Consider the following 72,089-nt stretch of genomic DNA (forward strand, 5'->3'; position numbering starts at 1 on the left):
ATATCTATATATATATATATATATATATATATATATATATATATATATATATATATATATATATATATATATATATATATATATATATATATATATATATATAGTCTTCTATCCATACGAAAGGGTGCCTTTCTTAGGTAGGTTGACTTGATAGTTGGGGCTTGACCAAAAATACACATAAACAAATTAATTTTCTTTTCTTGCAAAGGTCATGGAGAACGTGCCTTTCATAACTTTATTTTGACTAGAAATAAAGAGCATGAAACCCATGCTATCAATGACCAACAATAAATTTATAAATGACATAAATACATATGAATATTGATACTAGTTGCAATTTCAACATTATCTCCCCTTAAAAATATAATCCCTGGGAGTCGATGCATTCTTCATTCATAGTCTAATTTTTTTCTCATAGCTTTAGCCATAATAATGTAGAGAATTGGGGAGAGAGAACACCCCTACCACATGCCTATTTAGGTTTTGAAGAAGCCTGAAGGCCTGCTATTAATAAGGAGGGATATCCATGTATCCTTAATGCAAGTGGCAACCCAAGAGATGAATTTGGAGTAGAATCATATTTTTCCATGATTGCAAGGAGGAAATAGTGTCAAACCCTATCAAAAGTGTTTCCCATGTCTATCTTGATGATCATTGCCCTGTCACCATGGGTATTTCTTGAATGGATGGAATCCTAGATCAAAATAAGATTATCCACTATATGGTGTTGCCAACAAACCCACCTTGATTATTGAAGATAATTCCTAACAGCAAAAGCTTGATTCGAGAGGCTATGAATTTGCAGTAATTTTATAGGACCTTTTACATAAAGATATTGGTCTAAAGAAGGAGAAGGAAGAAGGGCTTATCTCTTTAGGAATGAATTCCAAGAAGGAGGTGTTTATGCTCCCACCCATTTTTTCGAAATTTTTTACGTAATCAACCATTCTACAAAGGTCATATTTGATGATATGCCAAAATATCTAATAAAATTGTCACATGAAGCCATCTAGTTGAATAGCATTATCTAGTTCAGATGGCACACTACTTTGTTGACCTATTCCTTGGAGATCGGCCCCATTAAGGTTGAATTTGTCTCTTCCCTGATTTTATTACGAATATGCCTCAAGATTTCCTCAAATCCCTCTTGTGTTTTCCTTTCAATTCCTCGTAAATATCCTTGAAATTATTAAAAGAAATTTCTTTTATTTCCTTTGGGGATGTGATATGTAATTCTTTAACATTGATTGAGGTCATTTTGTTCTTCCACTCTCTCATTTTAGCTTGTCAATGAAAAAAAATTGTGTTCATGTTCCCTACCTTTAACCAAAGACTTATGGATTTGAGCCTCCATGTTTCCTCCTCCTCCTTGAGATATTTGTGAATACTTCCAAAGGCATGTCTCTCCTTTTTTATAATATATATTGAAACCTCTACCCTTTCCATCCTCTCACAAATCTGTTCCAGATTGCTCCTGTATGTATCCACCTGCATCCTCTTTTCCTCCTAGCATTTTTTAACCCATTCTTTTAAATGTCTTGAGTGCTTTAAGCTTTATTTCCCGCATGAAATTTGGGGAGCCCTCAATCCATGTGGACCAAACCTTAAACACCCACTCTATAAACTCTAGACCTAACCTCCATAAGGATGAAATCTGAAGGGGAGGGTTTTTTATGTCCTCCAAGGGCTTGATTTAAAGTTTGATGGGTCTATGATTGATCCACCCCACGCTAAATGCAAGGAATAGATGGTGATTTGATGCTACAAGAGATTGCTACATACCAAGAATTTGTCCAATATAACCATTATTTGTCCCAACCCCATTCTTTTATTTTTCCAAGTATACTTTGAGTTAGATGGCCTGATATCAACAAGATCCCAATGAAAAAGTAAATCCTTCATGTGTTCCTAAAATTGATCCATAACAATATATCCCCCCTTATTTTCCCATGGGTGCGTTGTTGTGTTGAATTCACCATTAATGATGCATCTTGTGCTTGGAAATATTTATTTGACATTCATGAATGAAGCCCAACATCAAACCTTATCTAGATACGTTATTGGAATGTAGACATTGACCACATTGATTTTTTCTCCTTTATTAGATTGAAGAGTTGATGCAAGGACATCTACAAGTAAATATCACCTTTGATCTTCTTAGTTTAAAACCTCATTTACTAAGGGATTTGGTTCCCTAATTTATTTTCCAACAGAAGTTGGGTTCCCTAACTTATTTGCTTTTGTAATATTTGATATGGTCTAGAAGGACTGGATTTTTTAGGAAGTTAGATAAGTCTTATTTAGTTTCTATGTAAAAGGGGAATCTAATTATAATTAGGCTTTTGTTAGAAAATATAGGAATCAGATTTGGTTTGTTAGATTGATTGAATGAGAAATCTATTAGCAAAGAGTCTCATATGTAATTAAATAGAAGAATAGAGAAAGGATGCAAAGTTAGAGAGTTTGAAGAACGTAAAGCAAGAGGTTTGTCTATGTGTGAAGGGAATTGTGTTGCTATGCTAAAAATTGTTTTTTTCCCTTTTCTCACTTCTAACTCTATATATGGATTATTCCTTTATTCAATCCCTCTATAAATGTTGTTTTCTAAGCATATAATCAAGTTATATATGGTCCCAGAATCTAATCATGTTTCTAGGAAGTATAAATAAGTAGCTAAAAATTTATTGTACAGAGTGTCCAGCTTCACACATATCTAGTGTCATATATATCTGGATCAAACACCCTTGCATTCTCAATTGGTGGATCAAACACTAAATAAATTTATCCATCATAATAACCATAATCGACCAAGTCGCATTTGCTAAAAGGGAAATAGGTTCAAGCTATATCCGATGAAGGGTTATCTAGAACATATAAATTTGGGCTTAAAGAAATTTTTCTCTTCACAAAAGTGTTACATTTTAAAATGTTATGGATGCCAGATCATTTGAATATGTATGCTTTGTTGTGGAACCTAGTGGAAAGTGCATAAACCAATGTATCAATATTATATTTTATTGAGTGCTTAAAGTGATCTCGGAACATCTAGGCCTTGAAACCCCAGATACAAAAGGTTTAGAGACATACCTGACTCTTGACTCAGACACAACATTTCTAAAAATATATTTGGGCCCTGACACCTAGATATAAAACCCAACAATCAAAGACATTCGGTGCCAATGATATCTAACTTAAAAGGAAATGATTATTTTGACCTCAAATTCCAAATATGAAAGGAGGGTGAAGTGGCTTCCTATACAAGATAAGAAAAATTAAGGTAAAAATATGTTTAAGGTGACTGATCAGCATAAAGACTACTTATGGACTTGAAATGCATAATCCTTCGGATGTTCCCTTTGATCCAATGGTGGAGGTGTTATTGCCTCTTATTGGGTCCTTCATTTTTTGGCCAATTTTGGTTAAGTTTTGATCAAGAAAAGGTCATGGAAATTATCAACAGGAGCATAAAATCAAAATGATCAAACAAGCCAGAAAGTGAGATCAGAAAAGAGAAAGTGACGGTCATAATAAGGAAGCAGTTATCTTGGAATTCGATAGAGCTATAGTAGAAGGACCGAGTGTTAATTTTGAAAGAATCTAGGAGGTATGGACCACATCACCAAATTTTGTCAAAGTGTACTGAATCAAGTGAGTGAGATCAAAGTGATCAAAGTGGATTGAATCAAGTGAGTGATAATGGAGAAAAAAATATATAAAAGGTTGTAGGAAAGGAGTTGAAGAGGGAAAAATCAGCCCATGTTGAAATGTTGCTGAAATGAAGTTTGGAGTTCTTTGCTTATCTTTTGATTGTAAAAGTTCTCATTTTAATTTTCTCCTTTATAGTTCGAAAGAACTTGCAATTTCTCATAGATCTGTGTTGTAATGGCATGCTCCTATTAATAGAGAAATGCGTTGTAGTGAATCAATCTTGTGTATAAGTGTATGGAATGGCTTTGATTTAGTTAGCCCCTTTAAAATTTCTTTTGAGATCCAGCTATTATCGAACTCCCCATTGCCAAATATTGGGTGTTACAGGAAGTTTTTTATGGAAGAAAGAGAGGTGAAGAAACAGTTGCAATAGTTGTTGGAACAGGGTTTCATTCAATCGAGTACACCTCCATGTGGGTCACCCATCATCATTGTGCCAAAGAAGGATGGGACTTGGCATATGTGTATAGATTACAAAGCGTTTAATAAAATTATGCTCAAGAATAGATACCCCCTACTTAGGATGGATGATATGATAAATCAGTTGCAATAAGAAAAGTACTTTACCAACATGAACTTAAAGTCTAGATATCACCATGTTCAATTCAAAGAAGAAGATACATGGAAGACCACCTTCAAAACCAGGGAAGGTTTGTATGAGTGGTTAGTTATGCCATTTTACTTATGTAATGTACCAAGTACATTTATGATATTAATGAATTATGTAACGCATCCTTTTATAGATTCATTTGTTATTGTCGATTTGGATGATATACTGGTATATAGTGCTACCTGGGAGGAGTATATTCCACATTTAACGCAGGTGTTGGAAACATTGAAGAAGCATCATCTACTCGCAAATCTCAAGAAGTGTGAGTTTTTGCAGTAGTCCTTGGTGTATTTGGGGTATGTGATCAGTGGAGGAGAACTCAAGATAGATCCTTCCAAGATGAAGGCCATCATGAAATGTCAATGCCTACTAATGTTTCTAAGGTCGGGAATTTCATTGGGGCAGTTGTAATAGATCTGACCTGCTAATATATAAAAATGAAAATACACCCAAAAATAACAAGATCAATCCAATAATATAATATGAAATGCTTATTTATTGATCAAAACCCTTGAGGTAGGGTAACACCATACAATCACTCCTTAAGGAAGGAGAACACTCCACAAGCCATATGCTTTCCAATATAATAATCCTTGACATCTCTCCATGGGGAGTCTCTAGCCTATATATAGGCTTCATACATACAATATCATGGGTCATTACCATGGGTCTCTCAATACCATATATCTAATACCATGGGTTTATCATATTATTGCTAACTACTTGTGGTCCCTTACGTGATGCAAGTTAACCACTTTATTTATTAACTATGGCCTATCCCATTTTTACAATATTCCCTTGGGTACCTCCCTTTGTACTCCATAATATCCCCCTAGGTATACTACATTCCACACCCCTTAAATGTGTTTCATCCTCGAAACATAAGAAGAACACAAATAATAAGATTTACTCAAAAGAGTAGTCCACTCGTACCATGCACATGCATCTAGCCATGCCAGAGACAGGTGATTACTCGATCTAACCGGTGCCTCACTCACTTGAGATGGGAGTTTATCCTGGCGTTTCCTCTGTGTTGATATGTTGTGGCTGGATTTTCGCACTTCTTTTATCTGTCATGCAGAGTTTGTTGTTCTTGTTGATGATTCATTGCCATCTTGTTGGTTTTTCTCTTGCTGTGTGATGTGGGTGGTGATATGCTAAAGTTTTAAACAATGGTGTATCTTGCTTTAATTCACCAGGTAATTGAGCCTGATTAGTATCTGGTACATGTTGTGGCATCTGTTGTTGTTTCTTATCTTCCAGTATTACTTCAACCATAGATTCCTCATCTGATATGTCAGTCCCTAGAACATCTTTTGCTTCAGCTTCCTTGGACTCTACATGTTTATTGATGGAAATATCCTGTAATGTAATTTTATTCCTTTTATACCAAAGCTTCAAGAATTTCTTCTGCAAATTAATATTGATAGTACCAACAGATTCCATCCAAGGGTATCCCAAAACAACATCCACATTAGCCATATCTAAAGCATAAAAAATTAAATGCAATACATACTTATCCATATAAATCTTCAAATCTTTATAAACTTGCACCTCCTTATTATTAACTTGTGTGTGCTCCATTTGTTTGGCTAAGGCTTGCAATATTTTAGCCAAATGAACATTAATAAAATTATACTTGCAACTAGGATTGATAGACCACTTGTAATAGATTTGACCTGCAAATATATGAAAATGGAAATAAACCCAGAAATAACAAGATCGATCCAATAATATAATATAAAATGATTCTTTATTGATAAAAACCCTTGAGGTAGGGTAACACCACACAATCAGTCCTTAAGGAAGGAGAACATTCCACAAGCCATATGCTTGCCAATACAATAATCCTTGACATCTCTCCTTGGGGAGTCTCTAGCCTCTATATAGGCTTCATACATACAATACCATGGGTCTCTCAATACCATATATCTAATACTATGGGCTTATCACATTATTGCTAACTACTTGCGGTCCGTTACATGATGTGGGTTAACCACTTTATTTATTAACTATGGCCCATCCCATTATTACATTATTCCCTTGGGTACCCCCCTCTATACCCCGTAATATCCCCCCAGGTATACTACAGTAGAAAAGTACTTAAGGAAATTCATTGCCTCATTTTTAGTGGTAGCACCACTGCTCCAAGCCATAATAGCAAGTGGAAAGAGTTTCTAGTGCGGAAAAGGTCAAAATAAGGCTTTCAAGGGGCTAAAGAAGATCAGTCAAGCACTAGTTCTGGCATTACCAAAATTGTAGTGCCCCTTTGAAGTGGACACAGGTGGAATTGGGTATGTTATGGGAGTTGTCTTGATGCAAGGAGGAAGGCCTATTTTCTACCATTCTAAATTATTTCATGGGTAAGTTCTTAACTACCCTACCTATGATAAGCATCTCTATGGCATGTTGAAAACTTTAAAGAAGTGAAATCACTATCTAATGGGAAATAAAATAGTAATCCACATAGATCACCAGTCATTTCAGTACTTGCAGACCCAAATTAAGCTACAACATACTAGGCATTACAAGTGGATGGGGCTTTTACAACAGTTTCATTTGGTGATCAAGTATAACAAGGGAAGCACAAAAAAGTTGCCTGACATGCTTTCAAGGCCACCCACATCAAATATCACAACTTTGGGACTCTTATGCACATGGATCCATTCACCCATGATGCACACAAAGAGGCATATTCAGAGGATGAGGACTTAAAGGAGGTGTATCAGCAGTTGTAGTCTTAAATTCATGTGCACGATGGCAAAAACATCATTGAATATCATCAGGTTGTATAAGCTATGTGTTCCTAAAGGTGAGTGACTATAGCTGATTAGAGAGGTTGACACCTCTAAGTTTGCAGGTAACTTTGGTGTAGGGAAGATCGTGGATAAATTGCATAGGTATGTGTATTGGCTAAAGATGCAAGAGAAGGTAGATAGGTTCATAAGAGGATGCATGCTTTGTTGTACCAACAAGCCTAGCAATAGGAAATAAGGTCTATATCAACCCTTACCTGTACCTACTCATCCTTGGGAAAGCATTTCCATGGAATTTGGGAGGTTTACCGACAAATAGGTAGGGACATGACTACATGTCATGGTAGTTGATAGGTTTAGCAATATGTGTGTTATGATTTCCTATAAAAAATACCACTAGTGGATAAGAAGCAACAAACTTGTTCTTTGGACAGGTCTAGGTGCACTTTGGGATACCAAAGAGCATAATTTTAGATAGGGATACAATATTTCTCAGTGCAATCTGGACTACATTCTGGGAGAATATGGAAAAAAAGTTGAAGAGATCTACAGCATTCCATCCATAGATAGATGGGAAGACAGAAGTACTTAACATGACTTTGGTGCAACTGTTGAGGAGATACAACGAGAAACATCCAAAGACCTGGGATGAAAATCTGGTATATATACAACAAAGCAGTCCACACTTCTACAAGAAATTCCCCATTTGATACTTGTTTTTGGTATTTTCGACCTTCATATTTGGATATTGTGTATGGGAAACAAGGAGGAGAGAGAAAAGATCTTATAGAAGTTTATTTGAGCACTGAAAAATTTATAGAGAAGATCAGGCAAATCCATCTATAGGTACAAGACACACTGTAGAAGTCACGGGAGAAGTATAAGGCCATGCATGATCAGAATATAACAAAGAAATCCTTCAAGGTGGGAGACAAAGTATAGATAAAATTGAACAAGGAGGGGTTGTAGGGGCGTGGTAAGAAAATCAAGGCACTGAGGTATGGTCCCTTTGAGATACTAGAAAAGGTGGTTGATAATGTATATCGACTCAGTTTACCACCATATATGTGCATTTACTCAGTTATCGATGTAGATAATTTGAAACTTTATGAGAATTCCATGCTAGATCAGGAAGAGGAATAGGTCCTACCTTGTTTGGAGGATTTGGCACCAAACACTCAGGAAGAGTTTACAGAAGAAATAGTTTTGTAGAAGAGGTCCAGAACTACAAGACAAGGGCAACATGACCTTTTGAAGATTGGGTTGAAGGGAAAACTTCTGGGAAAAACTAAATGATACACCAAAGAGAAGATGCCACATCATCCCATATTATTCATGGAAAATAGGCTAGCCACATGTTTCTGATGTAAAATACTCTATAAGAGTCTTTATTGTAACTCCAATTAATAGTTTATGTAGTCAAACTTAACCACTAGTATGCTATTGGGTTGTGTTATAATTGGGCCACTAGGAGGAAGAGGATTCCATTATTTCGAGAGAATTTTGTTCCATAGTTGAGAAAACATATATAGGATAGATATGAGGTAGAGCACACCAAGAGGATCTGTGCAATGTAGTAGCCCACGTGACACAAGAATTACTTCTTTGTACCTACAGCCTTGTTTTCTAGACAAAAAAGAGAGTGAAGCAACCACACCTTCCAGTTAGGTTTTCTCCTGAAAGGGTTTCCGCGAGCATATATTGTGTCTTATGTGTGTGTGTGAGCTTGTTTTTTCATTCTTTACTTTTTTTCATAATTTCCATTTGCCTTCATGCACTAATTATGGTTAAATTTATAGATTTACAAGTTTAATAAAATTGTAATAGTGTAAAAATTCAGAATTTTAATATATTATTATCAGATCTATTGTGACGAACTATCCAGTGGAATATCCATGGTTTTTTATGGATCATCACTTAAGACAAAAGAATCTAGAGTGGATTATGGAGGATATCTTATTTGCAGTACATGTGTGTGACCAATATGAAATTTTCTAGTGTAAGTTTCCTAAGAAGTTATATAACTAGTTGAGTAGATTGAGGCACAAAGTCGGGATTGGTCATCATGGTCGCATAATCATAAATTGGACAACAATTGATATGGCTGCATTTCTTCAATTGCACACTAAGATAAACAGGGTTGACTTTTGGGTTCAAGAGACCTTAGAAGGTTATATTATTGATTTTTTATGGAGAACCATCAATCTTTATCCAACGCTAAAGCGATGTTTAAGTACGGGTTGCGAGGAAAGTTGTTAAAAGAAATACCCTTGTGAATCAAAGTCTTTATGGTTAAAAAATACTATTACATGTCCAAGAGATTAGTATGGAAGCTTAAAACCGTAGGCACTAGGGTTAGGATTGAGGAGAGAGAGGTTGCTTAGTTGTAGAAGACGAGGAGATGTTGTGATGGATGCAGAGGGGTTGTGAAGAGATTGAGATTTTATGGCAATAAGGAGGGAATGAATAGTTTACAAGTGGAGGCAAAATAACTTGTGGGAGATTAGATAGAGAAGAAGGGTGTTGCAGCAGAAGCATTGAGCAGTATGAGGTTGCGGGTAGGAAGAATGGCTAGTTCAGTGTTGTAGAATAGTGAATTTGGAGAAGGATCATTTTTTGACAAAATAGGAGCTGCTAGAGGAAGTGTGCTAGGATATCAAAGTAAAGGAAGTGGATCCCCTAGGAGTTAGGAGGAATCCACATGCCCGAGGAGCTAAAATAATCAGTTGTGATGAGTAATGAGAGTACTTCGGTAAACGATGACATGCATTTTGTGATGCGATTATTATTCTTTGAAGATGAATTGGTCCCTACAAATAGAAGTCCACAAAAAAGTATTGTATCTAACTCTCTCCCATACCTCCCCTAGTACTATATCACAACCTCATTCATTTTCTTTCTAAATTAACCAAAACTCGGAAGTTTCATAATGTTTATAGTAGATATATAGTTGTTAGTTCTAGTGGAGTTTGTAGTTCTAGTAGGAGTGGTCAAACAAATTCAAAAACATTTTCACAATTGGGTCTATAAGGTTTTGTGTTAGTTTCACCTGGTCAACCTATCATGGTCACGAATGCAGCAGGTTTGTTGAGAAGTGTAGCAAGAAAGGCTCAATTTGACTTAGCCTTGGTCAAATTGAGTAAATTCAAAATTTCCACACCAGTGTACAACTTGGAGGTTGTCACGAGGTAGTTAACAGAGGTGACATGGCTTTTGTCACTCAATTAGCTCAGTAAATTCGAGTTAGAGGACTTGGAGTTCATTTATGCATGTGTGATTGCTATTTTATAGAAATCTAGTTCAGTTATTTCTAAATGTGCTCTATTAAACTAGTTTTAACAGCTAATAGAACTAGTTTGAGGTCAGTTGTGCAGTGGGACAACAATCTGACTCAAAGATCATCTAGTTAACTAATCAATCAACCAAAAATAGCTCATGCATGCAAGGAATTCTAATTTCTCAGTTGTGGTGGAGATTCCAAGGCAATGTAACATCAGTTCTAGACTAGTATTGAGTGTACATTTGTTGCATGCAATTAGTGATCAATCCTTGGTAATTTCACAATCAATTTGGAGGAAATTCCTAAAGAATAGGGGCAAATTTCCTCAAGATTTGTGCAAGCAAATAGGAGCTCAGGTGGAGCTAGAAATTGATTAAGTCTAGGTCAACACTTTTCATTGAGCAGAGAGAGCGGTTATTCACCTACAGGTTAAGCTCAAAGTGAGAAAACAATTGTAATACGTTCTCTATTCATCTTATTAATGCAATCAGGCTTAAGGCATTTTTACCATTTGGTTTCCCCTAGATAAAATTGTGTACTTGTGTTTGTGATTGATGCATGTTTGTGAATGTTGTTCTAAAATGTGAATTTCATTCCACAGATTAGTAGAGTATAATTATGTCTCTTGATTTTAAATTAAATTTCTTGATTAGTTGCAATTATATAACCATATTTCTACATGGTATCATGGTAGGATTCACAATAGAACAAGAATTTCAAAGTTGTTCCTTAGAAGGTTCAAATTTGCACCTTCATTGCAGCAAGATTTCCTCATACTTGGGAAAATGGCTTTCAATGGATTAAGATTAGAGTATGCCTTGGGAGATAGCTCGAATATTACTTCCTGGAAGGATCACATGGAGATAGTGTTGTTACACAGTAATTTGTCACCGACTCTGCATTCCCTATTCTCGGATACTATTGATCCATGTTACTGACATCTGTGTTGTGTCATGTTGCTAGTTATGTGTCATTACCTTCCTTGCAATATCAGGAAGAATGTCTCAATTCAATATCCCAGAAGAAGACCCCTTTTACCTAAGTTTCTGCATCATCATGAGTTAGAAGTTATCCCTCTCGTGAAGATGGTCAATTTAACACTAGCCCTAGCGAAGTCTTCACTCTATCCTTATGTTGCACCTGCAATGAGCCAGATTTGGCAATTCAACAACTCTTCGAAACTTTGAGAAGAAATTTCTTCATCAGCAGTCCTAGGGCTAGTTGTTGGGTCAATTGAGCTTACCTCTCTCCTCTGGGATAGTTATTCCACCTTTTGTGCAACCTTTCTAAGAGATAAGCTCTTCCTTCCTTCTCTTATGGGACCTCTCCCTCCTATAAATATCTCCTCCATGAATGATATCAGCTAGCTTGGATGTAACTAGATGATAACTATATGTAATTTGATAGTTTCAACTTTCTAAGAGAGGAGTAGAGGTAGAGAGTGTTATTGGAGTGTGGAAGTAGCCTCATATGTATTTTGATTTGAGAGATGTTTGAGTAGAGTTGGCTTGAGAGTTGTCTAGCATCAACCTTTTTGTACAATAGAGAGAGTCATATGCTCCCTTGGAAGATGGTTCACAAGTAAATGCTTACGGAGACATTCCAACAGGACCCTTCAAGGAGGCTTACCACGTCAAGGCTCGGTTGTAAGTTTTACTTTGATTTATATTAATACAAATCAATATCTTGTTTCCTATATCGTGTATTAAATTGTATGTTGATAGCTTGAGGTTCCTTGACTCTTCAAGTAGATTACTTGGTCATTTTCTATTGCGTTTGTGGTGTTTCTCTACATGTTGATTTCAGGCATAAGTGATTAGAAGAACAAGAGCTGGAGCAACAGGGCGAGGAGTGCATCGAATGTCGAACTGAAGGTAGGCCTTCATGACACAAACTTTCTAAGGAAATTTTCTTTGGTATTGTCTTTGCAGTGACTAGACCCACTCTAGGGCTAGAGGGGTTGCCTCTGCCCATAGAGGGAACTTACCTGTTTCACAAGTTGGCGACTCTGCTGGGGACTTGTCTTTTGTCTTTTGTGTTGATTTTTTTGTTTTTTTATTGTCTTCCTTATTGTTTGGGTAGCGTACTCTATTCTGGAAGTGGTTAGACTACTCTTGTAACCTTCCCACCCTTCTGAGTGATAGATCTGGCCCTGCTCCAGTCCAACTTTTCAGTTTTTGCTTTTGATTATGGGTCGTCATTGTTTACTTCCTAATAGTCACGAAGTAGTCGTGTCTACGTTGTCTTCTAGGTTACACCTTTTACTGTACGGCGTGAATAAATTGTCCAACAGTAGCGACAAGGCCTGAAATCAGCTCAGCGCAGCTAACTAATCTAATTTCACGACGAAATCACAAAGTGCTTGGTTAGGGAGGTGCGACGATTTGTTGTTGGCGCATGTTGCTAGTATTTTACTTGTGACGATTCCTATAAGTTTCAAATTTTGAGGTTTGTTTGGTTGATCAGCCAGTGTGTTCTGTCCTCAGAGCTAGTTTTTCTCCTCTTTGTTGTGTAAAAAGTGCTGGTTGTTAAGATTCTTGATTCCGGTTTCAATTCTTTTCAATCCTACCTCTTGAACCATGTGACCTAAATACCCTAGGGTTTCTCCACTACTTGGTTTGCTTGGGTCACTCATTCATTGAGATCTTTAGACTCTGCTTGGTATAATCTCTCTCGTTGTTTGAGGCTTCTTCCTTTTCATTGTTTGTCATCCTCTTGATTGGTGTGTGGCATTTGGTCACCGAACTTCCTTGTCTTGTTCGTTCGGTCTCCTTCTTTCGCTTGGTATAAATCACTTTTCTTTCCAGTAAATGAGATAGTTTTCCAGTTTTGTAAAAAGGATTATTTCTTTAGTTTTGAGTCTTTGATTCATTTTTGCATGTATTTTCTTATCATTTATTTGAAAAAATCAAAAAAGTGCATTCATCTTGTATTAAGGTTTGAAAGACGATTTTTGCATTAGTAGATTCTTGAGATTAAGACATTGAAAAGAAAAAAGTGTGTTTCTCATTCTTTCTTGTTCAGATTGCTTGCAAGTTTGAGTAAATGGTAGAAGTGTTCCTTTTTCTTTGATTGGTTTGCTTGTTTTCCATTCAGCTGTTATGCATTGAACCTCTCACTCTTCCTTAGCTAGTTGTTCATCCAATGAGAATGGTCTTTTTTCTCATTTAGTTGCATTCTAGGAGTGTTAAACATACATTCTATAGGGCCTTAAAATTGAGACTTAATTCAAGATTAACTGTTAAAATTTATTGAATGAACTTAAAAATAATTGGAACCTAACGCTCACACATCTAGACGTCTAGGCTAGAGACATGTTTCGGTGTCATTAAACCTAGTCCCTATTGTTTTCACTAAGGTTGGGTGATTCCTCCTTTTGTGATACAATAGATGCTAGTACAGATTTGTGCTCCCTATAACATCGTGTATATATTGGGAGACCCCACTAGGTTATCATCCTATTATTCATAGGAAGCTGAGTCTACCACCTTACGAGTCGTAACGCACTGAACACAACATTTGGGAAGATTGACTGTCATACGAGAAGTCCTTGGTCATTTCTCTTTCATTTTATTACCAAGGTGTATATGCAGTTTTACGATTTGTCTGGTAAACCTCTTGCCTAGAATTCCATAGCAATCATTTTCATTCCTTTTCGACTCTTTAAAAGTAAAAGGATCATATGAGAACTTGTCCTTTCAAGCTCATTAAACTTCGAAGGCGACTAAAGTCATCTTTTGTCCTTTTTCTCAACTCTTCAAACATGAAAAGGCAATTTTTCGTTCCAGTGTCATAAAATTTATTTTGTCTATGATAACATTTTACCTATTAATCTTGGCCACATCATGATAATATCTTGGAAGATTTTTTGCAACCCTATTTGATTATATCTTTTCTCCAAGACATTTGAGTTAGGCCATCCTGGCAGACTCACTGAATCTGTCATCCTTACCAGGTGACGAAGAGCCCCTTTCTCCTGTCTCTTCTGAGGTATCATCAGTTATTTGTACTCTTCCTATTGTCCTGAGTATTCAGCCTCTTGATGCTCGAGCTCCAGGTGAGGAACATTTTGATATCAATTGGACTCCTCCCAACGTTTGGGAATTTTTAAACGAGGACCTCCCGTCTACTCTTCCTGGTGCTTTGATTCCGCTGACCACTTCCGACATGGATGAGTCAAGTCCCATTAGCATTCAAGAGAGCCTTGTGTCAACCGGGGAATGTCAGTTTCCCCTCAAAAGTTTTCATTTCCACACTGCTCCAAATGTGTCATTGCCACTTTGCTATCGCGCTCTCGCTGACATACTTGGTTCTATATCTCTACATTAGAGCTCTCTGTGGTCTCGTACTAACATTCCAAATTCAGGACCTTTCATGTCTACTCAGTCGGCCCTGGCTTCCATACCTCAGATCCAGGTTACATCAGTTACATCTATTCCATTAATGCCCACTGTGTGTGTGGCATCTATGGCCCCTTCTGCTAGTGCAATTATCGCATCTTCTGTAATTACTATTGTTACAGGGATATCTTCTGGACCCGCTGGTAGTGGTTCTTTGCCTTTAGTTTCTGGAGTTGGTCAACCTACAGGTAATGTACCAGTCACTTCAAATTCCATTCCGGCGGGATTTTCATATGAGCAATACATGTTTGCTCTTCAAAATCCAACTCATAACCCTTTAGGTTTTGAACTGTTGTCCGTTCCGCATAACCCTCCGCACTAATATGATCACCATGGAGCTCACATTTATTACAATGGTTCTCTTCCTCTGAGTGTCCCAGTTGAGAATTACGTTCCACTTTTGGTATCCTGGAATCACACTACTTACCACAGCCCACAAGGACAACCCTTTCAGGGACAAACTTTGGCCTCCACAGGTTCCCCCTTTGTTTATTTAGGGCAACCTTCTAGTCAGCTAGGTCAGCCTCAGTTTTAGCAAGGCCAACCTATTGCCTAGCAAGGACAAACCTCTGGTCAAGTAAGACAGCCTCAGTTTCAGCAAGGTCAACCTATCACCCAACAAGGTCAACCTTCTAGGTATATAGGTAAACCTTAGTTGCAACAAGGCCAACCTTTTGGTTAGTTGGGTCAGCCCCAATTCCAACAAGGACATCAGTCTAGTCAAATCAATCCAACTCTTAGTCAACCGGGCACTCAAACGCAAGCTGGTTCCCAAGCTCAACCTGGTCTCCGAACTCAGGCTAGACTCCAAGCTCAACCTGGTCCCTAAACTCAGGTTGGATTCCAAGCCCAACCTATTTATCAGATGCAACCTAGGCCCTAGGCACAGTTTGGACCTTAACCGCAATACAGTCCCCAAGTACCTCAGCAACCCCAAGGGTAACCTTAGGGTGTTCCGTATCAAAACTATCAGCAACCTCAGATTAATCCTTATTAGAATTTCCAGCAGTCATATGCTACCCTATTGGTCAAGCTAGTAACCAATGGTTTATTGGCAGTCAAAATCCTGGTCAACAACCAAGTTATGGAATTAATCTGCCCAACTATAACCCTTATGGACGCAATCCATGGGGGCATCTAGGCTTTGGTTGGAACCCTAACACTGGCCCTTATCAAAGGCCCATGATGTCCTTTAACCCTCAATTACCTTTTCTTGTGACTTTGGAACTGCCCGATGTGTCCAAGCTAACAAATGACCCTATACTTCATAATCCATATTGGCCACCAGTTCTGACCAAGATTCCCAGTGACTGTCCCAAATTTGACGGAAAATATAGAGAGGATCCCCAAGTGCATGTTATGACTTATCACCTTTGGTGTTCATCTATTTCATGGCTTGACGATTCTATCCGTCTTCGTCTTTTTCAGTGGACTCTTACTGGTTCCGAAGTGAAATCTTATATTGAACTCACTCATGGAACTTTCTAAGACTTCAATTCTCTTGCAATGGCCTTTCTTACCCATTTTCAATTATTGATTCATTATGAAATGAGAACACAACTCCTTACTTCTTTGAAACAAGACACGACTACCCACATATCCGATCATATTCATGAATGGAGAAGGCGATGGTGTTTGATTAAGTTCCGAACCCCTGATCAGCTTCTGACTGACTGGTTTGGTTTACTACCTCTTTTGTCGGTCTGATAGCCCTAGATATTGCTATGGGGGCATGTGTTACTAAAGAGCAAGCTATCGCACATGCTCAGTATCTTGATTTGGTTTATTCCCAATCTGGCATGCTTTATGATGTCTTACCTGATGCTCCGCGACCTGGAACTTCTAAAGCTCCGTCGACGCCTTCCGTCAATGGTGTTATTGGTTCCATTGATTAATCTTCCCGAAAGTCTTCCACTACCCCTTCGAAGAAAAAACCTACTGCTCCTGTTGAAAATGCTTCGCAATTCGCATCTAATACTGGGAAAACCTCAGAAGTCAATGTCGTTCATTCTATCATGGTAGAGAAAACTTCAAAAGGTAATAAGAAGGGGAATGGTAAAAATAAGGGCAATGCACCGAAGCAAGATCCTCCTAATACTCCTGCTGATGATGGTTCTAAACGCAAACCTAAGTATCCTTGTCTTATCTGTGATGAGGATCACTATACTAAAGATTTTCCTAGACAATCTGAGGTTAGTTGTTTTCTTAAAGGGACTTCGAGGACTCTTGTTGTACTTAAAGAGCCTTCTCCCTCCCAAAAAACTCAAATGGTGGTAGATCAACCTCAATCCTCTTCCACTTTTGGCTCCCAGGTTTTTATGGTTGGGACTATCCCTATTCATGTGAGTACTCGATTGAAAGAATATGCTCCATCCACCGGCAAGGAACCTAAAGTACCTTCTAACATTCCTTCATCCAATTCTTGCCCTCTTCATATTGAATGGCCCAACAACGAGTCTTTCATTAGACCTCCTACTAAGGGAGTTCTTCGAAAATATTCCTATAACCCCAATGCTTGTGTCGCGCAGCACTATAGTATTGTTGAATATTTAGCCCAAGCTCCTTCGGCTATGTCCACCTTACAAGTTCTCCAGAGTTGACCCCCCAATGGAAGTCTCTGCTATCCGCCATTGGTGGCATTGATCCGGTCGATTCTGAGTTAATTACATTCGATCTTGAAAACCATGTGCCATATTTCCCTCATCAAATCGCTTTTCTCATTCAATTCATCATTAACTCGAAGAATATTCATCATACTGTTATTGATGAAGGCACCTAAACTTTCATCATGTCTGTTGCTTGTTGGAATGCCATCGGTTCCCCGTCTTTGAGTCAGTCTCCTAATACCTTGGAAGCCTTTGATGGAAGAGATTCACGTCCATTTGGTATTCTCCTGCGCTTCCCTATCACCTTGGAAGGGAAGACAGTCAACTTCAAACTCGAAGTTGTTGATGCTAATCTGACTTACAACCTTTTGTTGGGTCGAAGTTGGATGTACGCTATGTGTTTCGTGGCTTCGTCATTATTCCGTGTACTCCATTTTCCTCATCAAGGGAAAATTGTTACGGTCGATCAGCTATCCTTCTTCACTTCCTCTTCCTCAGATGGCAATGTTCCATTTGTGGAGCATACCAGTATTCCCTATGAGAGCGTGGGTGTTGGACTCTTTAAAGATCCTGCCCTTATGGGTGTTTTTTCACTCCCACCTCCTAATGTCACCTCTGTTAATATGATCTCTATCAATTCTGATCCCTGGGTGATTTCCCCATCGATCAGGTGGATTCATGGGGTGAGATTATGCTATTGAGCCCTACAGAGCTCAACTATGTTGAAATCGTTTCGGCTTCGGTTTCATCTTTTGACTCTACTCCTTCAAGTAGATCTCTCAACAACTATGTGAAATCCCCTTGGCTTGGAGATATTGCTTCTCTGGATCCGTTACAAGAGACATTTCCTTCTAATGATGCGATTCTTGAGACTATTTCTTTTTAAGATCCTCCTCGGCTCGATAATCATCAGCGTTCCTTGTTTCTCCTAGGCCATGGGGCCATGACTACCTGTCTAGATCATTTTGCTTCCTATGTTCCTTCTCAGCCGCTTCAGATGCCCATCTCGACTCATGAGGTTTTTTCTGAGGGGAATATGGGAAATATCATGCAAACCATGCCCATCAACATCTCTGTTAAACCAGGGATTGTTGAAAATATTCACATTGGAGTTACTTGTTCTCCTAAGGAGATCCAACTTTACACCAACCTTTTTAGAGAGTTTCGTGACGTGTTTTCCTGTTCATATGAGGAAATGCTCTGTATTTATTTGAGTATTGTGGTACATGAGATACCTACGTATCTCGGTGCAAAACCCATTCATCAACGTTTATGTCCTGTGCACCCGAGATAGGCCACTGCCATTAAGGGAGAGGTTGAAAAACTTCTCAATGCAGGGTTTATATACCATATCCCGCTGACAGACTGGGTATCTAACATTGTCCCTGTGACCAAAAAGAAAGGCACTATTAGGGTTTGTGTTGATTAGCGTGACATCAATTGCACATGTCTATTATAGACATTTTTGTGCCCTACAACTCCAAGCATGAAATGTTCATAAACCAAGGGCTGCTAAGTCCCTAAAAGTGTTGTTCTAACCCATAAAAGAACAAGGTCAACAGATTACAACTTCTCCCAGAAGTTCTCCACCAGAAACTGCTCAGAATTTTTCAAAAAAGGATCATTGCAGTTGCTCCACTAGCTAGGTGCGTTGCATCTCACCCAAATGCACTGTGAGGGTGCGTTGCATTTCAAAACTCCCTTCTGTAGGGTGCGATGGGCGAGAAATGACAAATGGCAATGTCATTCCGCGAGGTGGAAAGGCAATGGAAGCTTCCAAAATCTTCTCCTGTGACACTTGCCTCACTGAATTCGACCAAGGATGAGTAAGAGGCCCTCAGTCTCCAAGTGGAAGCAAGAACTGACAGAGAGAAGACACTAATCAAATCACAAGCCGACTCATCCTCCTTACAGATATCTATATATGGATCCCTCATCCCAGAGATCCAGAGGCTGGAATTTTGCATATTGTAAGGAATTGTTGTTGGTTTCTAGAGATAAACATCAGATTGTTGGGTGATTTATGCTTTGTTTGAGGTGAAGAGGGGCTTCTTTGCTGGGAGGTTGATGCTGGGTCAGAACCACTGGTTGTAACTCCTCCTGGATCTTTTCTTGTTTATCAATAAAAACTATTTGAGTTCTCGTCCATGCTTTTGTATCATTGATGCTTGTTACATTTGTATGGTTAACTTAAATCTGATCCTAAGTTGTTTATGAATATAGATCCATGTCTTTGTATAGTGCTCTTCTTCTGTGATCTTACAGGTACTTTGTGAAGCTGGGCCTGTAAGGGAACAGGTAGCTGGAGACTATCAAAGAAGAGAGGGATTGGATCAAAGGATTAACACAAGGCACATGTCACACGGAAAGAGTCGTTAGTGCGGACACAACCGACCTCCCTAGAAGCCTAAGACTTTCTAGTGACAAACAAGACAAATAAGAGCAATCCTTCACTAAATATGCTTTTACAATATGAGAAATCAAGTGCTTAGATCCTACCTGTAACCCAGCGCTGTTGTAGTAGTCCAGCTTCGTTGATTCGGATGAGCTCCTCCTTCCCTTCGAAACCTGCATTCACTAACAATCAAACGATTAAATAGCACCTAAATATCACATAAAATAAAACATATTTAACATATAGACCAAGGAGTATATGAAACAACTCATAAATAACAAATTGTTGAGAAGAATGGACTAATTTGTATTAAAAGGTAACAAAAGGAACCATTACAACCTGAGCCTTGGTGTTGTGCAAGTCCCTCCCAGGGTCCACAAGAGTTCTCCTTTACTCTGATCAGCTCACCCACTTCCAAATAGAACAAGCAAAGATGGTAATCTCTCCTCACAAGCTTCTACAAGGAAGTCCTAATTCCAGCAACATCTACCCTTAGGAATGTTCAGCTTTCAACCTCCCCTCCCTTTGGCCCAATGCCTGTATTTATAGTGCTCTAGAGGAAGTTATTCAGGTCCACCATCAATGGGATAAGCCCCTCTTTGGATGGGATAGCTCCCCTCTTGATGGGATAAGTTCCTCTTTGGTAGGGATACATGAACCATCTGGAGGCGCTTCATACACGTCAAACAAGCTTCTAGAATGCTCTAGAAATAAACACAAGTAACTTTTTTGGAGTGAAACTTGCGCCTTTTGACCTTTACAGGAGTACGCACCCACCCCTTTACATACAGAGCGTACAAGTACGCAGGTATTGTGAACTTGGGTTGCGTACACGCAGGTAAGGCTAAGAGAAACTGCGTACCAGAGATAATTGACTTTAAATGACTTTTCTCTCTCTCTTGAAGTTTGACATGAAGAGCAGAGGCATGAGACTTGCCAAGGAGGATAGTATGACAGTGGATGGAGCCATACTAACTGCAAATAGTCATGGTGACATTTTTTAGTGTAACAGATTGCCCCCTAAAGTGCGAAGCCTGTAGTAGATTAGGGTTTTTATATGATCTAGGAAGGGTGAAGTACTTTATCATTTCAGGGAGTATCTTGCGGAGAGCCCGGTCAGAACCTGAAAATATTCAACACAAAATACATATATAAGATGATATCATCGCTGAGGTAGGCATTCCCATACTCAGATTGAAAACTTTAACTAACAATCTAACTACTGCTCTGATACAAGAATGATTTTGCAGTACATCACAATCGTAGACTTTTGTAGACACAGTATGGATGCAGCCATCTGTTTATGGTTAGTCTACTATATAATGAATACAAAACTCCTCGCAGCCTGGATGGTGGAAACTAGATCCAGGGTCTTCATCTCTACTTCCTGAATTGGTACGATTCTATCCATGCGAATAAATGAGTTGATGTTGAACATGGTAGAAACCACTTGATTACCAGTCAATGATGTAAACTGTTAACAAGCGTGAGAGAGACCACCAGTGATGTCAATGGTTCTCAAAGTACCCAGTACAATCCATGAGATGTGAATGAATGGGTTGATGTCGAACACGTCACGGAATCCTTTGATCGAAAGTCAATGATGTAAACTGTCGTCAAAGGCGAGAAACCTGCCATTGATGCATGCAGACTTCAAGGTACTGACAATTTCTAAGTCATCTTTCTAGATAATGTGCTGATGTCGATAGAAAGCGACCCGTCGCAGGCAAGCCCACAACACGAAATCATTGTTCAAGTTGAAGAAATGTTGCTGTAAGGACTAACTCAGGGATGGTCAAATGGATGACAAGTATTTTGCATATGAATGGTTTATTTGCAGAGACCTCTTGAACACATAACGACACGACAGATGGCTTGGTGACGATTGACCCAAAGTTAATACCCAGAAACGATTGAAGACTTTCAAAGTGGTTTTATCAGCTTTAAGGCAAAGGATTTCCCAACCCAGGTGAATGAAACGTGTCGTGTTCAAGAGCGGTGATAAGGTTCTTCTGTAACAAAGGATAACAAATAGGTTCATTCTTCTCTCTTTTCCCCCACCATTTCTGGCAAGTACCTCTTTATTTTCTACAAGCTTGAGGAGGATAACATATGCTTGATTATAAGCTCATCCTTCGGATGAGTCCAACTTAGTTTAGATTCGGACCCTAAGAAGGAGTGGTCCGTTCCTGTTTGTAATCGAACAGGTCCTTTACTGTGAAATTTTAACGAGTCCAGTATAGGAGAAACTCGGCGTTTTTCAATTTTAGAGAGTCTGAAAAAACTAAAGAAGACTCCAAGGTGAACTTTTTCATGAATTTGTGTCTCCCAAGCCCGAAAAAGTATAAAATAATACCTGAGAGAACCGCTTGATATTGCGACCAAGGAGTACTTTCATGATTAATGCCTTTGACCTGAAAAGTAAAAAGCAATCAAAGGCATGTTGTTTTATTTCCAGTATCGAATTTGAAACAACAAAAATCCGGCAATCTTTTTGTGTTTTTACGGTCAGAAAAGGGCTGTAAGAGGACCGTCTTTTAATTCCATTTTAACGAGTGTAAAAGAAATGCTCGTCAATCTTTTCATGTTTTAGGAGTCAGAAAAGGGCTTAAAAGATGACTCTGATGTCTTGGTTTGTGAAAAATGATGATTTTACCCTAAAGTCCTTTTGTCCTGCACAAAAACAACACATTACTCATACCTGTTTAAGATGGGCAAAAATACATTGAAAAACATCCTTTCATGGTGAAAAATAAACAAAATTAGCATTCATTTATCCAAAAAACCTATAAAAAGACTTTTTACCATGTCATTTTTACCATTTTACTGTTGAGGGTAAGAAAAGGGCTTTTGGCAAGAAACTTCCCGTGGACTTTGCGGAGAATCCGACCGTCGGAATCAAGCGTCGTCTCTTTCAGGTATTTCACAACATCCTCCTCTTCAATTTCATCCATTTAGAATTCCATTTTAAGTTCTAGATTGATTTTTTGGAGGGTTTGGGGTTTTAGGGTCCGCTTTTCGGGGGACGCAGGTGCCCCGTGGGTGACCTGCGTACCCCGACATTTTCGTATATGGGAAATTGGTCGGAGTACGCAGCCCACCTTCAAAACAGTTGCGTACCCACGCTCTGTTTTCTGAACGCGGGGTGCATACTCCGCGCAAAGCGGATTTTCAAAACCCAAACTCAAAACCTAACCATCAAAATTTGATTTAATGAATTCTAATCAATGTTTTTTGGTGTGTAGATTGCCCACCATGCTAGATTGGCGTGAAAGAGAACACGAAGATGTCGATTTGGCCGTAATAGGTCATCAACCTTCCATTGATGCTTTAAAGACATGCGGTCTCTACAAGTACTGGGCCATACCTGGCATGAGGGCCCAGGTGCCATTCTTAGAGTGGCTGGTTGAAAGGTGGAACATTCAAGATCAATGTTTCTACATCGGAGAACACCAGCTCGAGATAGATCCCTCCGACATATATTTTCTCACTGGCTTGCCTAACAGGGGCGAGCAACTGTCTCTATTCGGGACTAGGCCGGGTGGCCAATCCCTTGCTAGTCTCCGGCTAGAGTGGTGCAACAATCAAAACCAGGAGAAGGGGATAGAAATCAAATACATATCCCGACCTGAACTTATGGTAATTGCCTTTACAGTTACCAGACTTTGCGTTGCTGCCGCTTTTCACATAGCCACTGGTTCCCAAATGCGGATGGCTATAGATTGCTTTCGAGGCACCATATTCAACTGGTGCGATGCTGTGCTGGCCAATATGAAAGGCCAACTGACTAGGGCAAAGGACGGACAACTGAAGACCTTTGGATATGGGCCTTTAGTTGTGAGCTTTGCCCTAGAGAGAGTTCCAATGCTGATCCCCCAGCATCTTACTGTTCCAGTTGGGCCTCCTCGGGAGCCTAAGTTGACGCGATGGGTTTCGGTAATGGCCCGGCATCCTAATGAGGGAGCGGGAGTTGTCCGATTTCCTACGGGTTACTTTCACTAGTTGGAGAGCCAGGTCTTTGCGATTCAGGATTTTCCTTATGCCGGAGTAGATTTTCGCAATGATCCGGACATGGTTCTTCCACAGGGAGAACAATGGGACGACAGAGGTACTTCATTTTTCACAAGTTTTTAAATTATCTATTTTTTGTTTTTTATATATCGTCTCAAAACTGACAGCAAAAAATTTTCAAAATGCAGATGTAGGCCCACGGCGTCTGGCCAATCTCTGGGATTTTGAGAGAAGAGTACCAGCTGTACCAGCACCAGCCCCACAGGATGCGGCCGCAGAGACCTTAGCCAAGCTGGAACAGGACTTAGAGCATCTCACGGCGGGCATACCAGAGACGACTATAGACGATATTCCTATCTGACTTCAGCGCTATGTGGTCGCAGTCCCAGGACCTTTCAGGAGGTTCCTGTGTAGGGTAGCGCAGGCAGTGGTCTCATATAGAGAGCACCACCAGTGATTGGCTAGTCACTTTTTGTAGACACATGTGACATTTTTGGTTTTTTGTACTTATCATTTTTGTCGATCATAAGGTGTTTTTCAACCTATGATCGAAGACGATGTATATTTTTTGACACACTCCTATCTATATATATATATATATCATTATTACTGGCTTATTTTGTTAAACATATGTGATGAAATGTTTATAAATTTACATTTATGATTGTTACAAATGTTTGTTTAACATTCGAGACGCCATTGCATCTGCTAATGTATTTAAAGACCTTGGAATATGCTGATATTCAATGTAATCAAATTCACGTTCCAAGAGACGCACCCTCAAAAACAATCTTAATAACACTGGATTTCTAATGGCATAGACTCTATTAAGCTGTAATACAACGAGTTCAGAATCTAACCTCACTATCAAACTCCGAATCCCAAATGAAATAGATTCAGATAATAATTCAATCACTGCACTACATTCTGCAATGTTGTTTGTTGTTTGACCGAGGCTCACCCCATGCATAGAAACTAACTTGTCAGAGGGCAAATAGATAACCCAAGCTGCGGAAGAGATATTCCGTGTACTGCGACAAGCACCATCAGCAAATCCAATGTACGTTTGGAGAGGCGTCGACATCTGCAATATCAAGAGTAAAACCAAGATAAGCCAGAATAATGACGGAAAACACACTCTCTAAGCTAAGCACACTGTCTAAATTAACAAAACACACCAGCTAGAAAGAAAAATTAACCTAACTAAACTAACTGAATCTCCATACCCACCATTTAAGCATAATACCTCTTTAGGTAAAGTCCGTTTCTGGGCTTACCCAAAGAGTCCCCATCAAAATCTACCAGCTCATAGGCCCCTTTTGCTAGCTTTCGCTTGACAATGTAGGGCCCATGCCACATAATTTTCCAGCACCTAACTTATCGTTAGCTTGATCATATAATAGCACTAGGTCTCCTTCCAAAAAATTACGAGGGGTCACGTTACGATCATACTGAGCTTTCATTCTTTTTGCGTGAGTCTCGATTGCCAAAGCAGCATCACGTCGAGTCTCATCTAATTTAGCTAAGTATAATAGACGCTTCTCCTCTTCGGAAGTAGCTGGGAGTAATTCGATAGCCATTTGAAGTGATGGGATTTCGCATTCAATGGGCAACACTGCTTCCAAACCATAAACTAGTTGGAAAGGAGTGAACCCTGTTGATGTTTTCACTGAGGTTCGGTACGCCCAAAGCGCTGAAAATAACATGTTATGCCAATTCGACCGATGAATACCAATGATTCGTCAGATCATGATAACTAGAACTGTGTTGATGGATTCAACCAAACCGTTTGCTTGAGGATAATAAGGAGTAGAACTATCATGGCGTAAACCAAGATGGCTTGTAAGTTCTGTCATCATAATGTTTCGAAAATGGCATCCATGGTCAGTGATTATCGCTTGTGGGACACCAAACCTAGCAATAATATGATTGAATACGAAAATCGCGGCTGTCTTGCCATCTGCCTCGAATGTAGGCATCGCCTCGGCCCACTTAGTAAAATAATCAACCGCAAGGATGATATACGCATGCCCCCCAGCCGAGTGAGGGTTACATGTAATAAAATCAATACCCCATTTAGCAAAAGGACCAACGGCAATTATAGGGTGGAGAGGAGCAGGTGGTGCGCACATCTTGCGATCAAACACTTGACAGTTGTGGCATTTCCGGACCGCAATGATACAATCTTTAAACATGGACGGCCAAAAATAGCCAACACGCAACACCTTCTGAGCTGTGGCATACCCAGACATATGACCGCCACATGCTCTAGAATGACAGTCATTCAGAACCCTTTCTACCTCTTCATGAGTTAAGCAACAATGAAAAACCAAGTCCGCCCCACGACGATGAAGAGTATCTCCAATAATTTTGTACTGTAGGGACTAGAATCGAATTTTCCGACGTTCCGACTTTGAAGCTTCGGGCCGAAAGGATTGGGTTTGGAGATAGACGATTATATCCCCATACCACGGATCTAAAGTGCTGATAAGAAAGAGAGATTCGTCCGCAATGGGTTCCTCTGCCACAGTTTCCGTGTCAGCACGCGGGAAGTCACACATCAATTCCGCAAAAACTAAGGATTTCTTAGACTTAGATTTTTCAAACTCCAAGTCGAACTCCTGCAGGATGACAATCCATTTGGAGTACTTTCCCCCTAGCAATTGTTTAGTCAAAATATAGATCATAGGGTTGCAATCCGAAATTACTGTAGTTTTACGGAGAAGAATGTAATGACGAAAACGCTGGACAGCCTGAACAGCTGCCAGGGCCAATTTCTCCACATGCGAATATTTTAGCTCAGTGGGATTTAACGTTTGACTAAGATAATATATTACATGTTCCGTTCCGAATTCGTCTTCCTGAACTAAGACCATTCCAATGGTGGAGTGGGAGGCGGCGAGATACAAAAAGTAGTCCTGGTTGTAGTTGGGAGGATGCAGCAACGGTGCATGGGTCAACGCGTGCTTAAGTGCATCAAAAGATTTCTGAGCTATCTCATCCCAAGAGAATTGTGCATTTTGTTTCAACAACCGGGTGAAACCCTTTGTAACCTCGGCGTAGTTAGGAATGAATCGACGTAAAAAGTTTGCTTTCCCTTGCAAACTTTGGAGTTGGCGCAAACTCGAAGGAGGAGGCAATTTGATGATAGCTTCGACCTTCGAGGGATCGACGCGGATACCGGCTTTTGAAACGACAAATCCTAGCAATCGTCCCACTTCTATGCAGAAGACACATTTGTGTGGGTTCAAACGAATTCGATAATGTCGACACCTCATAAAGATAGCGCGTAAGTGAACAAGGTGATCAGCTCGATGTAAAGAATGAGCAGGCAAATCATCGAGATACGGTTGCACAATGTGTTTGATGTCATGAAACGCGTAAGACATTGCCCGTTGGAAAGTGGCTCCGGCATTCTTAAGTCCAAAAGGTAATTTGCAGTAAGCAAATGTCCCCCAGGGACAAATGAAAGCCGTTTTTGGTTGATCGGCAAGTAGAATATTGATTTGGTTGTAACCGGAAAAACCGTCCATAAAGGAAAATATTTCACTGCCGGCACAATCATCAATTATTTGATCGATATAGGGCGTGGGATAGTTGTCTTTTGGACAAGCACGATTTATATCCCTATAGTCGATACATATTCTTATTGTTCCTTGTTTCTTGTTAACCGGAACAATATTCGATACCCAATCCGTTAACGGGATCGGATAAATGAAACCTACTTTCAACAGCTTTTCGACTTCTGCTTTAATCGCAGCCGCTTTCCTAGGTTGTATCTGACGCAGATGTTGCCGAACGGGTTTAGCGTCCGGGTAGGTCTTGATTTCATGAACAACAATGGAGGGATCAATTCCTGGCATTTCCTCATAGGACCAGGCAAACACGTCGCAGAATTCTTGAAATAGGACCTTGTATGTTTGAATTTCGTCATCTGTACACGAGGCACCTATATGAATGTTCTCAATAATTCCGGTTTTGACTGAAATGTCAATGGCAATAGTTTGGGAAATGTTTCCCAAATTCAACTCTGAATCAGGATGTTTCATGGGATTCTGAGCGTCCTTGACATATTCAACTGTAAAAATTGATGAAAAATCATTTTCAATGTCATCACCCTCAGGTAAAAACAAAGATCGATGATGAAGATCTTCCCATGGTAGATCATCTACACTTAGGATTTCGCGAAGTTGTTCGTCAGATGACACAACTTCAGGAAACGTTATTCGTTCTGAGGTTGATGTGAAAAGTGATTCCTCACGGACCACATTCATTTGGTCGATTTGGGTTGAACTTGAGTCGGAAAAAGACTGCACGGCCTCATAAGCAATTTCATATGGACTCAAAGGCATTGCATTACCGAATGAGTCTATCTCAGATTCAGATGGGACAATCCAAGGATCATCATAGATAATAGTGTCTGAAGTAATCATATGAATGGTTGCGAATGAAGGGTCTGCGTTGATTGGAGGGAAAGGAAAAGTTCCCAGTAAACCAGAATCTTTAACTAATCCTACACCAACATCCTTGTAAGGGATAGTCGTTTTACCGACATGCTGGATACTCTCTGAAGAGGCTGGGTCGGATGAAAAGTAAGCCAGCTGGTCTATCGTCACGATCTTACCATTGTGTGGAAACTTTATAACTCTGAAGACCGATGACACGACCGCTGTCATAGCGTAAGACCAACTGCGACCCAAAAGAAGGTTGTAGTCTAGAGGGGCATCAACCACCTCCACATCCAGACTAACGGTTTTTCCTTCAACCCCTATAGGAAAATCTTGTAGAATGCCAAACGGATGGAACCCACGGCCATCAAAGGCCTTAAGAATCGTTGGGGATTGGTTCAGTGAAGGAGAGCCAAGCGATATCCAACACTGAATCGACATAATACACGTAGAAGCTCCTTCATCAATTACAGTCCGATGAATTGGCCTGTTTTTGACTATCACTGGAATCTGGAAAGCCATCTGATGAGGGAGACGCGATGTATTATTTTCTAGATCAAAGATTATCAGGTTCGGGTCCTGAACATCAACAGCTCCTATAGCCGACAAAAGTAATTTTCTCTGTGCTGGGCATGATTGCAGCACTTCCAAAGCCGACATTGCTGAGGGTGAAACAGCTAAATCCTCAACAATGTTGTAATTCTGGGCTGCTCTCGCATTTGGATTGAAAGCAGACCTTCGAAGTACACCCTTGGCGGGCGGTTTTATTACTAAGTCCGGGTTAGGTTTCTCGATCTGTAGTGGATCAGAACCGGGAGCTGAGGTTGATGGATTTGAACGAGAAGATTCTGTTTCTTTCGATCCATCAACAGGACTTTTACTACCATAATCTTGTGATCGAGTCGCAATCTGTACATGAGACATCATCAATATGGATTCTTCACTGGCATTCGAGGAAGAACCTATCATTTTACTCTCCTGCTTTGGAAATGGATCTTTCAAAACAACAGGAGTTGGGGAACCTTTAACGATTTTCACAACCTCAGCCCGATGAGGGCAATCTCTTGTGAAATGATATTCTTCACAAATTAAACAAGGATAGCGAGGTTTGCGCTTTTCGTCGTTTGATTCTGACTTCTCTTTTTTCTCCTTTGGAGCCTTGTCTGCTTTATCCTTCTTCTTGCCTTTCTTCTTACCACCGTTTTTTGGTTTAGCCGTAGATGACTCTACAGCGTGAATGTCGGCGGTAATTTCAGGAGAAGACTCTCCTATCGGGGAGTCTGGTAAGGTTATTATTGGAGAAGAATTCTTTGAGGATTTATTCTTACTTTTAGTATTTACCGTACCAATCATGCCATCAGCAGCATGAGACCTCGAAGGAGCAGAAGCGATTTGATTCGACTTAGGAAGATCCGGGATCTTCTCGTGCAACGTACCCGACTGAGTGTAAACTAAGTCAAGGTACTGGGCTTGAGCAATGACTTGCTCCTCAGTAACTACTCCGGCCTTAGCTACATCTTCAGTAATCTTCGGTAATAATGATTTTACAAACCATTCAGCTAAGATTTGGTCCGGGATAAAAACTTTCACTAAACGTCTTCGACGTCTCCATTCATGAATATGATCGGAAATATAAGTGGACGTCGATTGTTTTAATGAAGTTAATAGCTCCATGTCGTTATCGTATCTGACCGGCAACTGAAAATGAGTTAGGAACGAGGTAGCTAACTGACTGAAATTGTAAAAAGAGGCCCGTGGTAACTCAATGTACCACTTGGCCGCGAGACCAATGAGCGTACGCTGGAAAAGACGTAAACGGATCGAATCATCCGAGATGGAATTTGAGGCACACCAGAGGTGGTAAGTCATCACGTGATTGGACGGATCCTCTCCAGACTTACCTTCGAACTTGGGTATATCACTGGGCAACTTATTTGGCATTGGCGGCCAGAACGGAAGATATTGTATTGGATCGTTCGTTAGGCGCGTCAAGTCGGGTAAATCCAAAGTTGCGATAAACGGTAATTGCCAATTAGGATCCCTAAAACTTTGGGTCACAAGACCAGTCCCAGGAGGAGGATATCCAGGATAACTTGGAACGGGAATCGCATTCGGGATATTATATCCTCCTGGAAAACTAGGATTAACCGGACCGTACTAGGGTTGTTGAGGTTGTTGATAAGTGTACCCAGGATACGGTTGATACTGGTAAACTGGTTGTTGGACAGCAGGACCGAATTGGTACTGTCCCTGGTACTGTTGGTAGGTAAATTGAGGTTGACTTGTTACAACAGTACTTAAACCAGGCTGCCCTATAGGCATCTGGACCGTGGTTTGAATCATAGATCCGGACAACGGTAAAGATGTCTGAGGATTGGTTGCAGAGACAGTAGAAACCGGAGTTGTCGATACTCCAGAAGTAAGTGCGGTAGATGTTGCGGTAGTTGCAGCAATCGTTTGAGATGGAGTACTAGGTGCAATTGGCGGCTGAGTAACTACCGAAGTTATAGAAGTTTGAATATTTGACTGGACAGGTTGCGGTTGCTGGGGTGAACCAGAAACTACGGGTTGTCCAGTTTGAGGTACCAACTGTATACTTGGCTGCAACACTTGTTGACCTTGTGATGGATCCCACACTATCATTCCGGGGTATTGACCCGTAACAGGTTGAGGATATTGAGATCCATAACCGGATTGAGGATAGGATTGATAACTGAAAGGCACAGTTCCCATACCTTGAACATATGACTGACCTTGAGGTGGTTGATAACCTTGACTCGAGTATTGACCTTGAGGTTGATAACCTTGGGGTAAATACTGATACTGAGGTTGACCTTGACCTTGAGGTTGATACCCTTGAGGTTGATACCCTTGAGGTAAATATTGATACTGAGGTTGACCCTGGGGTACATATTGAGGCTGGGGTTGACCTTGAGGCATGTATTGTACTATGGGTACATACTGTCCTTGAGGTTGCCCCCCAGACACGATTTGTGTACCTTGAGGTTGTCCCCCAGGCGTTAATTGAGGCTGCCCCCCAGGCGGTAATTGGCCACCTTGAGGTTGAGAAACAGGAACTGAACCTGACATCATGTAAATGTCCCCTACACCCAACGATTTATTACCATTGTTTCCAGCTAATAACCCATGATCAATGGGTTGAGGAGATGCCCTCGCAAAGGTACCAGAAAGTGACTGATACCCGGCGGGAACAGAAGGACCATCGTGCAAGAAAGATTCAGGAAATTGAGTGAACACGGACGACTAACCAGACATATTTACAGGAGTATAAACACCTCCAGGTGGAAAAGGAGTACGAGGTGGAGAAAAACTTATCCCTGAGTTGTCTAAATAATTGGTTAACGAAAGGTACCAAGTAGTACTTCTAGGAGGACTGTAAAAGATAGATTCACGCTCCCTTAGATCAATAGTAGGTTGATCTTCAAGGATAGATACGCCTAATTCTTCCTCTGGAGCAAGTTCTTCAATAGCTACTAAACCAGAAGGAAGATTTTCGGTGATGACTCTTTCTACCCTAGGTGAATCTAGTGCACTAGAAGTTGGAGTAACAGGTTCAGATACTTCAGGTTCTTCGCCTATATCACTAGTAGATGAAAAACTACCAGCAAGCTCAGAAACTGTAACAGCTTCAGGATTGTAACATGTTTCTAGACCTTGGTAATCTGGATGGACTACCAATGACGACTCTCCTTCTTCAGGTGAACCTACTTTACTGCCACTAGGAGTTAAAAGGACCTTTAAACCTTCGTAATGACTTGGGACGTCTTGAGGAGGCTCACCCCGAAGTCTACGGGATTTCCTCAACAATTCGGCCACAGAAACAACCTCAGGAGACTTGCCCCGAAGTCGACGGGACTGTCTCGGTAATTACGCCACAGTTAAAAACTTTTAACTACTGCACACGCAAACAAAGTAAAATCTCAAAGTAAACCACCTAAAGTCTCTAAAGAACCAAACAAATTTGAATCACACGCCTAAAGAATCTAGGGCGTCAAACCAAGCACAAACAGTAGCCTTCCGGACCAAAAACGCTAGTTGGAGATGAAACCCAACATCGCCGGATTCAGTACAGAAGTGGCGGGTGGAACAGTTACCTCGGCAACCTACTTAATGAATAGACCGGCACAAGTTCCTCCACTTTAACCGTCTCGAGTGAAGTGAACCCCTCGGAAAATCCAAGTGAGTCTAGCCGACGTCTGCTCCAGGTACAGTGGGATCTTCCCTCCACCGTCACCTCGGTAGAATCCTAAAGATAATGGTCACTAAGGTTACCAACAGCAACAAATGCACCTGGGGGAACAGTCTACACTCTGACAGCACGCAAGGGCAGAGTACTAAGCTCAATCCCCTTGTTGGCTCCTTGACAATAATCCAAGGATTACCGACAAGTGACCCCTGGCTCCTCGACAATGGTTAATCCAAGGTTTACCGTTTTTAATACGTGCGTGTCTGGCGTCGTTCCCAACGAGGGAGGATTGATCCCCTCACTGGTTCGGACACGAGCTCGTGCTTCTCCTTTAAGAGGAGCTTTCCCAGAGTACAAATGAAACAATTGGATTTATTCTATCACAAGATAAGCTACTTGTTTGGTTTTGTTGTCTTGGAGAGTTAATTTCTCTCCTACTCCAAGACACTAGCCGGATCTAAATTGGTGTTTCAGAGCCCTAGTAAATAAAAGTTACTAAGTTAATTTTACTTTAAGCGTTAATTTTATGGTTTTTCTTAAAGTCAAAAAGGTGGTGGAGATGAAACTGGTGGTGTGTAGACTCGACTCGCAACCACTACAAAGATGCACCTAAGATGATTTACACTACTTTTCTTTTTCAATGAATCTCCTAACTAAGAGAGTTGGAAAATGCAAATTTTATAGAAAACAACTTTCTTAGTAAAGACAATCAAAGAAAAAATCTCTTTATCTTTTCAAAACACACAACTCATGACCACTAATTACTTCACGAAATTTTCTTTTTCTCCCAAAAGACTACAAATGCTACCAAAGCAAACTTTTTCAAAAAGAATTTTTTGTGTTTTTTCTATATTAATAAAGCATGTAAAAACTATTTATCAAATGAAATCTAAGACAATCAAATTCACTCAAAAATAAATTAAAAGGAAATTTACCTAAAAGCAAAAATAATGAGGACAAAAGCCTACAAGGATAATTCCCGGATGTTTTACTCAATCAAAATGCAACTAAGGATCAGTTCATGCAGAACCATAAACTAATCAGAAAACAAAATCGAAATCTTTTTGTTCTTTTTTCTCAAGAATGAAATTCAAGGTTTTAACAAACAAACTTTTCGAGATTCGCAAAGAGAAGACACAAAGGTAGGTCTCTCACAAGGGTGACTTTTATGACAGGCCCGACTCCTAAGAGGACTGATCAAAACCAAGGAGATCCAAAGTTTGACAACCTCTAACGCCAAAGTCACTACAGGACTAGTTAAAAATCAAACCCTAAGGCAAAATCCCTATGAATTCCACCAAAACCCTCGACACTAACGGGACAAGTTCAGGTGAAGATCTCTGACAGTAAACTAATGGATCTGGGCAGTAAAAACAAAGTAAAAACAAAATCTAAAGAGCAAAAAGAGGAAAAATGAAATTTTCTCAAATTTGACAGGGGTATGTAGGTGATCTGCTGACACAGGCGCGGGTACGCCCTGTGCACAAAGACGCAGTGCGTACAAGTACGCATTGTGCCTAACTCAGAGACTGCGTACTGCTGGCAAAGCTAAGAAAAATAAAAATCTAAATTGACTCTAAGCTAACCCACCCAAATACACAGTTAGACAACCAAAAATCAGAAAACAAGCGATTTTTCTCAGACCAAAATATCAAATCAAAAAGAACTCAAACAAATTCATGGATTCCCCAGTGGAGTCGCCATTTTGTCACACGGAAAGAGTCGTTAGTGCAGACACAACCTACCTCCCTAGAAGCCTAAGACTTTCTAGTGACAAACAAGACAAATAAGAGCAATCCTTCACTAAATATGCTTTTACAATATGAGAAATCAAGTGCTTAGATCCTACCTGTAACCCATCACTGTTGTAGTAGTCCAGCTTCGTTGATCCGGATGAGCTCCTCCTTCCCTTCGAAACCTGCATTCACTAACAATCAAATGATTAAATAGCACCTGAATATCACATAAAATAAAACATATTTAACATATAGACCAAGGAGTATATGAAACAACTCATAAATAACAAATTGTTGAGAAGAATGGACTAATTTGTATTAAAAGGTAACAAAAGGAACCATTACAACCTGAGCCTTGGTATTGTGCAAGTCCCTCCCAGGGTCCACAAGAGTTCTCCTTTACTCTGATCAGCTCACCCACTTCCAAATAGAACAAGCAAAGATGGTAATCTCTCCTCACAAGCTTCTACAAGGAAGTCCTAATTCCAACAGCATCTACCCTTAGGAATGTTTAGCTTTCAACCTCCCCTCCCTTTGGCCCAATGCCTGTATTTATAGTGCTCTAGAGGAAGTTATTCAGGTCCACCATCAATGGGATAAGCCCCTCTTTGGATGGGATAGCTCCCCTCTTGATGAGATAAGTTCCTCTTTGGTAGGGATACATGAACCATCTGGAGGCGCTTCATACACGTCAAACAAGCTTCTAGAATGCTCTAGAAATAACCACAAGTAACTTTTTTGGAGTGAAACTTGCGCCTTTTGACCTTTACAGGAGTACGCACCCACCCCTTTACATACAGAGCGTACAAGTACGCAGGTATTGTGAACTTGGGTTGCATACACGCAGGTAAGGCTAAGAGAAACTACGTACCAGAGATAATTGACTTTAAATGACTTTTCTCTCTCTCTTGAAGTTTGACATGAAGAGCAGAGGCATGAGACTTGCCAAGGAGGATAGTATGACAGTGGATGGAGCCATACTAACTGCAAATAGTCATGGTGACATTTTTTAGTGTAACAGCATAGGTTGGTTCTTTCTATTCCTCTCTATCTATAATTCATAAAGGAAATACAAAAGTAGTTTTTCTCTGTTTGTTTCTAAGGCAGATGTCACACCTTAGTGGGATAGAGCAGTTCTAAATAGACACTTTTCCCTGTAACAAAATGGAAACTCCACTGGGGAGGAAGTCTAATTAGTTTGTTTGTGTATCATTCTTTGTTGTTTGTTTCATAAACTTATAAGTAGCCTTCGAACTACATTTGCCATAGCAAATGCAAAGTAGATAACTGTTGCTTCAATCCATTCACTAGATCTGTTTATGATTTAAACAGCTGATTCACAAACTATCTGGTTGCATTTGTGATAGCTCTTAGATCCTCCTTAGATCTACCCCTGATTGTTGCATTACTGATTGCTTTTTACTCAGCCAAAAACCAAGGACTGAACTGCAAACTGTGACCCAGAACCCGGACAGAGTCTCGTTTCTGGCCCAGCGCAAGTACTGTTCAGAGATCCTGAATTTCAGCGCACTTCTCGAAGGGGCAACTTGCGCTGCATTTCAGATTCTCTGTGTTACACGTGCGCTGATCAGACTAGCTCTGTGCAGCTGTGGTTCCTGTGCTTCATTCTTTCCAGTTCTATCCCTGAATTTTGCTGCCTGTGATCAGTATATGTCTGTTTGAAACCTCTTTTCCTTGTTGTTATTCTGCCTCCTTTGTACAAAATAATTGTAGATGTTTTTGTGTGTTTGTTGAGTCGTTTACAGTTTTCCTTTGCAAAAGTAGCATAGTCATACTGTCGTCCTTTGATTTGAATCTGTCGCAAGTGTCGATTTCGATCATAGGATAAAGTTTGATTGTTGTTGATGGTCGATTATCCTGTTACTATTTCCTTTGGTCTGAATTTGTAATTTCCTAGTGTCAAGAACAAGTGTTCATTTCAAAATCGTAAGGTGTCATAATCATCTCTGTGTTTGATTTCGAAAAAGAGCTTGTTTATATTTGTCGCTTGAAAAGAAATTCAGATTTGTACATCAACTTTCTTTTTAGCATCAATACTAAGAAAGTCGAAAACAAATACATGCATGTGCATTTGCATATAGATAGTCTGTTTGGCTTGATTTAGTAAAGTGCATTTACAGTGTGCTCTTTGCTCTTTGTGAAAATATTCTGTCTTTCTTTTCCCCTAGTAGCTCGGATTTTCATTGCACAAAAGAGATAAAAGTTTGTTTATCATCTTTAGATTGCATTTTAGGAATTACATCTACATCTCGTGGTGAACCCGAAAGGCAAACTGAATAAACAGGATCAACTTAAAATAAATTCAATGAATCTAACAACGTTTTGGAACTTAACGCACAACATTTAGAGGTCTAGGCTAGAGACGTATTCCGGCGTCGTAAAGCCTGGTAACTGTTGTCCTCACTGATGATTGGGTGATTCATCCACTTTGAGACGATAAGTGCCAGTATGGACTTGTGCTCCCACGTACCTTCAAGTATATTTTGGGAGACCCCTATAGGCTTAAATCCTTTATCCATAGGAAGCCGTGTCTGCCGCCCTATCGATCGCAATGCACTGAACATAGCATTCGGGAAGATTGACTGTCGTACCGTAAAAAGTATTCTACAGTTTTGTGATTGGTTTGGTACTCCCTCTACCTAGATCTCCAGAGTAGTCCCTTTCGTTCCTTTTCAGACTCCTTAATGGAAAAGGTCCATCTGAGCACTTGTCACTTCAGGCTCATTAAAAATCGAAGGAGACTAGAGTCATCTTTTGTTTTTTCTCGACTCTTAAAAACTGAAAAAACAAGTTGTCTCAAAGCGTCTAAAAATTTATTTTAAACGGAATATTCATTACCCCTTTCCTACGTTGGTCTTGGGTTGAGAAAATGGAGTCCACCAACCAAGGAATTCCCCTTGGAGGAAATCCTAGTCCCTTCTCCTCTTGGGGAGATGTTGGTGCACCCCATATGGCCACATTGTCGCTTCCAGGACTGACAATTGGTTTGCCTGTATGGCTCTTCTCAACCTCTGTTGTTCAGAACACCACTATTCCTGAACAATCGAATCAGCAATTAGACAAGTCTAGAGTTACCCACCAACCTTCTACTTCCTCTAATTCTTCCTCTCCTCCTTCCTCTTCGCTTGATGGGGCTGGTAAAACCAAAAGTCAAGTTGCTAAGGAGAAGAAGGAAAATAAGAAGAAAGAGAAGAAGAAGAAGGAGCCGAAAGTGAATGGGGGCAAACGAGTGTCATCTAACGAAAATCCACACACTGCACCGACTAGGCCTAAATCGCCATGTGTCATTTGCAAAGGAGACCACTTTCACAGAGATTGTCCTTGCATCCCTCGGATCTTAAGGGACTGGTCTCCTCGTTTGCACAACCCGATGTCGTCAACCTCTGATGATCATGTTGAAAACACACCATCAACTAGTGAAAGTGAAGCCCCAGGACAAAAAGGAAAATATAGATTTCCTTGTAAACTGTGCGAAGGCGATCATGCCGTCCACCATTGTCCCTTCTTAGACGAAGCTAAAAGAGTTTTGGATGATCGTCCAGTTTCACCGTTACGACTTCCTCCTGGATATAAAAAACTCTTGCCGAGTCCATCACTAGTTGAAAATCCGGCTGACTCGCTCAGGTGGTCGACCGACGCATCTGTCATTGAATATGAACCATCTGAATCCATACCAGACGAAAGTCAAAAGGTCGAGGCGACAGTTGACCCGGTCTTGCCTTCAGAGGTTCCATCTTCAGATGATACAATCACTGAAGAGAACAAGGATGACATCGTCCAAATTCTTTTCATAAGCATAGACTCCAACGGACATGGGGACAATTCACCCATTCCTTTACCGCAGGAAGGACATTCGTCAGAGTCGTACCCGACCGTCTATTCGGTCCCACCTCCAAGCAACCTAGTTGTCTCCTTCGACTGGAATCAACTAGGCAAACCCCGTTTACCAGCTAGTGTACCATTCCGAATTATTGTTCAAATATATAGAATGGTTATGGCTGGTACCATCATAGATGAGGGGGCTTCTGTGAGTATCCTTTCCTCAACTGCTTGGAAAGCGCTTGGTTCGCCATCGCTTTTGCCTGAGATGAGAAATCTGACAGGCTTTGATAAAGGAACCAGTCGACCGTTAGGGATCATTCCCGATGTGCCCATAACATTGAGAGGGAAAACCATTCACATGAACGTAATGGTAGTTCAAGGACCCCTGGATTACAATCTACTCCTTGGACGAGACTATATTTATTGCATGGGAGCAATTGTCTCCTCACTCTTTAGAGTAATGTGTTTTCCGCACGAAGGAAGAGTGGTCAAGCTCGTGGACCAGCTTTCATTTCCCGGATCATACAGAGCAAATAGTCATACATCATCCCTGAATGGTCTTTCCACGCAAGAAATGTCTCAATCTCCAGTCCATCCTCCCGATGAGCGCGAGTGATTCAGAGGGATATGACTGAAACCCAGGGGGCATGCACCCTGGTCTGCCTCGGCAGGAAAACTTCGGGTATAGGGTAGGTTTCCGCAGGAGAATATGACTAGTCTGTACCCCCATCCGTGATTGGAAAAGGGGGTTATTCTAGAACAAGATTCTCTTGTCAAAGTTATGTGAGTTGGCGGGCATCGCCGCTCACCTTTGTTTATTTCGGTAGACATCGCCGAAGAAGTGTTTTATTTACGCTGTAAATAGAACAATCTTTGGTAACCTGTAAGAGGTAGGCCTCTCTCGGTAAAACAAATGTTTTAATGGACTAAAGAAGTGGTAACCTTGAAACTCTATTTTATACCTGGGGGCATGCAAACCTTTTGGAGTGCAAACAAAGAGCGATCATTTATCTATTTTTTTGGATTGGTCGTTTCCTAACTTGCATAAAGAAAGGATGTGGGGAAAAACTCTAAAATTTGCCGTTTCTATATGGGACATTCTAATCACAAGACTGTATTAATCGAGCAGTTTTAGCACATAGTTCAAGCTCGTTAAAAAATAAACATAAGACATGAGCAAATGTTTCCACCCACGTTTAAGCTCATTAAAAAATGAACTATTCCCCGGTAAATAACCATCGTGAATGTAGTACTTCAGTCGTTAAAGCCTTGGTCATGTTTGCACCGTCACCTCCACTTTTTATTAGCCGATCATTCACCTCCATTTGATTGTTTACCCATTTTGAGGAACAGCTGTGAAGAGTGATTTCACTAGCCATCCTTGTGACACTGCCGTGATTGGAAAATTCCAAACCTTACCTGGAATCAGATGCTACCCGTTTTATCACTCGTTCCTCAAAAGACGAGTCTCCTTTAAGCTCTTTTTAACTGACTCGTAAAATATGAAAAAATTGCCGAGCCATTGGCCTCTCCAGCTCGTTAAACGGACAGGAAGTGCTATCCCTCCACTAGATTTTAATCTTTTTGGACCTGAGGGATTATTACACAAAAAGATCGAGCGCTTGTTTTGTTCGGCTCGTTAAAACTATCGAAAATTCATCCCTTCTATATTGTTTTATACTTTTTCAGACTTAATGGATTAGATGATGAAAAAGGAATTTTGGAGTTACCTTTACGTTCCTTTTCAGACTCTCTAAAATTGAAAAGGACCGAGTTATATTTGTCATTAAACTCGTTAAAAAGATTAATAGCGACAAACTTGTCTTTAGACAAGAACGAGTTTCACTATTGCTAGGCTCGTTAAAACATAGCGATGGGTTTTGCCCGAAGGGAAAATTATAGAACAAGCATATGTTATCCTCCTCAAGCTTGACAAAAATAAAGAGGTACTGGTCAGCAATGACTGGGGAAAAATTGGGAAGAAAACTCAAAGAAACTTTGTTGGTAGCAAGTCGCTCTTGAACATGACACTTCCACTCCGTGTCCGAGTCGGGTTGGGTTGTTTCATTCACCGGCCACATCACCATGGTCACGCCATACCATCCACATTTGCGGTTAATGCTACCAATCCATCACATCAGTGTCGCCAATATGTTCAAGAGAAGTCATCCAGAGAAGTCACCTTTGTCTCACCCACTACCATACATTATACTCCATTCTTTCATGACCGCCACCCTGAACCTTATATCACCAGATCGTTTTCACCTCCATCAAAATCATTTTCTCTGTTCCGTGTCATTGATGTGGGATTCATTAAGGCCCTCCTGTGACAGATCACTTCTTTTCGACATCAGCTCATTATCCAAGAAGTTGATCTAGGAACACCCCATTCAGTACTTTGAAGCTTGCATTCCTCAATGGCAAGTTTCTCACTTCCGGCGACAGGTTTACATCAATGGCCTTCGACCGAAAGATTTTGCGTGGTGTTCGACGCCAAGTCCTTTATTCACACCACGTGAATTGTACTGCAGTACCTTGAGGGTCATTATCATTATCGGTGATTCCTCTCACGCTTGTTAACAGTTTACATCATTGACTGGTAATCAAGTGATGTCTTTCCATGTTCGACTTTAGAACATTTCTCACATGGATCGACTTGTACTTCGAGTGAAGATTGGACGAGATTGAAGACCCCGGATCCAGTTTCATCCATTCGGACTGCGATATATATTCAGGGAAATAAAGACATTAAATGTACAGCATTGCAGCACAGATAATCATCCTACCAAAAGGATGATGACTCTATCAGAATCATCAGTCTACACTCAAACGATTGTCTGTCCTATGTACATGAAAATGAATTTATAAAGCTGAGCATGGGAATGCCCGCCTTAGCTAGATCATGAAAATAGTATGAAGATAATGTATTGTATTGTATCTTATTACAAGTCTCCTCCCAGTATTGAAAGAACTTCGGATCCTCATAATAAAGCATTTCACTCGACACCAAAAGGTTAACGGCCTCATACTTTAGGGGGCAACTGTTATAGACATTTTTGTGCCCTACAACTCCAAGCATGAAATGTCCATAAACCAAGGGCTCCTAAGTCCCTAAAAGTGTTTTTCTAACCCCTAAAAGAACAAGGTCAACAGATTACAGCTACTCCCAGAAGTTCTCCACCAGAAACTGCTCAGAATTGGTCAAAACAGGATCATTGCAACTGCTCCACTGGCTAGGTGTGTTGCATCTCACCCAAATGCACTGTGAGGGTGCGTTGCATTTCAAAACTCCATTCTGTAGGGTGCGATGGGCGAGAAATGACAAATGGAAGTGTCATTCCGCGAGGTGGAAAGGCAATGGAAGCTTCCAAAATCTTCTCCTGTGACACTTGCCTCACTGAATTCGACCAAGGATGAGTAAGAGGCCCTCAGTCTCCAAGTGGAAGCAAGAACTGACAGAGAGAAGACACTAATCAAATCACAAGCTGACTCATCCTCCTTACAGATATCTATATATGGATCCCTCATCCCAGAGATCCAGAGGCTAGAATTTTTCATATTGTAAGGAATTGTTGTTGGTTTCTAGAGACAAACATCAGATTGTTGGGTGATTTATGCTTTGTTTGAGGTGAAGAGGGGCTTCTTGTCTGGGAGGTTGATGCTGGGGTCAGAACCACTAGTTGTAACTCCTCCTGGATCTTTTCTTGTTTATCAATAAAAACTATTTGAGTTCTCCTCCATGCTTTTGTATCATTGATGCTTGTTACATTTGTATGGTTAACTTAAATCTGATCCTAAGTTGTTTATGAATATAGATCCATGTCTTTGTATAGTGCTCTTCTTCTGTGATCTTACAGGTACTTTGTGAAGCTGGGCATGTAAGGGAGCAGGTAGATGGAGACTATCAAAGAAGAGAGGGATTGGATCAAAGGATTAACACAAGACACAGGTTGGTTCTTTCTATTCCTTTCTATCTATAATTCATAAAGGAAATACAAAAGTAGTTTTTCTCTGTATGTTTCTAAGGCAGCTGTCACACCTTAGTGGGATAGAGCAGTTCTAAATAGACACTTTTCCCTGTAACAATGTCCGAAAGATAACTATCCTACTCCCTTTATCGACCATCTTATTGAAAACTGTGTTGGGAATGATATATTCTCTTTTATGGATGGCTTTTCTGGTTACAAACAGATCAATATTACACCTGCCGATCAACACAAAACTGCCTTCATCTATCCGTGGGGTGCTTTTGCTTACAAAAAGCTCCCTTTTGGCCTAAAAAATGCCGATGCAACTTTCCAATGAGAAATGTCCTATGCTTTTCATGACATTCAACACATTGTTCAGCCTTATCTAGATGATATTCTGGCTCATCCAGCTAAACACACAGACCATTTGAACCACCTCCGCCAAATTTTTATTCATTGTAGACATTACCGTATTCGTCTCAATCCGCATAAGTGTGTCTTCTGCGTCGAATCTGGTAGACTCCTTGGGTTTTTATTTTCTAAGGAGGGTATTTGTCTAGATCCCCTCAAGGTCGAAGCTATTCTGAATCTCTCGCCTCCTACTTCTTTGCATCAACTCCAGAGTTTGCAGGGGAAGGTCAATTTCCTACGTCGTTTTATCCCTAACTATGTTGAGATTGCTAAAGGTTACACGCGTCTCCTTAAGCGTGACACTCCATTTATTTGGGATGACATCGCCCAAAGGTCATTCGAGTAGCTCAAGGCACTTCTTGTTTCTTCTCCCCTATTGCATCCACCCAACTATCATCATGATTATTCGTTTTATCTAGCTACCACTGATAGTACCATTGGTATGGTTTTGGTCCAAGACGATGATGATGGTTCCAAGAACGTCATATATTATCTTAGTCACAACCTTCTTGACACCGAGACTCACTATGCTTATGTCAAAAAGCTAGCCTTGGCTATTGTTCAGGCTATCCAACACTTTTGTCATTATATTTTGTTGAGCATGAAAATCGTAATTTCATATTGCAACCCGATGACACACGTTCTGTCACGTCAATTTCTGGGGGGAAAAGACTCAAAATGGATTGTTATCCTTCAAGAATTTGATTTGGAGTTTACCACTACCAAGTCTAAGAAGTCACTAGTCTTCGTTGAGTTGATTTGCTCATTACCATCTGCTTCCACTCCCTCTTGGATAGAGGACCACATTCAAGATGACATGCTTTCCTTTATCAGTACCCTCGTCCCTGGGATGGTGGCATTATTGTTTACCTCCAGACATCTTCATTTCACCCTGATTTGTCTAAGGATGCTCGGTGATGCATTCGCCACCATTCTCAGCCCTATCATATTGTTGGAGACACTTTATACCATCTCGGCATTGATTCAGTTCTCCGTCGTTGTCTGACTTTCGAGGAAGCTGAAAAAGTCTTAAATGACTACCACTCTGGCACCTGTGGCAGTCATATGTCTGGCTATGCTACTGCCCAAAATATTCTTTGTGTTGGTTAATTTTGGCCCTCCATTTTCAAGGATTAGATTCTAGTTGTCTGCTCCCGTCACGCGTGTCAAATTTACCAGCGGAAGATGTGTACGCCACCTTCCCTTTTGTATCCTGTCATTACCGTCGGCCCTTTTGCTAAATAGGGCATTGATTTTATGACCTGCAACCCTCACTCGGCCGAGAAGCATGGGTATATCATCGTTGCCATTGATTATTTTACAAAATGGGCCGAAGCAATGCCTACATTGTCTAACGACAATAAGACATCTGCACAATTCATGTTTAATCATGTGATTACCCGATTCGAAGTCCCTCAAGCTATAGTCACTGTTCATGGTTCCCATTTCCGTGGTTATATGATGACTGAGTTGACAACATAGTTAGGCTTGCGTTACGATAGTTCGATGCCTTATTACCCTCAAGCCAATGGCCAAGTGGAGTCAATAAACAAAGTGTTGGTTACTATGCTTCAACGTACCATTGGAATGCACAAGTCCAACTGGCATTTGATGTTGTTTTCCACCCTATGGGCCTATAGTACCTCGGTTAAGGATGTGACTAGATTCACACCGTTTCAACTTGTCTATGGTCTGGAAGCTACCCTTCCGATTGAATGCGAAATACCTTCTCTCAAATTAGATATCAAACTACTCCCGGATACTACTCCGATGGAAGAACACCTTCTTTATCTACAACGGCTTGACAAGACTCATCAACTCACTTCTTTAGTCATTGAAGCACAAAAGAAGAGAGTGAAGAATCACTTTGATCAGACAGTCAACTCACGTTCCTTCACAGAAGGAGATTTAGTCCTAATGTAAGATCAAGCTAATGACAAGTTGGGGGCAGGCAAATTTGAACCCATGTGGAATGGGCCCTATATTGTCAAACGTGTTTTGAAAAAAGGGGCTTATGAGCTAATTGATTACGAAGGAAACCCTTTAGATAAGCCCCAGAATGGGTTTTATCGCAAGAAATATTATGCATGAGTCTTTCATGCATTGCTGTGTACATAAGTTTGTTTTTCATTTTATACATGTTTGGCTTGGTGTGTAAGTTTTTGCCACTTATTGTGTCCTTTTTTACTTCTTATGCAAATTTTTGTCGCACCTTGTGTCGGTTTCGCTAATGGCGCCTGTCGTAGTACCTAGAATCTTTCCTCTGTGGCATGGGTTATCTACGGTCCTCACAGTGAGTTGGTAGATATTCAAGGTGTTTGTCTAGGATGTACCACAAACAATGTCACTGAATATAGTGCAGTCATTGAATTACTGGCTAAGGCTGTTGTCCTCAATATTTGTGCATTGATTGTGAATCTAGATTCCCAGCTTGTTGTTCTTCAACTCAATGGATGTTATTCCATTAGAAACCCTTAAATTTTAAGGTTGTATTTACGTTTTCATTTACTGGAAAGGAATTTTGATTATATTACATATCAACACATTCCTAGAAGACTTAGATAGACATTTGTGACATTTATGAAAGTAAATCATTAAAGACATAATAAGTCAATATAGCAAAAACATATGTATCTATATATATATATATATATATATATATATATATATATATATATATATATATATATATATATATATATATGTATGTATGTATATATATATGTATATCAAGTGTTTCACATCACAGTGCTCAAAAAATATGTGTTCGGTTACATCATAAGACAACATGTCTTTTCAAAAATTGCAGAAATTAAACCTAGGAGTCTAATCTGCGTAGTGCTCTCTATAGCACACGACTGCTTGGACCACACGTATGAGAAGTTGGTGAATCCTACCAGACACCCCTGTTGTGTGTCATTAGTACTGTCGAGGGACATCCTCAAATCTCGCGTAGTCAGGGATCCCCTCCGTCAATCCCTCCAGGTCACGAGTGATCTCGTCCTCTACATCTCCACCAGGAGTAGGAATCTCAAACTCCTGCTCAACTCTCCGAGCAATCGGAGACAAACCTATAGGCCTTTCCAGCCCAACACCTGCAACATTAAAACATAGTGATCAGAACATATATAAAAAATGATAAAAACTACAAAATCTTTAAAAATCAAATATTTTTACCTCTGTGGTCCCAGTGTTCCCTAGGGGGGAGTACTAACTCTGGATCACCTCTAAAATATATCCCAGCATAGCCAGTCCTCGAACACCACAAGTTGGTGATCCAACCAAAACTCAAGTCTCCATGACATATGTTGACCCCCGCCTCCTCGAGGCATTAACAGTGCCCAATGAGTCATCTGTGGCTCCCACGGAGTCAGCCATGCTACGACTGCTTCCTATCTCTGAAAGATAGGAAGGTGCTCAAGGATGATTAATACTAGGATGGACCCATACCCGAATTGTTTTACGTCCCCTCATCGGCACTTTGTTAATTTTTGTTTCAGGTTATCAGCCACGGCCTATTGAAGATGGTGGGATCCATACAATTGGCTACCAACCGGAGTTGGGTTTTGATGGCCTCATGTGGGGCCTGTGAGCCAGCTGCTCTAGTGATGGTAGAAATCTTGAGCTTTCCTCCCTTATATGACTTCTCTGCCTCTGGACATAGTCTTCCCATCATCATGTACATAGTTTCTCCAGTGATCCGAGTCCCAGTCATGCGGGGCCTTTCCCCCCTCCGTGAAAACCCTGTCAAGAAGTAAATGTGTGCTACCTCAATCTCCAGCTCTTGCCCTCGAATGTTGAACTTACCCTTATTCGGATTGCACACTCCAACCAGATAGTGGAGTAAGTCCGATTGTGCCCTTAGACTAGGCACCATGAAAAATTTCAGCAGACCATAGTTCCGGAGCACGTCCAGGCAGTTTTGGTCTCCCATGGCTAATTCATCATCGCCACTATGCTCTCGTTCTTTCCACTCAATCAATATTTTTCTTCCTGCACACACACATGAAGGATTATAAGTACTTTGCTTGTGCCTAAAATCCAAGGAAATTTCTTCAATTTTGATAAATATTAAGAATCGGTGCTTGGTGCACCTGTTTTTCAAACAAGTGTGCCGAGCCAAAATCAACCGTTCAGAAAAATCGGGATCTTCGCAACTTTTCCATGTACAGTCGTGAAGACCCTGTTTTCTTCCCGTGGAAAATTTTGGGTCATCGCGGTCCCAAGTTGGCGACTCGCGATGACCACCGCGAATATGCCAACCCTGAATCCTTCCTTGGAGGCAACTAATACCATCAAAAACGAAGTATTATCTATGTAAATATGCAGGAAATCAATTAGAGCCTACCTAGATCAAATGAATTTGCTGATAGTCTGCTAATCTTTCTCCAGTCGATCGTTGGAATTTTGAATGCTCGAGGGTAAATTTTTTCACTCTGAGGTAAAATGGTGAAAAGTAATTTGATTTTTACCAAATGACTCTTTTATAAGCATTTTTGGTCAAATTAGGGTTTGTAAATTAGGGTTTTTGTCTATTTTTGGACATTTCACGTATTTTTTATATCAAAGATGGATCTTACACTTGTTTTTGTGCAGCAATAAGTTTCGTGAACTCTGGTGACTAATTTGCGAGTTATATTTTATACTTTTTTGAACTCAGTAAAAACACAAAAAACTCCCTCTTGGACTCATCTTTACACTATTTTCTGACTCTCGAAACATGAAAAGGTCGCCGAGCTCTTGTCGCTTTGAACTCATTAAAGGCTGCGAAGTGTCATCTACCCAATATATGTTTACCCCTTTTTCGGGCTGGGATATATTATTTACAAAAAAGGTATACGTTGATCTCTCATGGTCAATAGGTTCCCTTAGATATTATTTTCTACCTTTTCGGGTTCGAGGGACAAATTTACGAAAAGGGACCTTTGGAATTTTCTTTTCCATGTCTATTTCAAACTCTCTAAACATGAAAAAGACTCTGAGTTTTACCTATGTCGGACTCGTTAAACACTGACGACATTGGACTCGTCACCATGACAAGATCGAGCTTCTCCTTCCTAGGGCTCGTCAAAAATCACTAGGTTGGATTAATCCGAAGGATGAACTTACATTACAAGCATATGTTATCCCCTTCAAGCTTGTGTTTCAAAAATAATTTGGGTACTCACCAGAAATGGTGGGGGAAAATTTGGAAACGTTCTGTTGATTGTATTAGTTATTACGCCAACTTGTCACTCTTGAACATCGACACTCTTTCCGCTTCGTGTCGGGTTGGGATATCCTCATTCTATCTTTGGCCTTCCAGGTTTTGGGTTATTCATTTTGCCTCATTGCATCTGATCCCTGCTACACCATCATGACCTTTGATCCCTTGGTACCAAAATGCTGCAAAATTCCGGAGTCGTGTCATTGATATGTTCAAGAGATCAATCCTTATGTAGTTTGTAGCCTTACACCCCTTCCTCAAATTCTTTGTCTCATTCATAATCATCTTGTTCCTTTGTCTCGCATCGATGATGTGGGAAACATTATGGCCCTCCTTCGACTGGTCACTTCCTGTCGACTTCAGCTCATTATCTGGGAAGTTGACCTAGAGACTTCTTTCTGGTACCTTGGAGCTTGCATACCTCAATGTAAATTTCTTCGCATTCGACGACAGGCTTGCATCATTAGTAATCGATCGAGTGATTTCACAAATGTTCGACTCCAAATCATTCTTCACACTTTGTGGATTATACTAGAAGTACCTTGAGAACCATTGACATTACCGGTGGTCTCTCTCACGCTTGTTAACAGTTCACATCATTGGCCAGTAATCAAGTGATTTTCTAGTGTGCTCAAATTCAACACATATATTTGCATCTTAGAAAGTGTACAATGGTCAGGTTGGGGTTCAAGACCCTGGGCTTAGATTACACAAGTCTAGGTTGCGTGGATTGATTTATACATGACTCTTTTGATTGGATGGTTGCGACCATACCTGAGTTTTTTGGTGGTCTTTCTGACTGGATGGATGTGTCCATGCCACAGACCATTTATGCTTATCTTCTAGATGGTTGTGCCCATGCCTTGTGAACATGTATTTCCTTTCACTATGTACTCATGTATCCGAGATATCAGTTGTAGTTTCTTTTAGTTTCAGTCTTTCCAGCCTTCCTCCAGTGATCAAATATGCTCTTACAAAGTGGTCTCGGAGTGTCAAGGTCAAATTTTGTCATTTCATTGAGTCTTCAAGCAAAATTCGGTCACTAGGCATTAGGTCTAGGGTTTACTTTCACTCCTTCTAAAGTTGTCCAAATGCCAATCTATGTCACTATTCAGCTGATTCTATCATCATTCATAGGGTTTTCATTATCATCTCAGTGTCTAATGAGTCATTGTACACCTTGTTCATGCTTCAGTTGTGCCTAGGTAAGGTCATTTCCCTCTCCTAGGGTTTTGAAGCTAATTTCTCTTGGACGGCCAAATCATTAGCAAAAATTGTATCCAGATGTTCATACACCTTCCCCTATCCTTCATGTACCTTATTAAACACTTCCCATCCCTTAGATCCGCCAAATTCCTCATTTTTGCACAAACCCTAGTTTCTAGCTACAACCTGGCAATTTTCTAGGTTTGGCCTGTGTTTTTCCCTTTTGGACCCCTTCCCCTCACTCAATCTCTGAGATTCCACTTTCCATTTCTTCCTAACATTCCTCCCTACTCCCAAAAATTTCCCCAATAATTTAGAAGCCCCTTATCCCCTTCATTTCGCTTCATTTCGGCAAAATCCCTTGTTCCACACATCGGGATAAGTTTCACTCAAAAGATGTTTCAGAGCAATTAAAGATGAATTTGGGAAAACTGAGAGAGGTTTTTGTCCATAACATGCCAAATATGAAAACCCTCCTTCACTTTTTTCACAGGTGTCATGGTTTTAGAGAAATGTCAAAATTACAATCGCTAGATCCAAGGAGGTTGGCCAAGGCACTAAAACGACGGAAAAGGCCCGATCCACTCCAAATTTTGGCCAAATCCTCTTTGACTGAGCATGGTACTTGATTGGGGACTCCCAGCCCAAATTTCAAGAAATTTGGAGAAAATTTTGTCAATTGAGAATTTTTTGTGCCAAACACAGGTTTTCCTCCCCAACAGGGCGCCCGCCACACGCGACCTTTTCGTTGGGCAACTCCTTTTTGGGAAAGCTCAGAATTTTTGGATTTTTCATGCAAAGATACACTTGCTCAGAAATTGCCAAGAAATTTCACCAAGTTTTGGGCCTCCAGAAGGTCAAAAAACAAGCAAAAAATGACTTTTTTCCACCTTTTTGACACACAGGAAGCAGTCTTGGGAGAGTGAAATTTTGGAGGGGAAAATGGCCACCAACTTCAGAAATTCCACTTGAGTTGGAAATTAGACATCCAGACCTTTCCAACAACCCCACTTTTGCCTCATTTGGACACCTGGAAGTTCCTAAAAAGCAGCTCCAAAGTAGCATGACCTGTTCAAGATCAGGGCGCGACCTTTTGGGAAAGTTTGCCAATTTTTCATCTACAGCTCAGGAATTCGCCCAGCTTTGACCAGTTTTGACTTGTGATGGGATTTTTCACCCTCTTTGATGTAATTAATGTATTTTCATGTTGACATGACACTTATTTACCTATTATAGAAGATTCATTCATGAAATAGCAAACATTTAATGAATGAATTGGTTTCCTAGCTTATAGAGGCAAGTTGTTTTGACTGCCTAGATTTTAGTGCTCAGTTTAGAATTGGTTGAAACAGCTCCTAGAAGGATGAGCTCGACCCATAGAGGCAAGGAAAGGTGTTATATTGCCTATATTATGTATTTTCTTAGTCATTTTCAGAGGTTGGATGGTTGGACTCTTGAGGGAGAAAGCTTCTATTGTATTACTCATTGTATCTCTGCAATTTTGGCAAAGGAAGAAAGACCAGGGTTTTGCAATCCTTTTTGGGATTCCTGTGGTTACATGTATTGATGGTGTGTTTCTCTTTGTACTTTTAAGTTTGTTATGTGATTCATCTTCTTACTTTTCCTTCTGCAAATTAGGCAAATGAAGTGTTAAAGTAGAATTCATGATTGCCATGTTCTGCTTTTAAGTTTGCTTAATATTTATGTTTTCATCTGTCTAAAGAGAACCATTGAAGATTTCTTGCTCTCTTTAGCTCCTCACCGTTCATTCCTATCCATTCACTTAATTCAAAGGCATCAGTGCAGTCTCCTACCTTGCCCCAAAGAACCCCCTGGAAAAACTGTGTCCAATCCCCGCACCCAAAATTGCCTTTCCCCAACTTTCCACCAAAACCCTAAAAATCCCAAATCAAACCTTTTATCAATTTACTAGCCTAAAATCAGTGTTTCCACATTGGTTATCTCGCCCGTTGAAGATCCCTACCGAGATAGACCGGAGAGAGCCCTCTCTTGCCCCGTAGGGCTAGCTACGAGGCTAAGTGGTTTGATGTTACCTTGGAGTTTACCTTTCTCAGCCTGAGGTGAAATTTCAAGCGCTAACAGTTCCATCTTCTGGTTCTCTGCTAGGACGTTCTTTTCCAGTTATGGATTCATAAAGCATTTCACCCCTCCCACTCTCTCATCCTTCATGCTTTAGGGGGCATATGTTACATAGTAATTTGTCACCGACTCTGCATTCCCTGATCCCGAATACTGTTGGTCCATGTTACTAGCATCTGTGCTATGTCATATTGCTAGTTATGTGTCATTACCTTCCTTGCAATCTCAAGAAGAATGTCTCAATCCAATATCCCTGAAGAATACCCCTTTTACCTAAGTTTCTGGGTCATCGTGAGTTAGAAGTTATCCCTCTCGTGAAGATGGTCAAGTTAACACTAGCCCAAGCGAAGTCTTCACTCTATCCCTATGTCGCACCTGTGACGAGCCAGATTTGGCAAGTTTTTCAACAACTCGTCGAAACTTCGAGATGAAATTGCTTCATGGGTAGTCCTAGGGCTGGTTGTTGGGCTAGTTGAGCTTGCCTCTCTCCTCTAGGATAGTTGTTCCACCTTTTGTGCAACCTCTCTAAGAGATAAGCTCTTCCTTCCTTCTCTTATGGGACCTCTACCTCCTATAAATATCTCTTCCATGAATGAGATCAACTAGCTTGGATGTAATTGGATGATAGCTAGATGTAATTTGATAGTTTCAAGTTTCTAAGAGGAGTAGAGTTAGAGAGTGTTATTGGAGTGTGGAAGTATCCTCATATGTATTTTGATTTGAGAGATGTTTGTCAAGTAGATTTGGCTTGAGAGCTTTCCAGCATCAACCCTTTTGTACAAGAGAGAGAGTCATATGTTCCCTTGGGAGATGGTTCACAAGTAAATTCTTATGGAGACATGCTGACATGACCCTTCAAGGAGCCTTACCACGTCAAGGCTTGGTTGTAAGTTTTACTTTGATTTATATTAATACAAATCAATAGCTTGTTTCCTATATCGTGTGTTAAATTGTATGTCGATAGCTTGAGGTTCCTTGACTCTTCAAGTAGATTTCTTGGTCATTTTCTATTGCATTTTTGGTGTTTCTTTACATGTTGATTTTAGGTATAAGTGATTAGAAGAACAAGAGCTAGAGCAACACGATGAGGACTTCAACGAACATCGAACTGAAGGTAGGCCTTCATGACACCAACTTTCTAAGGAAATTTTCTTTGGTATTGTCTTTGCAGTGACTAGAGCACTCTAGGGCTAAAGGGGTTGCCTCTGTCCTCAGAGGGAGCTTACCTATGTCACAAGTTGGCGACTCTGCTGGGGACTTGTCTTTTGTCTTTTGTGTTGATTGTTTTTTTTGTTTATTGTCTTCCTTATTTTTTGGGTAGCATACCCTATTCTAGAAGTGGTTAGACTACTCCTGTAACCTTCCCACCCTTTTGAGTGATAGATTTGGCCTTGATCCAGCCCAAATTTCATTTTTTTCTTTTGATTCTGGGTCGTCACTATTTATTTCCTAGCAGTTGCGAAGTAGTCATGTCTGCGTTGTCTTCTAGGTTGCACCTTTTACTGTACGAAGTGAATAAATTGTCTAACAGTCATGACGAGGCCTGAAATCGGCTCAATGCAGCTAACTTATGTACTTTTGCAACGACGTCACAAAGTGCTTGGTTAGGGAGGTGCGACGATTTGTTGTCGATGCATGTTGCTAGTGTTTTACTAGCGAAGATTCCTGTAAGTGTCAAATTTTGAGGTTTGTTTAGTTGATTAGCCATTGTGTTCATTCCTCAGAGCTAGTTTTTCTCTTCTTTGTTGTGTCAAAAGTGTTGGTTGTTAAGATTTTTTATTCTGATTTTCAAGTCTTTTCAATCCTCCCTCTTGAACCATGTGACCTAAATACCCTAGGGTTTCTCCACTACTTGGTTTTCTTGGGTCACTCATTCATTGAGATCTTTAGACTCTGCTTGGTATAATCTCTCTTTTTGTTTGAGGCTTCTTTATTTTCGTTGTTTTTCATCCTATTGATTGGTGTGTGGCATTTGGTCACCAAATTTCCTTGTCTTGTTCATTCAGTCTCCTTCTTTCGCTTGGCATAAATCACTTTGCTTCCTAGTCAATGAGACAGTTTTCCAGTTTTGTAAAAAGGATTATTTCTTTAGTTTTGAGTCTTTGATTCATTTTTGCATGTAGTTTCTTATCATTTATTTGAAAAAATAAAAAAAGTGCATTCATCTTGTATTAAGGTTTGAAAGAAAATTTTTGCCTTATTAGATTGTTGAGATTAAGACATTGAAAAGCAAAAAGTGTGTTTCTCATTCTTTCTTGTTCATATTGCTTGCAAGTTTGAGTAAATGGTAGAAGTGTTCCTTTTTCTTTGATTGTTTTGCTTGTTTTCCATTCATCGGTTATGCATGGAACCTCTCACTCTTCCTTAGCTAGTTGTTCAACCAACGAGAATGGCCTTTTTGCTCATTTAGTTGCATTCTAGGAGTGTTAAAGATACATTCGATAGGGCCTTAAAATCGAGATTTAATTCAAGATTAACTGTTAAAATTTATTGAATGAACTTAAAAACACATTCGAACCTAATGCTCACACATCTAGAGGTCTAGGCTAGAGATGTGTTCTAGTGTCATTAAACCTAGTCCCTATCGTTTTCACTAAGGTTGGGTGATTCCTCCTTTTGTGATACAATAGATGCTAGTATGGATTTGTACTCCCCGTACCGTCGCATATATATTGGGAGACCCCACTAGATTATCATACTATTATCTACAAGAAGCTGAGTCTACTAACTTACGAATTGTAACGCACCGAACATAGCATTCGGGAAGATTGACTGTCGTACGGGAAGTCCTTGGTCATTTCTCTTTCATTTTATTGCCAAGGTGTATATGCAGTTTTACGATTTGTCTGGTAAACCTCTTGCCTAGAATTCTAGAGCTGTCACATTCATTCCTTTTCTACTCTTTAAAAGTAAAAGGATCATCTAAGCACTTGTCCTTTCAGGCTCATTAAACTTCGAAGGTGACTAGAGTCATCTTTTGTCCTTTTTCTCGACTCTTTAAACATGAAAAGGCAATGTTTCATTCCAGTGTCATAAAATTTATTTTGTCTGCAATAACATTTTACCTATTAATCTTGGCCACATCCTAATAATATCTTGGAAGATTTTTTGCAACCCTATTTGATTATATCTTTTCTCCCAGACTTTTGAGTTAGGCCATCCTGGCAGACTCACCGAATCCGTCATCCTTACTAGGTGATGGAGAGCCCCTTTCTCCTATCTCTTCTAAGGTATCATCTATTACTAGTACTCTTCCTATTGTCCCAAGTGTTCAACCTCTTGATTCTTGAGCTCCGGTGAGGAACCTTTTGATATCAATTGGACTCCTCCCAACATTTGGGAATTTTTAGACAAGGACCTCCCGTCTACTCTTCCCGGTTCTTAAATTCCGATGGCCACTTCCGACATGGATGAGTCAAGTCCTATTAGCAGTCAATAGAGCCTTATGTCGACTGGGGAATGTCAGTTTCCCCTCGAAGGTTTTCCTTTCCACACCGCCCCAAATGTGTCGTTGCCACTTCGCTATCGCGCTGTAGCTGACATACTTGGTTCTACATCTCTACATCAAAGCTCTCTATGGTCTCGTACTACCATTTTGACTTCATGACCATTCATGTCTACTCAGTCAACCCTGACTTCCATACCTCAGATGTAGGTTACATCAGTTACGTTTGTTAAATCAATTCCCACCTTGTGTGTGGCATCTACAACCCCTTCTGTTAGTGCGGTTACCACATCTTCTGTTATGAAACCAGCTCACAAAAAGATAGAAAAGAGAGATCCACGCCTTAGAATTTAGCCTCTTCGAGGGGGCAACCTCCTTTACATTACATAAATGAACAATTCTTGGATGATACAAATGACAAAACCTCCTTTCTATATATAGGAGTCTAAGGAGTCACAATATAATCCAGCCGACCTAACAATAATAATATAAAGCCACAAAAATAACAATAGAGGGATTCTATGGGGCACAAAAATAATAATATGGGGGTAATAGGGGCACAACAATATAAATAAGGGGTATAACTACAATAGTAATGGGGTAATCACTAGTATTATAGGGACCCAACATGCCCCTCTCCTTCAAAAAAGTCTTGTCCTCAACGCTTGAGTAGTTCTGGATACTTCTGCATAAAATTCTCATCCTCCCATGTGGAATCTTCAACGGATAAGTTCTTCCACTTGATAAGATACTCTGAAATTGATCGATTTCATAGCTGACGAGTTCTTGTTTCTGTGACTGCTTCCGGTTCCAATATAATTTTTCCTTCCTCGTCAAGTTCTGGCAATATTGTTTGAACTGGGAGCTTGTCGCCTATAACCTTCTTTAAACATGAAACATGGAAAACTGGGTGCAATCGAGAAGCTGCAGGAAGCTCCAATTTGTATTCCATAGTACCAATCTTTTGCAACACCTTGTACGGACCATAATACTTTGGTGATAATTTATTATCCTTCTTAGCTTGCTTTAGGGACATTTGCTTATATGGTTGTAGCCGTAGGAATACCCAATCACCTACATGAAAACTTCTTTCACTGCGATGTTGATCTGCCTGTTGTTTCATTCTATTTTGTGCCAACACGAGGTTATCCTTTAAGAGTTGGAGGACTTGTTGTTGATGTTCGATGTGATGTTCCACTGCCTGAACCTTAGAATTTTCTCTTAAATATGATGTGATGGATGGTGGTTGATACCCATAAAGTGCCATAAATGGGGTCATTTTTGTTGTTGTATGGAAGGAAGTGTTATACCACCATTCAGCCAGAGGCAACCATTTGACCCATTGTGTCTGTTTATCAGATACAAAGCAACGAAGATATCCTTCCAAACATTTGTTTACTATCTCAGTTTTCCCATCAGATTGAGGATGATAAGATGAGCTGTGAGCTAACTGAGTACCAAGACAAGAAAATAATTTTGTCCAAAAATTTCCCGTGAAAATGGGATCTCTATCACTTACAATAATCTTTGGGTTTCCATGTAGCTTTTGAATTGTTTCCATAAATGCAGTAGAAACTGTACTGGCTTTAAATGGATGTGATAATGCACAAAAGTGTGCATACTTGGTAAGTCTGTCAACTACCACCATGATGACACTCTTTCCCTCAGACTTGGGTAAACCTGTGATAAAATCCATTGAAACCTCCTCCCAACGTTGGCTTGGAATGGATAAAGGTTGTAATAGACCTGGTGTCTTAATTGTTTCAACTTTATTTTGTTGGCAAACCAAACATTCCACCACAAACTTTTGAATATCTGATTTAAGGCCATCCCAAAAAAATTCCTTCTTAACCCTGTGGTAAGTTTTTAAAAATCCTGAGTGCCCTCCTAAGGGAGAAGTGTGCAATTCCATAAGAATCTTTTGTTTTAACTGGGAATTCTTACAGAGGTATAAGCGATCTTTGTACCATAACGAATCATTTTGCCAGCTAAATGTATCAGAAGTACTGGAATCTTGTTGTAGCTTTCGAATAAGTGCCCACACTTCTTTGTCATTCTTCCATTCCTCCCTTGCTTCGTTTATCCAATCTGGTTGGATAATAGAAATGGCACACAACAATGCTTCCACATCCTCATCCTTTCTTGAGAGTGCATCTGCCACCACATTTTTCTTACCTTTTTTGTAGATGATTTCAAAGTCATAACCCAACATCTTTGTGACCCACTTTTGTTGCTCTTCAGAGGATAATCTTTGTTCTAAAAAGTATTTAAGGCTATCATGATTAGTTTTTACCTTGAAGTGTCTTCCCATTAGGTAGGGTCGCCATTTCTTAAGTGCATGGAGTATTGCCAACATTTCCTTCTCATAAATAGCTTTGCTTAAAAACTTTCCCTTGATTGGACGACTTTCAAAAGCAATGGGTCTTTCATCTTGCATTAGAACAACACCAATTCCATTTCCTGAAGCATCACATTCCACAATAAAGGTTTTTGTGAAGTCCGGTGTAGCTAAGACCGGTGCTTGGCACATTGCCTCTTTAAGATGTTCAAAGGCCTTTGTTGCTTCCGGAGTCCATGAAAATGAATCTTTCTTCAATAATGTTGTTAGAGGTGCTGCTATTCTCCCATAATTCTTAACAAACTTGCGATAATACCCTGTCAACCCAAGAAATCCTCGCAGATGCTTTATGGATGTGGGGATTTTCCATTCCTTAATGGCTTTAATTTTGCTAGGGTCTACCTTAACTCCTTCATGAGATACAATATGACCCAAATATTCCACCTCCTGGACTCCAAAGAAACATTTGGATCTTTTTGCATATAATTGTTTCTCCTCCAATAGTTGTAGCACCCTGTCAACATGTTCAACATGATCCTTCCAAGACTTGCTGTAGATTAGTATATCATCAAAAAATACTAACACAAATTTTCTAAGGAATGGTTTGAAAATTGAATTCATCAAACCTTGAAATGTTGAAGGTGCATTGGTAAGGCCAAAAGGCATGACCAAAAATTCATAATGACCCTCATGAGTTCTAAATGCCATTTTTGGAATGTCTTCAACCTTCATTCTGATTTGATGATATCCCGAACGAAGATCCAACTTGGTGAAGTAAATTGATCCATGCAATTCATCCAGTAATTCATCAATGACAGGAATGGGGAACTTATCTTTAATAGTGAGCTTGTTGAGCTCCCTATAATCTGGACACATGCGCCATGATCCATCCTTCTTGTGCACCAATACTACTGGAGCTGAGAAAGAACTTTGACTCGGTTGAATTATACCAGCCTCTAGCATTTCTGCAACCATACGTTCAATTTCACTTTTTTGGACATAGGGATATCTGTATGGCCTGATGTTTGGAGGAACACTTCCTGGAATCAGATGAATAGCATGATCATGATCACGCATAGGTGGGAGACCTTTGGGAGTCTCAAATACCTTGGAATGATTGTCCAGGACTTTTTGGAGATCTGGAGAAATAGATGATTCCAATGTGGAAACATCTAGCGAACATAATTGTGCAATTACACCTCTTTGCTCCTTTTTTAGAAGCTTTGTCATGCCATTAGAGCTGATTATCTTTCCTGGTTTCCCTGCAATACCCCTTAATTCAACTTCCTTTCCTTCCACAGAAAATTTCATGAAAATTTCTTGAAAATTAAAAGCTATTGTACCCAAGGATTGTAGCCATTGGACTCCTAGTACAACATCAGCACCTCCCATTGGAATGGAAAGCATTGGGCTAGTCAATACATATTCTCCCATGGATAGCTTGATATTATGGCACTTTCCAGAGCAATTTATTGTTCCTCCATTTGCAATCATCACTTGACACTCTGGTGCTGGATATAGGAAGCAATTCAATTCTTTTGCTACCCTACAATGAATAAAATTGTGGGTGCTTCCTGAATCAATCAACACTATTACCTTTTTCTTCTTGATTTGTCCTTCTATCTTGATGGTTTGAGGAGTGGTAATTCCCGCCAATGCATTACAAGATATGGTCGGATTTATTTGTTCTTCATCTAGGCTTTGTTCCTGGAGTATATCCTCTTCTTTTGACCTTTCTTGCTCCTTTTCTTCTTCCTCTTCACAATCTATGTAGAATAATTTCTTCTCAGCACACTTATGACCTTTTGTGTATTTGCTATCACAATTGTAACAAAGCCCTTTTGCTCTTTTTTCTTCCAATTGTTGTGGTGTCAACCTTGTAAGTTGTGGAAGACTATGGGAAACAACACTTCCGTCTTTATAGTTGTGAATGGTATGCTTCCTAATTGCCATAATTTTGCTTTCCATTTTTCTTGCTAACCTGAATGCCTTCTCTAATGAATCAGGTTCCCAAAGGCGAACATCATGTTGGATATTATCCTTTAAAGACCCTATGAACACATCAATCCTATGCTCCTCTGGAATATCTTTTACCCTTATGTTCAATTTTTGGAACTCCTCAATGTGCTCCATTACTGAACCCTTTTGTTTGAGACTTATCAATTGGCTAAAAAAAGTGTTGCTTTTTGTATCTTCATAATGTGCTATCAATTCTTCCGTAAAAATTGCCCAAGTGATAAATTTTTTACAAGAGCAAAGCCATTGATACCATACAAACTGATTTGGTTCCAAATATACAGTTGCCATACGTACCTTTTGTGTGTTTTGCACATTATTGAGATCGAAGAACTGCTCCATCTGTAATATCCATGTGGCGGGATCCTTGCCATCAAACTTCCTCATATCGATTTTTGGAATATGGTGGGTCTTCGATCCAACATTAGAGTCTATGGAATCATGATTAACATTACTTTTTTTCACATCATGAGTTTCCTTTACAACCTTTTCACCATTAGTAAGTATTTCTTGTAGAAAATTTGTCAAATCTGTCTTCAAATCTGCCATGTCTGTCTTCAAATCTGTCTTCAAATCTGCCATGTCTCTCTTCAAATCTATCTTCGAATCATCCATCTTAGCTTCTATGCCCTTTATCTTAGATTCCACGCCACTTATCTTAGCTTCTGTTAGCTTTTGTGAGCGTGACATTTGATGCACTTGTTCTTGTAATTTTGATATATCATGTAGCATTTCTTCTTCTTCTTCATGAGTCATGCTATAGCTTTCAGGTTCCTTACTAGGTGTTTGCATTTTCTTTCCTCGGGGCATCAGTTACTGATAATAATGCTTTACTATGCCCTTTGAATTCCGTTAAACCAAGCTTACACAAAAATTTAAAAAAAAACTACACACCTTTTTTCACTTTATAGAAGCCTGATATTGAATCTGATGTATCTCTGTAATTTCAGATCATCCAGTTCTGAAATTGCTACCTGTAGTAGCCTTCTGCGTCCTCTTTCCAATGCCACAAGTCTGAGCCAAATTGGATTCTCCAAGGAAGAGTTATGTGAAATCTCCCACAGTGACTTTCTTTTAGACTGGTTCAGTAGAACGAACTTGTACGACGTGCCACGAGTCAATGTTTCAACCTTTGAATCTAAAGCACACACACAAGAAACTAAAGTCCGTCCTCTTTCTGTACCTTCTTATGAAATTTCAATCCGATCCTCAGAGAGAGAGTTATGACGATTTTCCCCAGGTCACCTTTTTTGAATGTAATTCAGGATTCTGCAAAAAGACCACCTTCCTCAGATCATATCTCCGAAAATATCACGCAAAAAGCTCTGAAATTCAGACCCAAGGTTCAGCACCAATTCTTCTCAAATGGGTTTTTTTTGCGACTTCTGAAACGTCACAGAAAAAAAGTTATAACGAAAATGCCACGATGACCTGTTTGGAGCAGCGAAACCCTAGAATCCAAAGCTCTGATACCAAATGTTATGAAACCAGCTCACAAAAAGATAGAAAAGAGAGATCCACGCCTTAGAATTCAGCCTCTTCGAGGGGGCAACCTCCTTTACATTACATAAATGAACAATTCTTGGATGATACAAATGAAAAAACCTCCTTTCTATATATAGGAGTCTAAGGAGTCACAATATAATCCAGCCGACCTAACAATAATAATATAAAGCCACAAAAATAACAATAGAGGGATTCTATGGGGCACAGAAATAATAATATGGGGGTAATAGGGGCACAACAATATAAATAAGGGGTATAACTACAATAGTAATGGGGTAATCACTAGTATTATAGGGACCCAACATCTTCGGTAATTACTATTATTACAGGGATATCTTCCCAACATGCTAGCAGCGATTCCTTGCCTTTAGTTTCTGGAGTTGGTCAACCTACAGGTAATGTACCAGTCTCTTCGAATTCCATTCTGGCGAGACCGGCATATGAGCAATACATGTTTTCTCTTCAAAATCTAACTCATAACCCTTTAGGTTCTCAACCGTTGTCCGTTCCACATAACCCTTTGCACTACTATGATCACCATGGAGCTCACAGTTATTACACTGGGTCTCTTCCTCCGGGGGTCCTAGTTGAGAATTATGTTCCATTTTCGGTTGCCTAGAATCGCACTACTTACCACAGCCTGCAAGGACAACTTTTTCAAGGACAACCTTCGGGTTTTCAAGGGCAACCTTTTCAAGGACAACCTTCAGGCTTGCAAGGACAACCCTTTCAGGGACAACCTTTGGCCTCCACAGGTTCCTCCTTTGTTTATTTAGGGCAACCTTTTGGTCAACTAGGTCAGTCTTAGTTTCAGCAAGGCCAACCTGTTGCCCAACAAGAACAACCCTCTGGTCAAGTAGGACAACCTCAGTTTCAGCAAGGTCAACCTATCGCCCAGCAAGGTCAACCTTCTAGGCAGATAGGTCAACCTCAGTTCCAACAAGGCCAGCATTTTGGTTAGTTGGGTCAGCCCCAATTCCAACAAGGACATTATTCTGGTCAAGTCAATACAACTCTTAGTCAATCGGGAACTCAGATGCAAGCTGGTTCCCAAGCTCAACCGAGTCTCCAAACTCAAGCTGGACTCCAAGCTCAACCTGGTCCCCAAACTCAGGTTGGATTCCAAACCCAACCTGTTTATCAGATGCAACCTGGGCCCGAGGCACAGTTTCAACCTCAGCCGCAATACAGTCCCCAAGTACCTCAGCAACCCCAAGGGTAACCTTAGGGTGCTCCGTATCAGAACTATTAGCAACCTTAGGTTAATCCTTATCAGAATTTTTAGCTACCATATGCTGCCCCTATTGGTCAAGCTCGTAAAAAATGGTTTGCTGGCAGTCAAAATCTGGGTCAACAACTAGGTTATGGAATTAATCTACCCAACTATAACCCATATGGAAAAAATCCATGGGGGAAACCAGGCTCCGGTTGGAACCCTAACGTTGGCCCTTATCAAAGGCCCATGATGTCCTTTAACCTTGAGTTACCTTTTCTTGAGACTTTGGAACTGCTTGATGTGTCCAAGATGACAAATGACCCTATACTTCATAATCCATATTGGCCACCAGTTCCGACCAAGATTCCTGGTGATTGTCCTAAATTTGACAGCAAATCTAGAGAGGATCCCCAAGCTCATGTTATGACTTATCACCTTTGGTGTTCATCTAATTCATGGCTTGACGATTCTATCTATCTCCGTCTTTTTCAACGGACTCTTACTGGTTCCACTACGAAATGTTATATTGAACTCACTCATGGAACTTTCCAAGACTTCAATTCTCTTGCGATGGAATTTCTTACCCATTTTCAGTTACCGATTTGTTATGAAATGGGAACACATCTCCTTACTTCTCTGAAACAGGACACGACTACCCAAATCTCTGATCATATTCATGAATGGAGAAGGCGACACCATTTGATTAAGTTTTGGATCCCTGATTAGCTTCTGATTGACTGGTTTACTACCTCTTTTGTCGGTTCGATAGCCCGAGATATTGCTATGGGGGCATGTGTTACTAAAGAGAAATCTATCACGCATGCTCAGTATCTTCATTTGGTTTATTCCCAATCTGGCACGCTTTATGATGTCTTACCTAATGCTCCACGACTTGGAACTTCTAAAGCCCCGTCAACGCCTTCCGTCGATGGTGTTATTGGTTCCGTTGCTCAATCTTCCTGAAAGTCTTCCACGACCCCTAAGAAGCAAATGCTCCTGTTGATAATGCTTCTCAGTCTGCATATAATACTGGGAAAACCTCATAAGTCAATTTTGTTCAGTCTACAACGGTAGATAAAACTTCAAAAGGTAAGAAGAAGGGGAAAGGTAAAAAGAAGGCTAATGCACCGAAGCAAGATCCTCCTAAGACTCCTACCGATGATGGTTCTAAATGTAAACCTAAGTATCCTTGTCTTATCTATGACGAGGATCACTATACTAAAGACTGTCCTAGACGGTCTAAGGTTAGTCATTTTCTTAAAGGGACTCCAGTGACTCCTGCTGTACCTAAAAAGCCCTTTCCCTCCTAGAAAACTCAAATGGTGGTAGATCAACCTCAATCCTCTTCCACTTTTGGCTCCTAGGTTTTTATGGCTAGGACTATCCCTATTCATGTGAGTACTCGATCAAAAGAATATGCTCCATCCGCTGAGAAGGAACCTAAAGTACCTTCTAACATTTTTTCATCCAGTTCTGGCCGTCTTCATATTGAACGTACCAACAACGAGTCTGTCATTAGACCTCCTACTAAGGGAGTTCTTCGAAAATATTCCTATAACCCCAATGCTCGTGCCGCGCAGCACTATAGTATTGTTGAAGATTTAGCCCAAGTTCCTTCAGCTATTTTCAACTTAGAAGTTCTCCAGAGTTGTCCCCCCCAACGGTAGTCTCTGGTATCTGCCATTGGTGTCATTGATCTGGTCGATTCTGAGTTAATTACATTCGATCTTGAAAACCATGTGTCGTGTTTGCCTCATCAAATCGCTTTTCTCATTCAAGTCATCATTAACTCGAAGAATAATCATCGTACTGTTATTGATGAAGGTTCCTCAACTTGCATCATGTTTGTTGCTTGTTGGAATGCCATCGGTTCCCTCTCTTTGAGTTAGTCTCATAATACCTTGGAAGCCTTTGATGGAAGAGATTCTTGTCCATTTGGTATTCTCCCACACTTGCCTATCACCTTGGAAGGAAAGACAGTCGACGTCGAAGTCGAAGTTGTTGACACTAATTTGATTTACAACATTTTGTTGGGTCGAAGTTGGACATACACTATGTGTGTCGTGGCTTCATCATTAATTCATGTACTCCATTTTCCCGATGAAGGGAAAATTGTTACAGTCGATCAGTTTTCCTTCTTCGCTTCCTCTTCCTCAAATGACAACCTTCTGTTTGTGGAGCATACCAGTATTCCCGATGAGAGTGTGGGTGTTTGACTCTTTAAATATCCTACCCTTATCGGTTTTTTTTCACTCGCACCTCCTAATGTTGCCTCCGTTAATATGATCTCTATCAATTCTGATCCCTGGGTGATTCCCCCCCTCAATCAATTGGATTCATGGGGTGAGATTATGTCATTGATCCCTGCAGAGCTCAACTATGTTGAAATCGTTTCAGCTTCAGTTTCATCTTCTGACTCTACTCCTTCGAGTAGATCTCTCCACACGTATGTGCAATCCCCTTGGCTTGGAGATATTGCTTCTCTGAATCTGTTACAAGGGACATTTCCTTTTGATGATGCGATTCTTGAGACTATGACTTTTGAAGATCCTCCTTGGCTCGATAATCATCATCATTCCTTGTTTCTCCCAGGCCATGGGGCCATGACTGCCTGTCTAGATAAGTTTTCTTCCTATGTTCCTTCTCAGCCACTTCAAACGCTCATCTTGACTCATGAGGTTTTTTCTGAGGGGAATATGGGAAATATCACGCAAACCATGCCCATCAACATCTCTGTTAAACTAGGGATTGTTGAAAATATTCACATTGGAGTTAATTGTTCTCCTAAGGAGATCCAAATTTACACCAACTTTTTCAGAGAGTTTCGCGACGTGTTTGCCTGGTTGTATGAAGAAATGCCCGGTATTGATCTGAGTATTGTGGTACACGAGATACCTATGTATCCTAGTGAAAAACCCATTCGTCAAGTTTACGTCTAGTGCACCCAAGAAAGGCCGTTGCCATTAAGGGAGAGGTTGAAAAACTTCTCAAGGTATGGTTTATATACCCTATCCCACGGATAGACTGGGTATCTAACATTGTCCTTGTCACAAAAAAGCAAGGCACTATTAGGGTTTGTGTTGATTATCGTGACATCAATCGTGCATGTCTAAAAGATAACTATCCTACTCACTTTATCGACCAACTTATCGATGATTGTGCTGGGAGTGAAATATTCTCTTTTACTGATGGATTTTTTGGTTACAAACATATCAATATTCCTCTTTCCAATCACCACAAAAATGTCTTCATCTATCCGTGGGGTACTTTTGCTTACAAAAAGCTCCCTTTTGGCCTGAAAAATACCAGTGCAACTTTCCAGCGACCAATGTCCTATGCTTTTCATGACATCTGACACATTGTTCAGCCTTATCTAAATGATCTTCCAGCTCATTCAGCTTAATGCACAAACCATCCGAACCACCTTCGTCAAATTTTTCTTTGTTGTAGACATTACCGTATTCATCTCAATCCGCATATGTGTGTCTTATGCCTCAAATCCGGCAGACTCTTTGGGTTAGTGTTTCTAAGGAAAGTATTTGTCTTGATCCCCTCAAGGTCGAAGCTATTCTGAATCTCTCGCCTCCTACTTCTTTGCATCAGCTACAAAGTTTGCAGGGGAAGGCCAATTTCCTACGTCGTTTTATCCCTAACTATGTTGAGATTGCTAAAGGTTACACACGTCTCCTTAAGCATGACACTCCATTTATTTGGGATGACATCGCCCAAAGGTCATTCGACCAGCTCAAGGAACTTCTTATTTCTAATCCTCTATTGCGTCCACCCAACTATCGTCGTGATTATTCGCTTTATCTAGTTGCCGTTGATAGTACCATTGGTATGGTTTTGGTCCAAGCCGAGCACATCATATATTATCTTAGTTGTAACCTTCTTGACACCGAGACTTGATATGCTTATGTAGAAAAGCTAGCCTTTGCAGCTGTTTAGGCTATCCAACACTTTCGTCATTATATTTTGTTGCGCATGACAACCTTGATTTCAGATTGCAACCTGATGACATACGTTCTATCACGTCAATTGCTGGGGGGAAAATACTCAAAATGGATTGTTATCCTTCAGGAGTTTGATTTTGAGTTTACCACTGCCAACTCTAAGAAGTCACTGGTCTTCGCTGAGTTAATTTGCTCATTACCATCTGCTTACGCTCCCTCTCGGATAGAGGACTGCATTCCAGATGACATGCTTTTCTTGATCAGTACCCTCGTCCCTAGTATGGTGACATTATTGTTTACCTTTAGACATCTTCATTTTGCCCTAATTTGTCTCAAGATTCTCAGCCATGCATTCTCCACCATTCTCAGCCCTATCGTATTGTTCGAGACACTTTATACCATCTCGGCATTGATTCAGTTCTCCATCGTTGTCTGACTTTCAAGGAAGCTAAAAAAGTCTTAAATGACTGCCACTCTGGCACCTCTTACAGTCATAGGTCTAGCTATGCTACTGCCCAAAAGATTCCTCATGCTAGTTACTTTTGGCCCTCCATTTTCAAGGATTTCATTCTAGTTGTCTGCTCCCATCACGCGTGTCAAATTTACCAACGAAATATGTGTGTGCCAACTTCCCTTTTGTATCCTGTCATTACCATCAGACCTTTTTCTAAATGGGGCATTGATTTTATGACCTGTAACCCTCGCTTGGTCGGGGGTCATGGGTATATCATCATTGCCATCGATTATTTTACGAAATGGGACGAAGCAATTCCTACATTGTCTAACGACAGTAAGATAGTTGTGCAATTCCTGTTCAATCATGTGATTACCCGGTTCGGAGTCCCAGAGGTTATAGTTACTGATCATGGTTCCCATTTTCATGGTTATATGATGACTGAGTTGACAACCCAGTTAGGCTTGCATCACGATAGTTCGACGCCTTATTACCCTCAAGCCAATGGCCAAGTCGAGGTAGTAAACAAAGTGTTGGTTACTATGCTTCAGCGTACCATTGGAATGCACAAGTCCAACTAGAATTTGATGTTGTTTTCCGCCCTATGGGCCTACCGTACCTCAGTTAAGGATGCGACCAGATTCACACCATTTCAACTTGTTTATGGTCTGGAAGCTACCCTTCTGATTGAATGTGAAATCCCTTCTATCAAATTAGCTATCGAACTACTCTCGAATACTACTCTGGTGGAAGAACACCTTCTTTATCTAGAATGGCTTGACGAGACTCGTCGACTCGCTTCTTTAGTCATTGAAGCACAAAAGAAGAGAGTGAAGACTCACTTCGATTAGATAGTCAACCCACGTTCCTTCACGGAGGGAGATTTAGTATTGTTGTATGATCAAGCTAATGACAAGCTAGGGGCAAGCAAATTTGAACCCATGTTGCATGGGCCCTATATTGTCAAATGTGTTTTGCGAAAAGGGGCTTATGAGCTAATTGATTATGAAGGAAACCCTTTAGATAAGCCCCAGAATGGCCTTTGTCTCAAGAAAGATTATGCATGAGTCCTTGTATGTGGTTTGTGTGTTCTACATTTGTGCTTATTTTCATGTATTTATGAAGTATATGTATGATTATACTGATACCATGTATCTTTTCTTGCAGATGTGGGTTCTCGAGGATATCCATTGGCCTACCTAGTGGCCAACAATTCCCGGCAATTAGGTATAGCTAGTGTGGAAAATGTACCACGATAACGAAGGGATGATAGGTTGCAAGATGACCCTATGAGGCCGACTCAGCACCATCAGGTCAAGATAGGGCATCCCTTTGGAGAGGGAGGTAGCTCATCTACCCAGGTTGAGATGGACAGGTTACATAAGTGTGCATAGGATTTCAAGGCTCACGCTAGAGATGTGAGGGATTCGTGGGATTGTGCAACCGCCTTACTTCATGGGATGTCTGAGGAGGGTTGGGCGGGTCATGGGGAGGACACGATGAAGAGGCTAGGGGGGCTCATGAAGGGGGTGCAGGGGATGTTGGGCCTAACCTCTTGATGTATTTTTTTATATATTTACCAGGGAAAGCACCGATTATGAGGATGCTCCCCTATTGATTACTTATTTTTTTTGGCTCGTGCCAGTGGATGTATATTTTTTTTACACATATTTGTGATATATATATATATATATATATACAAGATGGTTATTTTGTAACCTCTCATGATGTGTTTTATGTGTATGCGTCTATACATGTGATGTATGTTTCATTTATTTGATGGATATGATGCTCATGATTTATGTGTCTTGCTAATGATATATATGTGATGCATGCCAATCTAGGATAATATGATCAAAACCACAAGCTAACCTTTGCGCATGCTGGTATTTCTGAAAAAGGCATGGATCATGTATTTTGAAGGCTTTGTTCAACTATGGAGCAATAAGTTGGGAAACAAGGGACACATGTAGGTGACTAATACCTAGATAGGAGGCATTGCCCAAAAGGCCTATGACAACATCGTATTCATCTTGATTATTGGTGGTTGAGTCAATACATATCCCGTTGTGGTGAAATGGTGTCAGGTCAGGAGAGTAAATGACCCAGGTTACTGCAGCGAGATTTTGCAACCATCGAGAAGCACCATCAGTGAACTCGTGATGATAGGTTGTGTTATCACCTATATTGAACCTCAGGCTAAAGGAAGGCAATGCCAGTGTAACCACAAACCATGCTTAGCCAAGTAGCTAGCCCTACTAGGCCGAGAGAGGACTCTCTCCATAAGGATCTCAGTCAAATTCACTAGATCCGAAAAAGGATATTAGGCTAGGTATAGTAGCACAAGGTTTGATTAAATTTTGAAGGGGTTTTGCTAGACCAGGAGGAGTTGGATAGTTAGGGCTAGGGAATTAGGTCAAAATAGCAGGGTGTTTAATGGGGCAAGGTAGGAATAAGGTTTAGCACTTTAGGGTTTGATGGGTGAGGTGTTTTAAGACTAGTGAGAATCTAGGAAGAGCATGTGATGACCATGGATCCTTCCTAGACTGTAGAAAACATATAATGGTGAATATATCCCCAAAGCAGAGCAGTGATGTTATGAATTCTACCTATCAACTTGAAAACATTCACTTAGAAGCAATGAAATGATTAATGAAGTACACTAAAAATTTTAACATATGCTCACAAGAGAAGAAACTAAACTAAACTTCATACCACATGGATCCCAAAGAAATAGCTGCAATTTTTCTTAGTCTCCTGCTAAACTGCTACAAAATGATGTACAATCAAGGCATAAGCATCCAGTTGAGTCCAAACCTTTAGAATGAGAAAGAAGAAGAACATATATGCATTGTTTCAACCTCTTCCCATCCTCAGGGGTCGAATCCCTAAGATGCGGAGTTAATCTAACCAACACTGAACAAGAAACAGGAATATAGGCATCTTAACAACTTGCCTCTAAAAGTGAAAAACTAATTCATTTGAGCTCAAATTGACTTTTAATCTAATGATTCTACCCTCTACTACTAATTATCCATCATATTTACAAGCCAAGTCATCATTTACCATATTAAAACATCCTCCATGAGAGAAAATCCATGAAAATAGTCAAAACATAGAAAAATAGCCATCATGTGCAAAATTTGCCCTACTAGTAGTGCCACTCGTCCAACACGCAATGCCATTTTCAGGTCCCTTTTGGAGACCTTTATGGCATCCAAATTGCACTCATGATAGTTCATTAGAAAGGTCTTCAAGTATATTTTCCAAAAAACCTATAATTTCTTCATTTGAAGTTCATTTGACCCCTCAAACGTTGATTCTTATAAGACTGCTTTTGTGTGTCCAAAAAGTGGCAGAAAGGTCATTTTTAGGGTGTTTTTTGACCTTTTGGTGGACCAGTTCTTCCCCAAAAACTTAGAAAATCCATAGGGTGTATGTACTCATCACTCTAAATCCAAAAATGCAATCCATTTGTCCATTGGGTGCCCCTAGGAAAAGCGCAGCGCCAGTGGCATTGCGCGTTGAGCCAAATTTTCTGTCTGTGCAATTTCCAAAATTTGCAAAAAACAAAATCTTCTCCAAACTTGACCAAAATTGGTAAGCACCACCACCATCAAGCATCTTGATGAGCCAAGGAAGCTTCGACAAGAAACCTAAGCCTATCCTCCTCTTTTTTTTCCCTTTAGAACCCACCTTAGCCTAGCTTTCATCTTTTTGACCCTCACGTTGCAAATTTTGTTTCGAGTCCTATAATGGTAGGTCATGTGCCTGATCATCTGGTTATCCCTATTGGCCTTCTGCAATAGCTTCTCTAGGTGCAAATTGACTCTCTCAATCCAAGTCTCTCTATCATCCTCAATTTCCTTCTCAATAGGAGACAAAGTGACCGGTGCCTCCTTGTCACCTTGTCGTTTTACCTTGAGAAGTTCCAGCTCCATGAGGACCTTCTTGTCACTCAACTGCTTGTTCTCTTGTTCCAAATATGTGATGACATACTTGGCCCTCTCCAAATTGTCCATCAATGCTTGGACTTGAGCCTCCTTTTCTTGTATGATGATGTCCTTTATTGTTTCTTCATCCTGAGCCTCTAAGTCAATTATTTCCACACCATGATGAGTATAATGCTGCTCCGGCTCATCATGCTCTATCAAATCAAAGTCTCTCTCTTTCTCCTCATCATCAAAACTTTCCTCTAGCATCTTTTCTTTCCCTTTGTGTAGCTGTTGCACCTATACCTATTGTGTTGATGAAGAAGGAAAAGCCCCTTCCACATTCTGTGAAGCAAGCATTTGCCTATGGGTTGATGAAGAAGACAAGGTCCCTTCCACATCCTGTGGAGAAAAAACTTGCCTATCAACTGCAAACAATATCCTTGTGCCCCTCTGATATGTCATGTAAATCTTGGGCACCTCGATAGCTCTATTCAATTTTGACCTTCTCATTTGTCTTCACCTGAGCACTGCTAGAAGGTCCTCCTGATTCTTGGGACACTTGTGGAGGAATTTGAGGACCCCTGAAGATGTCATGAGCAATAAATGTCTCACATGAGATGTTGAGGAGGCTAAGATGATGAAGCACAATCATCTTGATCAGGGAATAATGATAAAGACTATTCATTTGCTGACGGTATGGCTTTTTCTGTACAAAGTGGACCATCTTCTCAATATTCCTGAACAAGAAATAAGGGAGCTTTAACATCCTCACCCTGGTAAAATTCATGAGATGCCTGATGTGATAGCTGTACAGTCTAGAAAATCTACCCTCACAAGTGAAATATTTCATGATGATTTTCATCATAGGGACATACTTGTCTTCAAGAAATCTGAAAGGAAAAAGTATTTTCACCTAATTTATGTACCTCGGCTTGATGTAAGGCTCATAATAGTGTTCATCCAAGTCTTGTGCCTTGTACCACTTCTCCCCTACATTCAGAATCCTGGTTGCATCCGTAATATTGGAAGGTGAAACTGTAAATGTCACCCCAGCAAGAGTCACCTTGTTGTCCTAAAGATGGGCTACAAAAAGTCTGGTGAGCTCGGGGTGGTGTTGAATTCTCTCTACCTTCTCACAGAAATCATAACACCCTTGATGTCTGAAACAAGTGATAGCCAATTGAGAGGCCTGCAATTCTCTGAGGTTTGATGGCTCTTCCCTAATAATTTTGCCTCCCTTGTGTGGTTTTCTCTGATGCCGAGGTCTATCTGTCAAACTGTCACTGCCTATGTTTTCCTCCTCCTCATAGTCTTTGTCTTCTCGGTCCATGTTTGCAAAGTTTGAGACTATGAACTCCTAGAAAAGGGATGAAGGGAATGAGTAATAGTGATTTAGGAGTGAGGGAATGGGAGATGACCTTGTGAGGTATTTTGGTAGGCTAGAAAATGAAGGGAAGGGTATGAATTATGAAAGTGAGGGAGAGGGGTTTGGGCCCTTTTTTCTTTGAAATATAACTTATGGGATGAAGGATGATGGGGTATAGAATGTTATGGAGTGATGTAGGGAAGGGGTTCAGGGTTTTAGTGATAGGTGATGGGAGAAATAGAGAGGATTAGGGTTTCTAGAATGTCATTGAGGGAGAAAATAGGGTTTCACATTTGCCATGGTAAATTCCTTTAAACACTTCGATTGCAACTTCAATGATGAGGTAGAGGGAGTGCACTTACTTGTTTGAGAGATGAGAGGGTTCTTTGGAAATTCTTATAAAGTTTGGAGGCTTTCTGGTCTTTGATGCTCAATGTGCAGCGCCAACTATAGATGCGTAGCACCACCTCTCAACTCGCAGCGCAGTGTAATTTTGCACTGCTGAAACCTCTAAATGCGTAGCGCCACCCCCTGTATGCACAATGCAAACTCACTTACCTGAAACGCGCAACACCAGTCTGCAAAAGCACACCGCCACTTCACCACTACTCCAAACATGCAGTGCCAACCTTTAGAAGCGCAACGCCACTTCTCCTTGGCCTAAAACTCACTCAAACTCTCCTCTTTCCTTCACTTTTTGACTCCTTCTTTGCCATATGAGAATGATGAACTTGAAAATGAAATGTGAGACCTTATATAGGAGTAGATTTTAATTTTTCACTTGAAAAACCCACTTTCTAATGTTTCTTGACCTTTTTCAAATCTTCGTTTTTAATGCCTTTGATTCTTTGTTTGTTTTCAGGTGGATGATGCTTAACTTGAACTGATTTTTTGCAATGTTTCTTTGTCTTGTAGCAAGGAGAGATGAATTGATGCAACCGAGATCATTTATTACATAAAGTGACTTAA

The sequence above is a fragment of the Pinus tabuliformis genome, chromosome 2_2 (assembly GCF_031772625.1).
Source record: "Pinus tabuliformis cultivar Carrire ecotype Pingquan chromosome 2_2, CPIR1, whole genome shotgun sequence".
In the NCBI taxonomy this organism is placed as follows: Eukaryota; Viridiplantae; Streptophyta; class Pinopsida; order Pinales; family Pinaceae; genus Pinus; species Pinus tabuliformis.